The 72,089-nt window shown below is 46.6% G+C and overlaps 1 long non-coding RNA gene across 1 annotated transcript; it reads left to right on the forward strand.

Moving 5' to 3' along the window:
* Positions 1–19,458: 19,458 nt before the first annotated feature.
* On the forward strand, positions 19,459–33,976 carry LOC307049096. Its single transcript, XR_013810728.1, has 3 exons — positions 19,459–19,559; positions 32,952–33,019; positions 33,715–33,976. It is a non-coding gene; the product is annotated as an uncharacterized lncRNA (long non-coding RNA).
* Positions 33,977–72,089: the final 38,113 nt, after the last annotated feature.

The raw sequence follows: 72,089 nt of genomic DNA on the forward strand, positions 1-72,089 counted from the left end.
GAATCACAGGCATTGGGCTGTAACTTCTGCTTGGTAATTACCCCAGCGCCTTCAGCGTGATATCATCTCCATGAGATAATCAGCCTGACAGTAACCAATTGTTAGGCTTCTTGTGTGATAAAGGCTGAGAAATAGTTCTCAAAGTAACTGTTGCTCAGATCTGCTTGCTCAGCAGTCCCTTAAGACTCAGCTCAAGTGTCACCTCTTCTGAGATGCCTTCCCTGAGTTCTCTCTCCCAAACCCAGGTTAGGTGCCCCTCGGGGCTTCCAAAGTGTTCAGAGGTGACCTCTGTTGAGGCACTTACTGTGTACTATGATGATGGTCTATTGCTGTGTCTCCTTCCCACTAGACTCCAGGCTCCTTGAGGGCAAAGCATCTTACTCATTTTGTATTTCCAGCAGCTGGCATGGTGCCTGGCACAACAGGTGCCCAGTAGTTTATTATAGCAAAAATGAATCAACAGCTGAATGAATACCTGAATGAATATAAACTTTGGTTGGTGCTGGAGGGCTTGGAGTTAGTCACAAGAGCATCCTAACTAACAGATTCCAGAGGCAGGCAGGCCGAGAAGTCTGCCACCTGGAGGTCTTTAAGAAGGAACAACATGCCATCTGCCTGGTCTGGGCTAATTCTGGTTTTGCCAGGCCTAGGAACAGGGATATAGGTCTCTGACCTTGCAAGCCACAGATATTAAGTGAGGAGGTGAAGAATAGGGTCAATGGTTCTCCCTTTGGGAACTCACCCTCTTCTCCCTCATCTGTTTCTGAGGCTGCCTGTGGCAGAACAATGTTGAAATGCTCAAAAACCTTTGAAATGGGAAGTCTTGGGTGGGGTCTATACCCACCATTGATCAGACATGTCTGAATTTCCAAGGTGATAAAGGTTTTAGTTAGGCTACTGTATTTGAGTTTATAAAAACTCATTATCCTCATTGAATCATTAACCTCATTTTATTGAAGAGGAAAGTGAAGGTCAGAGAGGTTCAGTAACTTATCCAAGGTCACACAGTTGGTATGTAGCAGTACTAGTTTTCAAACCTAGTTTCCTTACTCTAAAGCCCATATTTTCTCTTCCAAAGCCTGGGGCCCATGGCTCCTGGACTTCTGACTTTCCTCCATCCCTATCCCTCTGCCTTTACTTGCCCTCTCTTAACATTTAGTCAGAAGTTTAGAGTTCACAAAATAGTTTATTACTGGGTCTGGCATCTTGGTGTATAAACTCAACCCCAATGAGGTAACTGATGCCGTCTCTGCCCTCTAGGATGGGTTGGCAGGGGCTCCCTTACACACCAGCTATCACAGCCACATTTCCAGTTCCCTTTCCTGGATTCCCATTCCTTCCATCCCAGTCCATAGCCAGGGATATTTCTCTTACCTTCTCCTGTCACACAGGAAGCAACACCTCCTCTGTCTGGGCTCTGAATTATCTTGGCTTTCATCACAGCTCTGTCAATCTGAAGTCATTGCATCCCCTGAATTACGAAAACCAGAATTTTACAAGTGGTTTCTGCCTCTACTGGACACCCAGGAGAGATGAAATTTTTGCTAAACATTCTTCATTTTTCTTGAACTCACAGTTTTTTAAAAATACCTTGGAGGTATTCAAGTCAAATGCACTGACCGCTGTTTTAAGACCGAAGAAACAAAGGTGGATAAGACTGACTCTGGCTCTTGAGGGGCCAGGAGTTTGTCAGAAGGTCCTCATGGCATCCATTTGTTTAAATGCTTCGCCTAACCCTGAAACATCCTTTTTGTTGTTGTTGTTGTTGTTGTTGTTGTTGTTGTTGTACGTGGGCCTCTCACTGTTGTGGCCTCTCCCATTGTGGAGCACAGGCTCCGGACCATGGCTCACGGGCCCAGCCGCTCCGCGGCATGTGGGATCTTCCCAAACCGGGGCACGAACCCGTGTCCCCTGCATCGGCAGGCGGACTCTCAACCACTGCGCCACCAGGGAAGCCCCCTGAAACATACTTTAGTAGTTAAATTGGATGTCTTCATATTAAGGAAACTTTACCCGTTGATTAAAGATAGCATCACTAGTGGTCATTTGTATGTTTGTCTGCTTCTGGTAACAGCACTTTGATTTTTCTTTGAAAAATCACTGCTTCCTCATGCTAAAATCTTGCAGTTTGGGAACCGTTGACCCCACTCCTGACTCCAAACCTGGCAATGAGACCCAATTCTGGGACTTTGGTCAAAATCACTTCCGGTAGAATCAAAGCTAGTAGGATTAACACCTGGAGTTGTGGGGCCAACTTGTCAGTGCTTCCAGGAGAGTGGAGACAATGTAGAAAGTCCAGCTGCAAGTGGGAAAGAAACCAGTCCTGACCATGTCATGAGATCTCTGTATGCAGCCAGGACTAATATACTCATGGATTTTGCTCAGGCCAGGTATAGTTGGGTTCTTTTCATTGCAATGGAAAAAAATCCTGACTAATATTGGACCTGAGGCCCATATTCATAAAAAAAAAAAAAAAAAGTTGCCTTTTCCCACTAGCCTCAGGGAACAGGAGTGAATTCTTCTTCCTCCTACATCTCCTGCTATACACTGACCTTTTCTTACTTCCTTTCCCCTTCCAGGCTGTCCCTGGAGTTTGGTTTAACCTGACTTCATCAGGATAAGCATGTTAGAGTGTATAGATGATGGAGGAAGGGGCAAGCCTCCAGACACTACTGTCCTGATGGGGCAGATGAGGCCATGGAGGGATTCAGAAGCAAAGTCCTCAGTTTGGGGTGGCCCCAGCTGCACTGATTCCCAGGAACAGCCCTAAGGATGGTAGGTTACTAAGACTGGGTGAGGGAGTAGCAGTCCGTCAATGGGCAATTGTACAGCCTCTTGAGATGTTGTCCACCCTGCATCTTCTGACTCCTGATACTGAAATAACTGTACTCTTTGCCTCCAAACTCCACAATACCTGGAGGTCTTGCTTCTATCCTTTTCTTTCCAAGACCCCACCATTCAGGGAATCAGCTGGGGGTGGTTTTACCCACAAGAGCAAAGGGACCTGAAATTTTGCAGGTATGCATTATCACATGTAAAGGTCCCATTTTGGACAGGTCACCCTATGAGGGGATTTCTCTACATACAAGGTATTGTTTTAATGCATTAGACTAACAGGACTCTTTGGTGTATTGCAGACAGATTTGTCAGTCACTCCTTTTGTTTGTTCCTTCCCTCTGTCTTCCCTGGTTCCTGTACCTATCTTGGCTTCTGGCCATATCCAGTTTTTGAATTACCGTTGAGAGAAGCAGGACTTGTATTAATTATCTCCATAATATTCTTCCCCTCTGGCCTGTGCTGAGATGAAAGAAAGAATATCCTAGCTAGAAATGCATGAGGGAGGGAAGCTGAAGAATGTTCCAGCCTAGGACTAATGAGTCAGCCGCACCGACCAGGCTCCTGTGTCCCCGCTGGGAGCCCTTTCCAGTCAGACCAGGAACCAGTGCCTTTCTGTCTTCAGTTTGATTGTGGCCCAGTCCACAGGTGCCTCCCCAAGCCTGGATTCTACCTTGGCTGGCGTCCTTCTGTATTTCAACTGCTCTCCCAATGGCCACCACCCTCGTGGACTCCAAATAATTGGCTGCCCCCTGCATTACCCGCTGCTGTGCCCTATCAGGCTGATTAGATACCCAGCACCATCTACTTTCACATTAGCACAGAGACACTTGTTCTTTTGGACTCTAGTCCTAGTCTGCCTGAGGTTTTCTCCAGCCCTAGTCTGTGCAGCAGCATCTGCATTGCTGTCTCAATCCGGTTCCATCTGGTCGTTTCCTCTCCTACAAGGTCCCAGTCACTTTGAACTAGATCAGTATCACAGAAAGCAGTAAGGTGAAGGAGGAAAAGGCTCTGCGCCCCCTCTGCAGGGCAGGTGCCTTTGTTCTGGCTGTGGTGGTGGGAAGTGGTGGAAGGTTCATTCATGCTCACTTGTCCCATCCTTGACTGACCAGCAGCACAGAACAGCCTGGGTGGCCTGGACTCTGAGAACCATCTATAGCCTGGACCCTAAGCCCTGATCTCATTAGCCTAATGCTCTAGCTAATCTCAGCTCCTTCACTCATTCAAAATAGCTTTAGCATCAAGTATGTGACTAGTTTTGTTGTAGCTGCAGGAAGAGTTATGAAAAGGCTATGGTGTAGCTGGCTGTAAAAACTTACACCCGTGAAAATTACCCAACAGCATAATAAAATGAGATGTGAATGACACAAGAATGTCCCAGAATGGTCTGTGATTTGTTGTTGCTTGAATCAGAAGGGAAGTGCTGTGGGTGTTCTGAGGATGGCAAGATGCCTGGCACTGGGATTGTCAGGGAAAGTCTGTCTGGGTTGATGCAGGTCTTGAAGTTTTGAAGGATCTGGACCAAGTGGGTCTGGCCTTCCAGGAAGTGGCTGGAACTCAGGGAGGCCCAAACTTCGGGGAGGCATCCGTCTGAAGAATATCAGAGTTGAGGTCTGTCTAATTGAAGCCAAGGATTCTTGTCAGGGGCAGTGGAAGATGAGGAGAGAATGTGACCCCTCTTTCTCTAACTTTGGGGAAAATTAGGAACTCAGCTGTCAAAATAAGTAACATTTATTGCTAAAGTCTTTTGCACAGATTAATTCATTTAATCCCTAAAACAGTGCTATGCAATCGGCATTTAGGTTATCCCGGGTTTTTAAAGATGAGGAGGCTGAGGTGCAGAGAGTTTAAGGCCCCAAAGCTCTGTCAGTATTTGAACCTGTGTGTCCTCAAAATACTTGCTTTTCTTACCGTGTCATGCTGCCTACCCCACCCCACCCCTGGCCCTCCTTCCTGTGGGTCCTGGTGACTCATACTCCTTCTTGGCAGACATTGTGGTTTTTGATAACTCAGTAAATGAAGTCATCTTGATGTTACTGTGCCCACTGGCCCCATGTCCACGGGCTCCTCAGGGCTCTTGGCTGCTGGAGCAGGAACTCTGTAGCTAATATTGCCTGTTTTTTTTTTTTTGTTTGTTTGTTCATTTGTTTTGGTTTTTTGGTTTTAGTTTCTTCTTTGAAAGAACATGGACCAGGTTCTCCAAGGGCTGAGCCAAGGCCATTTAAGTGATGTGCTCAGTTACCTAAAAAAGCCTTTCTTCTACATCAAGAACAGGAGTTCTCATCTCAGGTGAGTTTCTTGCCTTTCCGGAGCTCCCCATATGCTCACAGTACTTGGAACAGACTTTATCTTCCCTTTTCGTTTGAAGCCTTAAGCCTGATGTGCCAGAAGCCTGCTCATTATCCCAAAGCCCTTTACCTTCTTCTCAGTGCCCCTCTCCTGGCCCTTGTAAACATGGTGTATTGGTTGTCTCCCAGAATTCCCAGGGTGCAGTTGCAGTTAGGTGCACTCTTTGCATCTTGTGGAGGGATGTGGAGGGAAGTAATAGCGAGGAAAGCAGAAGGGGGCTAATGCATACTGAGTGACTTCCATGGGCTAGGCACAGTACCTTATCTATATTTTAAAGTTGAATCACAGTAGTAGAATATCAGTACTATTGGCCTCATTTGGCAGTTGAGGAAACTGACACTCAGAGAGGTTGCAGTAACCTTCCCATCAAGGGCAGAGCCAGGATTCTCTTGGTTCTGAAGTTGTTTTTCCCTCTATGTCACACCTCATCCAGCTTGAACTTTATCCTTTAGGCAATGGGGAATCATGGTGCCAAGCAGGAAACCAAGAGGCTACAGGAGTATTTTAGGAAGATTAATTCGACAGCAGTGAGTGGGATGGATGGGAGAAAAGCGAGGCCAAAGCTGTGAGGACCAGTTAGGAAGTTACTGCCACAATGTCACCTTGAGACACCTCCAGGAGGACAGCAGAAGCGGAAAGGACATTGAGAAGGAGAGGTCAGTAGATCTCCACAGAAGAGAGGACCCAGATGTGATAAGGAAACCCTTCCTTCTTTCTGATCATTTAGGGTCTCACTGGCTTTGGTGGCCTGTGCCAGGAGAGAGACCCAGTTGTCATTTCTGCTCAGGTCAGTTCATCCAGGAGCAGAGGCACATGTGTGGTGAGAAGGTACCTTGCTGTGTTCCTTGGCAGGGCTGGGCCAGTTTGGCTGCTGTTCCTGGGCCAGGCCTAGACCTTTGAAAGATCTGTTTATCCAGCCCAGGAGACTGCATCTGTGTGCTCAATAAACTATAATGGACAGTGGTGAGCTCAGAAGTGTCTCTGAAATAGACTGAGCAACACTGTTTATGAGCAACTCACCTCCTCAGCAGGGGACGCAAATGGGTCTAATGACTCCTCCTTTACGGATGGGGAAACCGAGGCTCAGAGGTTATGCCACTTTCCCAGGGTCGCCAGGAGAGCCAGAGGGCAGAGTTCCAATTCAGATGCATTGACCTGGAGTTCTGCTGCTTTCCCAGCTCCTCTCTCTGTGGTGTCCGACAGACAGGGGAAATTAATGATAAGCTTTCACACGAGTATGGCAGTTTACAGTTTACAAACCTGCTTCCCATTCATTATCTCATTTGATCCTCACAGCAACTGGGTATTATTATTATACTCATTTTTACAGAGGAAGAAACTGAGGCTCAAAGAATTGAAGGCTATGGTCATTCCACTGTGAGTGACAGAGCTGGAATTCAAAATGAGGTTTTCTGACTTGAAGTCCACAGCTGTGTCCTGGAGCCATGAGAATGAGGAAACAAATGAAAACCAGGGCAGCCAAGAGGAGAAATGGAAGAGTCAGGGAGGCAGTGAACACAGCTTAGATGGTGCTGGAGGCCTTCAGGTTCAACATAATAAAAGCTTCTGGGCAGCAACGATTATTCACGGTAAGTGTGAGCTACCTGGGGAAATCAGTCTATCTGCTGCAGAAATGACCTCTAAAAAGTCTCCCCCTTGCTACCCGCAGATCTCGTGAAGAGAAAGAAGCCAGAGAAAGAGGGAAAATGCACGTCAGCTTTTGTCTGTTAGGTGTCCAGTAAATTAGGTTGAGTGGATGGATGGATGGATGAGACTTAGGGAAACTGCACATCCACTCAGGCAACGCACCGCAGGGTCCTTCTTTTTTTTTTTTTTTTTTTTTGTGTGGTACGCAGGCCTCTCACTGTTGTGGCCTCTCCTGTTGCGAAGCACAGGCTCCAGACGCGCAGGCTCAGGGGCCATGGCTCACGGGCTAGCCGCTCCGCGGCATGTGGGATCTTCCCGGACCGGGGCACGAACCCGTGTCCCCTGCATCGGCAGGCGGACTCTCAACCACTGCGCCACCAGGGAAGCCCCTCATGGTCCTTTTTACAAGTCCTGAACAACTCTCCCGGCTCCCTGGTCCTTTAACCCATCCACAAGATCTCACGTTATAAACGACAACGACGTTCCCAGCCAAGGAGGAAGAAATAGGTGCGGCACTGAGAGAGAAGCTGAGAAGTAACTTGCTCTGTCGCAGAAAGGTGGAGGAATGGATGGAATGGAATCCGCCCCCCACCCCGCCCCGCCCCATACCTCTTCTCATTTGCTGAAGCCCTGCTCTGAACTGAGTCAGGATTTCTTCCCACCCGGCCTCCCGTGAGGTGGTCAATATGGCATTTGTGGTTGGGCTTAGAAAGGTAAAGTACCTACAAAGGCCCCAGGAGCCAAGAATTCTGCTGGCTCAGGCTCTCTTTCCTCTTGATTTTTGCCCACCTGTCAGAGAAACTCTGCTGTGGGGCCCCTCTCAAGCCAGGGAGGGGAAAGTCCAAAGAAAGTGTTGGAGATGGTCCATATAGGGCCGTGCCTTTGCTTACTGCTCAGGCTCAACCACCACTTACTAGTTGAACCAATAACTCTGGCCTGAAGGCTGTATTGTGGTTTCATTAGAGAGAACTCATGGGCCTGTGTATCCCGACCCTGGGTTCCGGTTCTAGCTGTCACCGAGTATGCCCAGTATATAACACTACATCTGTAGGTAGTAGGTGCTCACTAAATATCTGATGGAGTGAGTGAATGAATGAAATAATTAGCTGTGACCTTGGGCAGATTACTTCTCCCTCTGGATCTTGATTTCCACATCTGTAAAAGGGGCATTATAATGCTGGCCCTACCTCTCACTCCAAGCCATCCCCTAAACCTCAGGAGGAAATGAATGGATGGATGTTTATGCACAGTAAGGTCTGGGCGCACACCAGTAGTTGACATTTGAGCCACTTCCCCTAAGGTCACATTACTGCTTGCTCTGTGGTTAGGATGGGCCCTATCCTTAGGCTCCTGAAAGTCCTAACCCATGGCAGAGTCCTAATTTTTTTTAAATTACTTTATTTTTTTATTTTTGGCTGCACTGGGTCTTCGTTGCTGCACGCGGGCTTTCTCTAGTTGCGGAGGGCGGGGGCTACTCTTCGTTGCAGTGCGCGGGCTTCTCATTGCGGTGGCTTCTCTTGTTGCGGAGCACGGGCTCTAGGCGTGCGTGCTTAGTAGTTGTGGCTCGTGGGCTCTAGAGCGCAGGCTCAGTAGTTGTGGCGCATGGGCTTAGTTGCTCTGGGGCATGTGGGATCTTCTCAGACCAGGGCTCGAACCTGTGTCTCCTGCATTAGCAGGTGGACTGGCAGAGTCCTAATTTGCCTGGTCACCTGGGCACCTGGTCACTGCCCTCCAAATTAACCTGCAGTTTCTTTCTCTCCTGAAGAGCTTACCCATCTCTGGGGAGAACGCTTCAATGTACTTGGAGGCCTCCTCCCCGCCCTCACTCAGCCCAGGACTTGGTGCTGGTAAGGAAAGGAAACAGCTCACTTATAAACTCATTCCAGCTGAGCCTCTGATGGAAACAGTGACAGACCCTTCAAGCCTAGACGCCAGCTCCTGAGGCGCCTTTGTAAAACCCCGCCTCTGAGCTAAATATAGTCACGGGAGGCAAGGTGGTGCTGGTTTGGGAGGTGGGGAGGGACTAAGGCGAGGGGGCAATGAAGCCTGGAGGAGAGTGGGAGGAGGGAAGAAAGGAGGGAGAAAGAAGAGGCAGCAGGGGTCTGAGGGAGAGAGAGAGAAGGGGAGAGGCAGAAAAGAAATGGGGAGAAAATACGAAGAGATGCAGAAAAGAGTTGCAGGGAAAGAGATGAGAAAGAGAGCTGGAGAGATAGAGATCAATCAGTCCCTGGGAACGACAGTAAATCTCAGCAGTCCTGACTGGTGAAACGTGCTAGCTTGGTGGAGGGAGCACAGGGGGAACAACAGAGGTCGCCTGGGATAGGGATAGGTTGGGATGGCCCAGGTCTGGGGTCTGGCCACCTGCTGAAAGCCCTTGCTAATTGATTATCTGCTGCAGTGATGACTAGCACAGAGACAGTGTGCTTCTCCAGACCCCTCCCTGCCTCCCCACGTCTTCATTAGGAGCCAGACCTGACATTACCTTAACCCCAAGGCAGTAGTTAAGGGGCCTAGGGTCCCAGCCAGTCTGCCTTTGGCCTTGGGTGGAGGCAGGGTGCTAATGACGGTGGTGGTGTGCCCTTCCGGATGGCCTGTCCCGAGTGAGGGTAGGATTAAGACATAGTATAGTGAAAGAGTGCAACCTCAGAAATCTTCTTCCTTAGCTTCAAACCCCTCCCTGTGGAGGCCGTGGACGTGACAGGCAGGTGGAAGCAATGACCTGGCAGCACTGATGTGGAAATGAGTCGGGGCAGAGCAGCTGAGCTGAAGCCAACTGTGAGCTGGCTGAGCTGGTGGGTTGTGGAGAGCCCAATGTTGGGGGGTGGTTCTGTGGGGAGAGAAGGGTGTCCTGAGGCACATGGGAGGAGAAGAAGGAACTGGAAGGCTGTCAGACGGGTTTGGAGAGTCCACTGCAGTTTGGTCTAAAACCTAAAACTGCGTGAACATCATATGCAACTAGGTTTGCTTTCACAGCAAGTGCTCTGGCCGCTTGGGGTGTGGGGTAGGCTCTGACCATGGCCACTGGCTCTGTGGGGTGAAAGGTGAGTGGGGATCTGGAGGGAGGGTGGGTGTGTCTGCTGCTCTGAGGCTGCTCTGTAATCAGTTTGGGGCGGTGGTGAAGGGTGGGCATATCCAAAGCCTCAGGGAAGCAGGAGACTGGCGCTTTTCTCTTCCTCATCTCATTCCCTTTTTCTCACAGATTCTGGGAGGGAGAACCGGGCAAGGAAAGAGGGGAAAGTGGCTTGTTCTCTCACTGGTGTGAGAGCACAGGAGGAGATAGATAAATTAGCCTTATCACCTTTTTCCCAGGCTCCACAGAGCAGAACGTTCCTGTCCCCCGAGGGAAGATCAGCCATTATTTATGAGCTCCTCTGAAGGGGGCACTGCGGGAATATCCATCTTTGCTCCGCCCCCGCTAGCCGGGGAAGGGGGAGGGGAGGAGCTGGTGGTGCCTGCAGCCTCCTGCTTTCTTTTCCTTTCCTTTTTTAAAATTAATTAATTTATTTTTGGCTGCATTGGGTCTTCGTTTCTGTGCGTGGGCTTTCTCTAGTTGCGGAGAGCTTCGTTGCGGTGCGCAGGCTTCTCATTGCGGTGGCTTCTCGTTGAGGAGCACGGACTCTAGAGCACAGGCTCAGTAGTTGTGGCTCATGGGCTCAGTAGTTGTGGCACATGGGCTTAGTTGCTCCGTGGCGTGTAGGTAGGATCTTCCGGGAGCAGGGCTCGAACACGTGTCCCCTGCATTGGCAGGCGGATTCTTAACCACTGCGCCACCAGGGGAGCCCCAGGGTCCTGCTTTCTTAAAGGCACAGGAGACCCTTGCTGGAGAGACTGGGTCCGGCCCACACTGGAACCCGAGGCATCTTCCAGTTAAAACAGAGAGGTGCAACTGAGACCTACTGCAGGAGAAGCCACTGATGGCACAGGATAAGAGACACCCGTGTGAGTGATGCAGGGAGCGTGGGGGTTTTCTACACCTGGCATCCTCAGGAGCAGCTTCCCTGGGTACTGCTAGCTTTGGCCCCAAACACAGCCAGCAGGATAGACAGAAGTTCAGTGGACCGACTGGCACGAACCAAAGATTAAAGGCTGGGAATCTGGGGAATGGGTAAAGGCCTAGGTACAATCGGAGGATGGAAATAAAAATTTTCAAATCCTAAGTTTGGGGGTCAGGAAACACCTCAAACCACATGATAGCCTGGCCTTTCTCCTTGTTGGTGAGGGTCCAAGACCCCCCCCCCAAAAAGGAGCCCAGGCAGAAAAGGGAGAGAATGAGGGGCTAAGGGAAAGTAAGAATGCAGTGGTTAGAGGAGCTGGAATGGGAAAGGAAGGGAGGAGAGAGAATAAAACAATGGCTGAATGGCAGGAACTTAGGTGGGCCAGGGATCTACAGCAGGGTGAGGAGAAGCAAGACGTGAGCTTGGAGAACCTGGAGACAGGCTAAGGGAAGAGGCAGAGGGTGAGAGCGACAGAGCTACTGCAAGGCAGGCAGAGGGACAGACAGCACGTCAGGAACACGGGGGAAGAGGAAAGGAGGAGGCAGGTGCGGGGGAGAGAGATAGGGGGTGTGGAGGAAGAGGCCTGTGAGCTCTGAGGAGTGGGCCGTCTCAGGCCCCAGGGAAGAAAGTAGGTGGGAGGGCAGGGCGGGGAGGGCAGTGAGCCAGCAAAGGAGAAATTGCTGCTTTTTTCCGTCTCTTTCATTTCAATCGCTATCAATAATACATTCCCAAGGAGCTGCCTTTGACAGCAATTAAAAAAGCATTTATGCTTCCAGAGAGAAATCGAAATGATTTCCTCCCACCTCCCTACGCTCTCTGGGCAACGGTCCCTAGCGATGATCTTCCTGGTGGTGTGCTGTCCAAACCTGGGACTCACTAGGGAAGGGATGGACAGGGGCCAGGGAGGATCCTCCACCCCCTTCCCAGGGGTGGAATATCTGAATGCTTTACACCGGGCTCTGGGTGTGGGGGTTGCGTGGGAGATGGGGTGGGGTGCAGAAGCGGAGATTTTAAATATGGCACCTTTGGAAAACCTTTCCTGATTACCAAACCTCAGAGAGCGGCACAGGGAGGCTGGCTGCCTCTTCAGCCTGTTGGCTGGAGGTGACACCTGTCTTTGCTAAAGTACCAAGAATCTGGGAGGCTGCACCGTGAGGAGTAATTTCCAGAGCTGATTTCAGTTCAGTAGACTTTTACCAAGCTTCTACTGTGTGCCAGGACCTCTGACAGGTGGTGAGGTGTTTCGGAAAGAGTAAGAGGGTCTTGGTCCTCTAGGAACTTGTTGTCTGATGGGCAAGAGACATATTGAACTACACAAGGAACTGTGGTACCAGGCAGAGGGTGCAGGAGGCACTGGGAGCATGACAAATTGATACAGGAGGGGGATAGAGAAGGCGAGAAGGACAAGTCGATGGGAGAAGCTCTTTCCCAGGATGGGGAATGGGGCGGGAGGGGGGCAGGGATGATCATTGCTCCATCGCCTCCTTACCCCCGTGAGCCAGGCTTTGTGCCTGGCACTTTATATACATTACCTTTTACTTGACCCCTCATAGCTACCCTACAAGGAAGCAAATATTTTAACAGACTAGGGAACCACAGATTAGTGAAGTCATATAGCTTGCTGGAGGTCACCCAGCTGGTTAGTGACAGAGCCAGGATGAAAGATAGCAGTCTATTCCTCACCATTCTGTTCTGCTTCCCATTGGGAATGTTTAATTCCAGAGCCTGCCACTCAGCAGTTTCATGTCTAGGAATTTATCCTACAGATGTCCTTGCACATGAGCACAATGACCTTGTATACAGAGTTGCTCACCGTAACATCCTTTTTCATAGCAAAGGGTTGGAAACGACCTAGTGTCCGTCATAGGGGACTGGTTAAATGGATTTGTAGACAATGGAATACCCTGCAATCATCAAGAGAAGTGGAGAGGTACTTCCCTGGTGGTGCAGTGGTTAAGAATCCACCTGCCAATGTAGGGAACACGGGTCCAATCCCTGTTCTAGGAAGATCCCACGTGCCACAGAGCAACTAAGCCCGTGTGCCACTACTGAAGCCTGCGTGCCTAGAGCCCGTGCTCCGCAACAAGAGAAGCCACTGCAATGAGAAGCCCGCACACTGCAATGAAGACCCAATGCAACCAAAAATAAATAAATAAAATTGATTCTTAAAAAAATAATAATAAAAAAAGAAGTGGAGAACACTTTATGTATGGATATGGAATAATTACAGGAACACATTGTTTAGTAAGAAAAATATAGAAGCACAGAGCAATGTGTTTAATATACGATCATTTCTTTTTTTTTTTTTTTTTTTGCGGTACGCCGGCCTTTCACTGTTGTGGCCTCTCCCGCTGCGGAACACAGGCTCCGGACGCGCAGGCTCAGCAGCCATGGCTCATGGGCCCAGCCGCTCCACAGATCTCTGTGGGATCTTCCTGGACCGGGGCACAATCCCGTGTCCCCTGTATCGGCAGGTGGACTCTCAACCACTGCGCCACCAGGGAAGCCCACGATCATTTCTCTTAAAAGGGTGGGGGAAAGGATATTTATACATAATTACTTCTTTTGCACAGTGTATCCATGGAAGGAGATATAGAAAACAGGTAACAGTAGTTGCTTCTGGGAAGAGTAGCTACCTGTTTGGGGATCAAGAGTGGAGGAAGACTTTTCATGGTATGTTCTTTTGTAACATATGAGTTTTGGGCTTTTTGAATATATGACCTATTACACACAAAGAAATAGAATTAAAAACAAATGTCCTGGCCTAGGCGAGGTGCAGTCTTAATGAGCAGGGAAGTGGAGATGACAGTTTATGGAGGCAGTGGAGAGGTGGTTGATATTGGCTTTAGAAAAACCTGGATTTGGATCTGCACACTGACACAGCTCCAGGTCTTCAGACAAGTTACTTCACCTCATTGAATCCCAGTTGACACATGTAACTAGGGACTCTCCCTCCTCGTGGGGAAGACGGGTGACGGTGCAGGCAGGCACTTAGAGTGCCTCTCTGTGCTGAATGCTCAGAAAGTGGCAGCTGTGCCACCATGGGCCCTGGAAAAACAGAGAAGGAGAGCCTGGGTGCTGTTTATGTCTGGTCAAGAGTAAGAAAGCCTTGCTGCTTCTTGATGCCTCACTGGTTCAGAGCATCCCTGAGCATCCCTGTGCTGCTTGAAAACCTGGTGTCCTCTGGGTTGCCGGGGCAGGAGGAAGTATGGAGCTCATCATGCTGGCTGTGCTGCCTCAGTAGCAGCGCCCTCTTGCCTGGGCAGAGCTGGCCTCCACCGGGAACTGCTGGGCCCCACCCAGCAGTTCCATCTGGCCAGAAACCCTGAGGGCAACCCCAGCCTTGCTCCAACTTGAAGGCTATGTCTATCTTCTTTTTTGCAAGGAGCTTTCAGTTGTCTTCAAAGACTTTCTCTCCAGCCCAAAGGCGATGCCTTTCTGGAGGTTGCACTTTGTGTGACCCCACATCAGGTGGGGAGAGAGGCAGAGGGCTGTCAGGTGACCTGGCAGACTGGAGTCAGAAGGTCTCTGTCCAAACTGTGAGCTCCAGGTCCTTCACTCCATCTCCCTAAGCCTCAGTTTCCTCATCTGTAGAATGGAGATGCATCTGTGATGATCAAATATACAGTAAAAGCACTGTGTTAGCAGGAAATCTGCCTGAAGCACACTTTCTTTTTCTTAGGATGGTTGTGTTACAGACAGTTGTGGAGACTGAAATGGGCCTCAAGTCAAGTCAAACCAAAACAGGATCAGCCAGGGGTTTCAAAGGAACATGATGAGGCTGTGCTAGTTCTGCTCCTGCTGCTTGGGAGGGACCTATGGGTGGGCAGGTGAGCATTGGGTAGGGAAGAGAGGCTGAGTGGGCTAGCTGCAGAGACTTTTCTGGGGTTTTTCTCCACTCACCCAACAATCAGGAGTGGGTATCCCTTTATTGGTTCTATTGGGAGATTCTAAGAAAAGATAAGACATGTGTGGCCCCATCCTTGAGAAACCCTCAGGCAAATGTGGGGGCAGAGATCATTCAGTCATTCAACAAACACTTATGGAGCCACTTGTGAAAATGGTTGTGAAAGATGCACAGGATGGATCAGCCATGGTCCCTGCTTTCTAGAAGCTTATAGTGTGGCAGGGAAGATCATTCATGGCACATAAGGCTGTATTTTCATAAGAGAAATTACCACTGTGCCAACTAATTTTGTGAGAACTGAACGAACATGGGGCATGAGTGCTCAAGGCCAGGGAGGCTCAACTAAGAAAGGCTTCCTGAGGAGACTGGAGCTAGGCTAGTGGGACCAGAACCAAGAGGCCACACTGAGGGGAGGCGGGGTGTCCCTTTAGGAGAGTGATGTGTGACGAGCTAAGAGGGCTGCTGGTAGGTGGACTGGGGCCCTGGGGCAGTATGGGCCCCTCTCCAAAACTCCCATCAGCCGTGCAGCTGTATTGCTGCCTTGCTCTGTAGGGGGAAATAAACTGCTTATTATTTTCCCCTCAGCCTCACCCAGGCATCTCACCCTGCTAAACACCAGAGTGAAAAGGAGCTGTAAATGTCTGGCAGGGGCACACATCAGATCTGGCCACTGGAGTGGCAGGGCCTGGTTGGCTCCTGGCTCATGCTGACCTCAGTCTAGCTAGAGGCACCAGGCACCTGGGTCACCTGCTTTGTGTCTGAGTTGAAACCCGCCCATGTGGGGAATGGCGACTCTGCCTCTGTCTGCTGGGTCTCTCTGTCCACCTGGCCTGGTGGATTCACATAAATATTGATTGTCTGCTCAGCCATCTGGGAAGGGCGAGAGAGAGAGAGAGAGAGAGAGGGAGAGAGAGAGAGAGAGAGAGAGAGAGAGAGAGAGAGAGAGAGGAAGAGAGAGAGAGAAAGAGAGAGAGAGAAAGAGAGAGAGAAAGAGGAGAGAGAGAGAAAGAAAAAGAGAAAGAGAGAGGAGAGAGAGAGAAAGAAAGAAAAAGAGAAAGAGGAGAGAGAGAGAAAAAGAGAAAGAGAGAGAAAGAGAGAGAGAAAGAGAGAGAGAGAGAGAGAGAGAGAGAGAGAGAGAGAGAGAGAAAGAAAAGCCGGGCAGTGGGGAGAGCCCTATCAGGCAGCCCTGGATGGATAGAGTGCTCATGCTGAAGGCTAACCAAGGCCCTCTTTGGCCTTCTCCCCGTAGGAGAGGCAGGAATCCTAGGGTGGAGAACACCCTGGAGGTTGGTACACACCAAATTCAGAAGAGTGCTAACCTTGGAGCACTCATGATGAGAAGCATGCCAGCAGAGAGAACAAGGGGGTCTACCGGGGTATTCCTGGTGGTTTATTTATTAAGCGAAGAAGGGCTACACAGGTGTTCCTGATCTTGTTCTCTGTATCTTTCTCTATGTCTGAATAGTTCATAATACATTTTGTTTAGTGACCTTGAGAGTTCACTGACTCCTTCCTCAAGCCTCTAGGCAAGACTTCAGCAATCTACTGGAAATTGGTGATGTTCTAGCCTAAGTTTAAAGCTTTGAAGAAGGAATTCCCAAGAGCCCAACACAGCCCAGGCCGCGTCCCGCTCCCTGCTCTTCCTCCAGCTTGGTCGGGGCCATTGTTCCTTCTCTGGGCTCTGGGCAGCAGCCCTATAGCATTCCTTAAGTCCCCCAGTCAGACTGTAAACGCTGTGGGGGCAGAGACCCCTGCTGTGATGGTGCTGGGCACACAGCAGGCACTTAATTAGTGCTTGTTGAAACGCTGGGGAAAAATCAGCCCAGGTGAGAGTGCTTTCATAGCTGGGGAAGCGTGACACAAAGATCACAAGCTTTGGAGTCAGACCTGGATTTGAACCTGAGCCCTGACACATATCAGCTGTGTGACAGGGGGTGTCACTTCACCTCTCTACTCTGGGGTTCCCTGATCTGTAAACAGGCAATAATGATAATGCCTACCTCATGGGGCATTACACGGTTAAACGATCTAACATACAGAATGCAGCTGGTCCATAATAGGTGCTAAAATCCTAAAGTCCCCAGCCCCCACCTTGAGCAGTTGAATTCCCGAGAAGCTTCTTTTTTTTTTTTCTGTACGCGGGCCTCTCACTGTTGTGGCCTCTCCTGTTGCGGAGCACAGGCTCCAGACATGCAGGTTCAGTGGCCATGGCTCACGAGCCCAGCCACTCCACGGCATGTGGGATCTTCCCGGACTGGGGCATGAACCCATGTCCCCTGCATCGGCAGGCAGACTCTCAACCACTGCACCACCAGGGAAGCCCCCGAGAAGCTTCTTGAAGCTCCTGATGGAGATGTTCTTATAGCTTTGTCCTTGTCTTAGTCTGTTTCTGTGTCGTCTCGTTTCTGATTCTGTCATAGCTCTTTTTTTTTTTTTTTTTTGGTCAGTTTTTCTTTCTCCCCTTTCTGTTTCTCTCATTACCTTTCCCACAACCCACTTTCTTAATTATCTTCCTTTCCACCCCCTCCCTTCCTCCTTCTTTCCCTCCTCCTTTCCCCTGATTCCTACCCTCCAGGGCCTCTGTGTGACTGTACTTCTCACCTTGCTGGCTCTGTTTCACTTTCCTCTATTCAAGGCGTAGGATGACTCTCCTTAGAGTATTCAAGAAACTGAGCGAAAAGAAACCGGACAAGGAGCTGCTGTCTACAGAGGCCATGTTTGATAATCAGTCATTTCTGGGAAAAGCTCTTAACGCTTGGAACCCAAATGGCTCCTATCCCATGGTTATTGCTCCTACTTCCCAAGGGCCCCAGTCTCCATCAGGGTCCTCTGCAAACCAACAGCAAGGCCTTGAAAATCGTGTCGTCCAGGCAATGGACTCCTTCTCTGAGTCCACTCCCAGGTCAGGATTCTGCAGGACCCTGGAGGGAGGGGACGTTGTTTGGAGGATCAGGAAGCTCTCATCTAATGGGAGAGTCAGCACTCTCATGAGTCAGACCTGACACAAGCTCAGAAAACAAGCAATAAATAGAAAGCAATTTTCTTCCTGAGCGCTGAAGAGCCGTGCCATTTAGAACAAAACAGATTTAATCAGAGAAGACTTCTTGGAGGAGGTGAGTATGGGGCAGGGACTGAAAAGAGGTACTTGGGGGGCGGACACCAAGATAGAGAATAATGGCCCAGGTCCTCTCAGAGGGCAGGTGAGGGTACCCAGTTTGTGTTGCGTTCAGGAACTGTGCATTTAGTTTCACAGGTTGGAGCCAAGAACCATCATAATGCAATTAGATTGGTAGGGAAGGGACAGCAGGAAGACAGGTCTCCCCAGAGCAACTGGGTCAAATCCAAGGATGTCAGGCTGTCAGTCTCTGGGACATGCAGATGCTTGGGCTGCTGGTGCCACTCCCCTCCTGGAAAAAATGCAAATGGTGCAGTTACTCCCCTAGCCCTGAGCCCCCTAGACTGCTTTTTGGGAGAAGCCCACCCTGCAGGAGGGAGGGGCAAGGTGAGGTGGGGTGGAGGGTGAGTGATTTCATTTGACTTTCTCGTATGTGGGGGTGGGGGGAGGGTACATCAGGATCTTAAAGTATGCGTCTCTGCTTTTATGAGTCTATGTGTGAACTAAGATCCCACATGCCCCACGGCGTGGCCAAAAAGAAAAAAAAAGTTAAAAATTAAATCATACCTGAAAAAGACATGTTTTTGTAAATCTGTGTAAATGGGAGCGTATGTGTATGTATATACATGAGACCCAGGGCCATACCCCGACTGTTTCTTTTTTAATTAATTAATTACTTTTTTATTTGTTTATTTTTGGCTGCATTGGGACTTCGTTGCTGCACGTGGGCTTTTCTCTAGTTGCCGTGAGCTGGGTCTTTGTTGTGGTGCACAGGCTTCTCATTGCAGTATCTTCTCTTGCTGTGGAGCATGGGCTCTAGGCATGCGGGCTTCAGTAGTTGTGCCTCGTGGGCTCTCGAGCACAGGCTCAGTAGTTGTGGTGCACGGGCTTAGTTGCTCCGTGGCATGTGGGAACTTCACGGAACAGGGCTCGAACCCGTGCCCCCTGCATTGGCAGGCGGATTCTTAACCACTGTGCCACCAGGGAAGTCCCACCCCGACTGTTTTTATTAACAAACCCTTTTGGTCCTACTGAGGTGTTTCTCTTTTGTGGCCTGAGGGCCCATCTAGCTCTCCTGCTGATCAGGGGATGGGATCTGGGACCTTGGATTTGGCTGAGCCCAGTTGCATCGTTTTGCACTGTGATGCTGCAAATTGGCTGCCGAGAGGCCCAGGCCCAGATGGAATCAAACGGGGAGAAACTCTGCTTTCCTCTCTGATGAGGCTGGTAAGAGCCCAGCCGGCAGGGAGGAGGGGCAGAAGTCTGGGTCGTTGTTTAGGAACTGATTCACCAAGGCTCACCCAACATGTGTTTTAATGAGGTGCTTTTTTGCTGGGTTCTGTGGGGAGCGTTGTGACAGAGCAGGGGATTCCTTACATCCAAACGTTCCTGGCTTTCTCCTGAATTTCTCCTTTTCCAGGGAAGCTCAGCAGCTAGAACTGGAATCAGCAGCTTGGCACCTTCCCACCTTCTTGCCATTCTTCTCTCCTTGTCCCTCCTCCCTCCTGCTGCAGCAGCCCAGGCTGGGCCGGGCCGAGCAGAGTGGGCCCTCAGCCCCTTGAAGCACTTTGGAATGGGAGCGGATGGGCCGGCCTGCAGCAAGCTGGGCCAGCACACAGCAGCATCCAGGTCTTCCCCTCTGACTGTCAGAGAAGCCTTGGTTGCCTCGGATGAGAATAATCTGGACAAGCTTCTGGCCCTTTGCCCTCAGGTAGCCCTTGGTTCTCTGCAGGTAACCGTCTCAGAAAGCAGGGATCAGAGATCTGAGGCTGCTGTCATGAATTTTTCATCTGTTCCCTTGGGAGACGGGGACTGTGGCCCAGGGGAATGCTATTTGTGGGCTCTTATCAGTAAAACCAGACAGGGCTGGTGGCCGGTGCCCAGGAGCAGTGCGGGCCAGGTGAACGGGGCTGTGTACTCACATCTACCCCCATCCTCTGCATTTGTCTCTATCACTGTCCTATACATTCTCCCTGGAAGAAGAAGACGTGTTACCACCTTTTACTTGCTGTTTCTGGGCCTTTGTGTCGTTATTGTTTTGAGAATGTGCCCTTCTCTGTACTTGTCCACCCACTCAGACTGGAAATTTCCAGGGCAGAGGCCATATGTCCCCAGCATGGAGCCCCTTAAGGGCTCCTTACCTTTTCCCTATATCCTGCCTTCTGGGCATGTAGGGTGCCCGGTGGGGTGGGGGTGGGGACGGGTGTTGAGCATGGTTTTGACTGATTGGGAAACTTGCCTCCTGCTGGGAGTCCTGGGCTGGCAGGAAGGTGGTGAGAGCCTGGAGCAAATTCATCAGCTTCTTCTTCCAAAAACCTCCAAAGCACTTTATGAAGATCTATATGTCCTCCTACGACGTCTGGGAAACCAGAGGACAAAGTCACTACTTTTCTCTATCAGAGTGGGGAACCCCTGAGAAACCTAGCATTTTAGCCAGACAAACACATCTGGGAGTAACAAAGTCAGAGTTCAAATGCAGAGCCCTTCTGTTTCCAATCCTGCTTCCCCAAACAAACATTGGCTTCACTTTGTCTTACTTTCCTGGGACTGGGGGCAACAGTTGCGTGCACAGAGAAGAACTTGGTAAGTGCTCAGAATTCCTTTGGGAGGTTGGTGTGTTTTGTGATCTGGAGCTATTGTTATATCACATTAGAGTTTAAGCTTGCTCCTGTTGGTATCTTTAAAATCAATGGCAATACATAAAGGTTTTATCCAAATCAAGGCATATATCTGCAGGTGCTAAGAATTCATGCAGGAGAGATCCATTAGCAGTGCATGAACAGCAGAAAAGGGGCAGAGAGGAGGCCAGGGCCTGAGATCAGATGCTAGGACCCAGCATGGACACAGAGGTCCTTGACATTTTGTCTGACATCTGCCAAGTGGGGGCCTTGGAACTGCAGCCAGAGGAAAGCAAGCATTAGGGAGGCTGGGCATGGTCGCCTGTTCATCCATATCTCAGCCACATTCTGGGCAGATGAGACACTCGTGTTTCTTGAGGACATCCAAAGGAGTGAGATAATCTGAATGGAAAGCCTAAATGGGGGTGAGAGAATTCCAAGGGATAGTGCTCCCTCTTTCCCAACAGAAGGTGGAATGTGTAGCTCTCTGATCTGAAGCTGGAAGGGTGGGGTAAAGCTCCTACAATTTGAGTTTTTATGAATCTTATTACTATCAGTGATGTTGTAAATGATTAATAAGGCATTTGAAATGGAGGCTTGTCCAGTGGAGATGAGGAAGGAAGGAAGGAAGAAAGGGAGGGAGGGAGGGAAGGAGGAAGATTAGTATTTATTGAGCGCTGACGTATCAGGCGCTCTGCTTGGAGCTTTCACACACCTTATCTCTGTAGTTTAACCTAGGCAGCTGCAGTCTAAGGGTAACTCCTTGCCTCCCACAGCTTCTCCCTGTTTACCTTTCCTCCATCTGGGCCTTTGGAACTCAGGTCCACATTCCCTCTGAGTTTCTGTCCCCAGGGGCTGCCTTGGAGTTGTTGCATCAAGGAAACAGTTCACAAGGCTTCCTGGCTGTCACTGACTCAAGACTCCAAGCCAGGAATGGAGCAGACAGTCAGCTGGAGACTTGTGGAACAGGCTTGGAGGGGGAGGAGGGGGAGGAAGAGGGAGGGAGGAGGGGACCCAACACTACTCTTCATCCTCCCCAATCAACACAGTAACCCTTGCCCTTGACAGGCGCTCTGGGAAGGATACTGGACTGGAGTCACAGCCTATGTCCATTCTCTCCTCTCCTACTGCTGATTGGGAGGCTGGGGCTTACTCCTCACTCTCTTTTCCTCTCAAGGCTTCAATTCCTCCTTGGTGGGACCTCAGGGGCTATTTCTCAAGGCCTGGAACAATTCTGACCCTCCAGAATCGAACTTGCAGTAGAATGTAAGCTCCATGAGGCAGGAACTTTGCCTGTTTTGTGCACAGTTGTGCCGGAACAGTGCCTGGTGCATGGTAGACCCTTGAAAAATATTTGTTGAATGAGTCTCCTATCCTTTCTTCCCTCAGAGAGACATCCTTTCCCAGGAAGCCCACTTCTCTCTGCTCTTGCACTTGCTCCTGGCAGCAGTGTGGGTAGCACATGGAGAAATGCAGGTTCTGGCTGTTCTCACACAGCTTCCTTGGGGTCCTGGCTTCCCAGCAGGCTCAGTAACCTGCTGTGGAAATACCAGACCATCCCTTCCTCTGGTGGAGCAAAGCACAGTGGAGGACAGGGTTCTTCTCGGCAAACTCCAAACACGGCCACTCGAGGCTTGCCACTGCACAGTAAATTATTACAAACAGGTGTTTCCTCTCAACCCCACAAACTCTTTAGAGATGGCTGGGCTGGGGTGGAGGGAACCTCTCCCAGAGGCTCGGTTACCAGGTGCGGAGAGAACACTGTTTCCTCACCCTCCCAGACCAGGTCATGTTTGTGAAGCACCTTGAGCACCTTGGGCAGGAAGAGTCCTCCAGAGGTCATTCCTCTGCCGCAGGCACCCTGGGTGCCTCCTGACTGGCAAACTGGTCAGAAAGGGAGACCAGTGTCCTCTGGGTCATTCAATCTTCCTGCTTCCCTTGCAAAGAATTCCTGTCCCTACGTAACTCCTTTCCAGCCAGCTTAGGACCTGAGCAAGGTTACAAGTCCATCCCACTGTGGAGGGGCGAGCACATCCTTGGGCTCCAGGTGGCCACAGGCTCTTCATTCAGTGGGTGTGCCTGCAGTCTGCACCCTAGGCTTCAGTGCCAATAGCCTGTGGGGCCCGGTGCCAGCACCATGGCAGAGGTTGGAACCTGGGCAGCCTCTTGCCGACGGCAGGCTGGACTCTCCCCCACAGATCTAGAATGAGCCCTCCTGTAGGTGGGAAGAAAACATGGCTGCCGTTCTACATGGTCTCCTGGAATCGCTGCCTGAGAAGGAAAATGGGTGTAGATTTGCTTCTCCCTACCTGCTACCCATTTCATACCAGAATTCAGGGAACGAATTCCGGGTCTTGCAATTTCCCTGTTCATTGTTAGCCTCCTCCTCCCATGGTCTCCCGGGTCACCCAGCCCATCCAGCTCAGAGGAACTCCAGGTGGGGAGGCTCTCCTTAGAGGCTGGGACAGGTGGGGTACTTCCACCACGTTAGCCATCTGGTCTCTGGAGCAGCCCCCCAAGGGCGCCGCAAGTTGGAAGCTGCTCTCTGCCTGTTTGGAATCTTTGCTTGGGTTCCAGCAGGACAATGGTGTCGTTTTCATAAGCTTTGGCTCTTTGCTGCACACTACCTCCTCCTTCTAGGGGGCTCCCTCTCCTTCCTCCTCCTTGTACCTCTCTTCTTGGTTATTAGCAGGGCAGGGCATCCTGCCAACAGACGGCCAAAAGGCAGAGCAGGCAGCCGTGGCAGTGGCCGTGCCAGCAAAAGGACGGGCGATTAAAACAAAATGATTCATCTTGGGAATGAGTGCAATTCGCTTTCCGCTTACAGGAACTGCGGCTGGGCTCCAAACAGCCTCTGTGGACTCTGAAGGGAGATGGGAGTCTAGGCCATTGACTGTTAAGTAATGAACTCCACTGAGTGCTCCCTGATGACTCTATGGAGGGGGGATCTGGCTGGGAACGTGGGTGGGTGAGCCAGAGAATGGGCAAGGGAGGCCAGAGGCTGTAGAGCTCAGTCAGGACACAGGGGAAAGTGGGGGCAGGGCTTCTGCAGGTGCCCTGGAGGATCCAGAGCAGTCCTGGGCACCATCATTGTTGGAGACCTCCAAAAACAGTCAGGCTGGGGCCACCTAACCCTTTGCTTTGTCACCAGTGCTTCAGGAATCCACAGGCTATTTAAAGAGCATTTGCTGAGTGTGCCAGGCATTAAAGAGCTGGAGATTAATAAGGCGTGAATCTTGTCCTCAAGGGATTTATAGTCCAGGGGCGGGCAGTCAGCAGGTCAACAGAGGAGTGCAAAGGATAAAAGCACAGTGATGGAGACAAATAGAGGACATCATGGGGCCCAAAGTGTGGCGATGCCAATCCTATCTGGTGAGGGTGGGGGAAGTGAGGAAAGGCACCTAGGTGACTGTATCCTGAAGATGACTAAGTGTTTTCCAGGTGGATTGGGGCGGGGGTGGGGTGGGGCAGCAGGATGGAGTGAGGAATTAATCTAGCTAGAGAGATGAGCCTGAAGAAAGGACATGTGAAAAAGCCTGTTTAAAAAATGCGGACTTCCATGGTGGCGCAGTGGCTAAGAATCTGCCTGCCAATGCAGGGGACACGGGTTCGAGCCCTGGTCCGGGAAGATCCCACATGCCACGGAGCAACTAAGCCCACGTGCCACAGCTACTGAAGCCCACGTACCTAGAGCCCCCGTTCTGCAACAAGAGAAGCCACCGCAATGAGAAGCCTGCGCGCTGCAATGAAAAGTAGCCCCCGCTTGAGACAACTAGAGAGAGCCTGTGCGCAGCAATAAAAACCCAACACAACCAAAAATAAATTTAAAAAAAAAAGAATAGTTAAAAAAAATGCTGGAATTTGAACAGCCTGACCCGGCTGCCGTTGGGGAGGGGATGCAAGCAGAAATGGACCTAGGGTTCAAGAGGGCCTGGGAACACCATGCTGTGGAGCCTGCCCTGATCCCAGCCACTGAAAGGGTTAAATCAGGTATGTGATGAGGTCAAGTTTGCATTTTTAGGCAACTTTCAGCCACCTTGGGTTTTTTCAATCATGTCTCATCCAAGCCCACTATATTCTAAAAAAGAATCTGAAACATGTATGTCAAACTGTTAGCATTTATTTAAAAAGGGCAGTGGGTACGTGAGTATATGTTATTTTATTCTCTGTACTTTTCTTTGAGTTTTCAAATTTCAAAATTAATAATGAATTTTTGTTCAGCCATATGATAGAATACTGTGCAGTATTGAAGAATGAAAGTGAAATACGTATTCTGTCACGACAAAATGCTTGTGATATGTTTTTTTAAAGAATTTTTTTAAATTAATTAATTTATTTTTGGCTGTGTTGGGTCTTCATTGCTGCACATGGGCTTTTCTCTAGTTGCGGCGATCAGGGGTTACTCTTCGTTGTGGTGCGCAGGCTTCTCATTGTGGTGGCTCCTCTTGTTGAGGAGCACGAGCTCAAGGTGTGTGGGCTTCAGTAGTTGTGGCACATGGGCTCAGTAGTTGTGGCTCGTGGGCTCTATAGTACAGGCTTAGTAGTTGTGGCGCATGGGCTTAGTTGCTCCGCGGCATGTGGGATCTTCCCAGACCAGGGCTCGAACCTGTGTCCCCTGCATTGGCAGGTGGATTCTTAACCGCTGGGCCACCAGGGAAGTCCCTACTTGTGATATGTTTATAAGTTGCTAAACAGGATATATATAGTGTGATTCTATTTTGTAACAATAATAGCAACAAGTAAATAAATAAAACGGATCTGGAAGGAAATTATTGAAATATTAACAGTGGTGAAGTTACCTTTGAGGGGTGGAATTTGGATACAGATAGAGAGAAGGCAGAATTTTCTTTTTCTATTTTATGCCTTTTAGAGTTGTTTGATCTTCAAAACGAACCTGTATTATTTCAAACAAAAGCCTCCTTTTTAAATTGCTAACTCTTTATTTTGATGCAATTTCAAACCCAGAGACAAGTTGCAAGAATAGTAAAGGCATTCAACTCTACTTCAATTAAAAAAAAAAAAAGAATAGTAGAGGAACTCATTATACTTCTTACCCAGGCTCATCACTGGCTTCCATCTTGCCCCACACAACACACATTTGTGAAAAGATTACCTCCATTTTGCAAACTCCAGTGGCCACTTTACAGTCTTTACCTTCTAGACCTCTCTCCTGCTTCTGACCCTGTTGTCCTCACAGCTTCCTGAAAGGCCTGCTGTCCCTCGGCCTAAATCTCCTCTGCTTCTCCAACTCTCCTTTTGTGTTCTCCTTCTCAGGGCCCTCCTTTCCAGCACCCCTTAAACACTGGGGTTTCTCAGAGTTCCAGCCTGGGCCCATGACTTGGCTGTGTGTATTTTCTCTTTGGGAGAGCTCATCCACTTTCATTTACTAAAACTACTGTCTCTATGCTGATGAAGCCCACATCATATCTGCAGCCACCATCTCTCCCTTTAGTTTCAGATGCCCACATTCAAATGCCTGTTAGACACATATGCCCTTAGATGGTCTACAAACATTCTGAACTCAACAGTCTCAAATGCATCATCATCTCCCCTCCCTCCTGCTAACTGTTCTCTTCTGTGTGTCCTTCATCTCAGGTAATAGCACCATCATCTTTCACTTTGACAACTGTAATCAACTCCTAATTGGTCTCCCAGACTACAGTCTTCTGCCAGATAATCCCCCTCTGTCAAAGTGATAATCCTTAAATGCAAATCTCATTGTGTCTTGCCCTGTCAATGGCTCTCATCCCCTGCAGGTCCAAGATCCTTAGGCTGGCACATGTGGCTCCTCCCAGCCTCTCCAGCATATCTCGCGCCCCTGCCCACCCCATCCCCATCAGCCCATGCCTCCATGTGTCTGATGAAGTTGTTTTCCTGGCAGGGACCTCCTCTCACCTTTCTTCCCTTAGCTAACCCATCCTTCAACACTGAGCTCAATGGGCATCTCCTATAGTTTAGGAGGAGTGTCCCTTTCATGTGTAATTGCATTCTTTTTCTTTCTTGTATCTATCCATCTACCAAACAGTTTTTAAAATCTTGGTTTTTGTGTTTGTCTCCCTCACTACTCTGTAAACCCTGGAAGGTAAGGGGTTTGCGTATCTTTATATACAATTATATACCTTTATATTCTTAGTGCCTTAGCACAGTGCCTGGCGCATGGTAGACACTACTAAATGTTTGCTCATCGGAGGTGGACATTCGCTCTGGCCTTCTCCACGTCTCTCCCCGCTCCTCCTGGCTGCAGTACGCTTGACCACACGTCGCCTCTTTCTCTGTCCCAGCTCTGGGCTCCAGATTCTGCTCCACCTTCCCCCTCTGTCCCTATCCTCGGGCTTTGCTCCTACGTGCTTCTTCTGCTGCTTTCCTCCCTCACGTTCTCTTCTGCTTCCCTTCTATTTTCAGCAGCTCTTGCTACCCTCTCGTATCTTTCCAGATGCTTCTCTCCCACTATCCTCCCCTGTGGGGGCCGCTCAGGGCAGTTCCAGCCCACTCCTGGCCCAGGGGTCTGGTGTAGGACTTTATATAATTACTTCACAATGGAACTTAATGATTGTAAAGCATTCTCATCTCAACCCACACAATTCCAGATTTACAGCAACCAAGACTTTATGCTTACAATTGAACTCACACCCCACTAGGCCCCTAACTGGAGTGTCTTACGGAAAATGTATCTTCACAGCCCTTTAGGGAAGAGGGTAACTTGCGAACAGGCTTTCCTCTCTAATACCTGTAAGCGTAAGAAACTAACTTTGCTCCTTAGTTCTCCTTGGCACCCCGTCTCTGTAAGGATCCCATTCATCACATGCATCCAGGCATTTACCGTGTTATAAGCTGATCTGCTACCATGTGAGGGGTCTCGGGGGTACACATTCATTCCGTCTTTCACTTGTAAACTTACTGAGCTCCCACTAATGCTACCCACTGGATACAGACAAAGGGTCATGGATGAGTATGCCCTGCTCAAAGATCCAAAGGAACTCATGGTCTGGAGTGGAAGACAAATATGCAAAAATTTTTAATAAAATAAGAAGGGTGTGGTGGAGGTACCAGGTGCTATGGGAACATGGAAGGAGCACCTGAGCATGCCTGGGTTGGAGGAAGGTTTTAGAGAAATGACATTTGAGGAATGAACAGGAATTGATGACACAGACAAGGAGACAGTGAAGTGGACATTTGTCTTGTGTTTGATTGCCCAGTGTCTGAGCGCCCTTCTTATTTCAGAGGGAATTCCCTATCGCATGATCTCAGTGCAGGCAGGATTCCACCTTCTACTCCACATGGTGGGTAGGGGCGGGGGGAGCATGGTGGTGCAGATTTTTTCTCTCCCTGCTTCCCCCACAGCATGGGTGTGAGCAGAGTATGGGTGGAGGGAGGGTGAGCCCTGGAACCTGAGCTCAGCCAATCTGATGCCCCCACAGGGTCTTTGAGACTTTGACAGGAAGGGCAGGAACAATTGAGAATCATCACAGCAAAGATATCTAGCCTGGGGGGGTGTCAGTTGAGGGTGGGTGGGAAGGGGGCAGAACTAGCAGCAGTGTCTAACCAGATGCCCTTATCATTGACCTTGGAGTGTTCTCTGCCATCTAGCCTCCCTTTGTTCCTGCTTGTGGTGGGAGCTGCCGCTCCAGCCTACCCATCAACTCTTGAGCCACCAGAATTTCTCTTTCCAGAATACTCCTTATCTGCTTAATTAGTGATAGTTGGTTTCTGTCATTTGCAGACAAGTTTCCTGTCTGGTCTAGGCTGGGAAGAGCCTTGAGGAAGCTAAGAAGAGCAGGGCACAGCGTTTGGGGTAGGGTGGGTAGGGTGATATAGCTGGAGTACAGGAGAATGTAAAGAAAAAGGGTTCACAAGACTGGGAGGAGGGGCAGAGGCTCATGATGAAGGGTCTTGTCAACCAGGCGAAGACATTTGCCTTTTTCCTCATAGGAGATGAGCAGCCATTGAAGAGTTTAAGTGAGGAGGGTCATGGTGAGACTTGGACTTTAGGAAGATCACAGGAGATCCATACAGGGATCGATTGGAGCAGGGCCACTGCTGCCCCTGGGGGAGATTTAGCAAAAAGGTGCCTCTTCCAGGCAGCCTCTATCCTGTGGGTTGTATTGCTTGGCTAGCAGAACGTGACTGGATTTCAACCCCAATTCGCTTGCTCTGTTGTGCAGAGCACAGGTGGTACAACAGTTCTCAATAGCCTGGAATTTAGGACACAACACTATCCCTGACCCTAAGGAGCTTACAGTATCACCTCTATTTTGCTTTCTTCTGACTCAAACCTCCTTCCATTCTCACCAGAGAGACTGCCTCTCTGTCCCTGATTGCTGAGGAAACGAAGCCAATTTTTTAAAAAAAATTTCTATTGGAGTATAGTTGATTTACAATGTTGTGTTACTTTCTGTTGTACAGCAAAATGAATCAGTTATACATATACATATATCCACTCTTTTTTACATTCTTTTCCCATATAGATCATGACAGAGTATTGAGTAGAGTTCCTTGTGCTATATAGTAGGTCCTTATTAGTTATCTATTTTATGTATAGTAGTGTGTATATGTCAATCCCAATTTCCCAATTTATCACCCCCCCACCCCCACTAACCACAAGATTTTTTTCTACATCTGTGACTCTATTTCTGTTTTGTAAATAAGTTCATTTGTACCATTTTTTAGATTGCACATATAAGCAATAACATGGTATTTGTCTTTCTCTTTCTCTGTCTGACTTACTTCACTCAGTATGACAACCTCTAAGTCCATCCATGTTGCTGCAAATGCCATTATTTTGTTCTTTTTTATGGCTGAGTAATATTCCATTGTACATATGTTCCCTGGTTGTCTAGTGCTTAGGATTCAGTGCTTTCACTGCTGTGGCCCAGGTTCAGTTTCTGGTTGGGGAACAGAGATCCCACAAGACATGTGGCATGGCCAAAATAAAAAAATTAAAAAACAAACAACCAAAAAACCCCCCCAAGGGCTTCCCTGGTGGTGCAGTTGTTGAGAGTCCGCCTGCCGCTGCAGGGGATACGGGTTCGTGCCCCGGTCCAGGAAGATCCCACATGCCATGGAGCGGCTGGGCCCGTGAGCCATGGCCGCTTAGCCTGCGGGTCCGGAGCCTGTGCTCCCCAATGGGAGAGGCCACAACAGTGAGAGGCATGCGTACCGCAAAAACAAACAAACAAACAAACAAACAAAAAACAAAACCCAAAACTAAGCCACTTTCTTTGCTTGTTCTCAAGACACAACCCTTCATTTCAAGTAGAAATTGGCTTTATAGTCAGGGCCTCTACCCCACGTGGTTGTGGTTCTCTAATTCCTACACCCAGAAATCTTCCATTGAGTTTTTCCTTAGGCATCTTCTCTTCAGTCTATTCAAGTCCTCCAGGGAAAACAGTGGCTAGGTCACTTGGCTGATCAGTGGGAAGGTCAGCTGCACTGGTGAATGCCAGTGTATGCAAGGAAGGGTTGGCCCCCTGCCCTCAGCCATCATGCACTGAGAGGGCCTGTTTCATGCAAAGACTCTGAACCATGGACTCTGGACTCTTCCTGCCACCAGAATCTCAGAGGTCATTTGACCTAAGCTGCCACTCATAGTAGCCTTGTCAGTGGGCACCCAGCCTCTGCTTCCATACCTCCTGTGATGAAAAACTCAGTACTCATGGTAGCAGCTTGTGTCTTGGCTGGACAGCTCAAATCACTGGAAAGGTCCTTGTTTGATGGTGACCTTGGTCTGTGTTCTGGGATTTAGGAGCTGTAGAAAGATGCTAAACATGGTCCACTTTACAACCAGTTGCCTTTCACCGTGCTTTTTAAGCCCATCTCCCTACCTCATAGTATCTCAGTTCACTTTTGGAACATCTGGAGAGGCTGAGGTCCGTGTCCCCTGTCACAGAGGGTGATGTATTTGGGTGACCTTCTCAAGGTCAGACTCCACTCTGACTCCCACTGTGAAGCTTCTGGGTCATTCCTGCACATTCCTTTCTCTGCTTGCTGCCTCTTCCTGTTCCTAAGGACTTATCCCCTCAGGTAGTCTGACTTGTTAGCTCTCTCTGGACTGACCAGCCTGAGGTGGCAGGGTGCTACCCGAGTGGGTGGGCTGCCTGGGGCACCCAGACCTTGCCAGCTCCGCAGGGCTCAGAGGAGAGAAGGATGGAGGCAACTGGGGCATGCAGCTCCACCAGGAGGCTGGCAGGGCAGATTTTTTTTCCTGTTTGGTTTTCATTCTCTCTCCTCCTATTAGGTTCGGCTGGGCGATTGAAACTGCTGGTGTGTGTGTGGGCAGCACAAGCCTGTGTGTTTGTGTGCTTGCACGTGTGTGTGTGTGTGTGCGTGCGTGTGCGTGTGCACAGCTGTGTGGGAGGACATCCGTGCGGGAGGCTTCAAGAGGGAGCGGCCTCTCCTTGCCGACCAACTCAGGCTCTGACAGCGCTCCCACTGAATTGGCCTTAGAAAGTTTCCTGGGTTTGACAGGAACAGAACAGAAGCTGCAGATAGGCTACGCAGTTTCCTTGACAACCCCAAAACATGGAGGGGAGAGGGAATGGTGGGAACCAGAGAGAAGGGAGTGATTTGGCTCCACCACCAGCTTCAGCCCCTGTCTTTCCTCCTCACAATAGCTTAGGATAAAATGTTGACCTGGTCCCAGCGTTCTCCTGGGAAACGGGGAGGGAGGACATACAGCAGTGAGGGAACAGCGGTGCCCCTCAGATAAGGGAAGCAAGAGCCGGGCTCCAGAATCAATTTCTGGAGGAATCTGGCACCCTCGGTTCTCCTTTCTTACAGAGGTGACTTCTCTCCCTCTACCATTCACGTCCCTCACTTTCTTCTCCTGGAAGCTTGGAGGACCCCTCCCCTCCCAAACTAACCCAAGAAAGACCAGAACCCTGGACTCTCTCTACCTGAGAGGAGCCAGAGGGGCAGCGAGGGGCGGGGTGCCTCTCCCGATCCCACCCGCTGAACTTTGGGACCGCTCCACTCCTAGAAAGCAGGAGGCGGAAAACCGAGACTGTTCACTAGGAACAAAAGTCATTTCTCAGTAGTTAGTAAAGCTGCCTCCTCTACTGCAAGGTCCCCTCCCAAGCGAATGTGCTCATAGCGTCTCCCCAGACCCAACTCCCGGGAAGACCTGTGCCTGGCAATTCTTGACAGCCCTCTGGTCTTTCCCAACATGGAGGCCTCTGGATCATATTAGCCCTGTCCTTGATCCCTGGTCCCTTGTCTTGGGCACTAGAGTTCCTTTACTTGAGAATTATGGAGGCTCTGAAGGCATTTTTGCATAAAATTTTAAAACCAAGCAACCCTGATGCTGCACTAGTCCTGCAATTAAACCTTGGTGCTGGTTGCCCAGCCCGGCCTCAGTGCAGACCAGACACCAGGCTTTGGGCTCCCTTGGGCACTCAGAGAAGCCCTGCCTTGTTGAGGTGTCAAATGTATTTAGCGAGCAGGTAGAAGGCAGGAGGAGACACTCACAGTCTCCCCTGATGGGTTGGTCTGGGGCTTGAATGGAGGACAGGGTGCTGGGCAGGGAGTGACAAGACCAGGGTTCCAGTCTGGCCCAGGCTCCAACCAGCTGACTGGTTGGAGGAAGACAGCCACACTTCTGGTGGCCAGAGTCCCGAGCCAAACATTGGAACACAGTCTGACACACATGTGGGGGGTGGGCAGGTCAATGAAGCAGAAGATTTGCAATGAAACAGATGGTTGCTATGACCATGATCCCTTTCTGAGTCTGGCCTTTCTGTCTCTCTCCATGTCTGCTGGGCCCATAACTCCCAGGATGTGTTTGTCAAGATCTGCCTGGCTTCCGGCCTCCAGGGGGTCCAGGGTTCCAGGGCATGTTCCCTCTGCCTCCTCCCTATCTGCTGCCCCGTCCTCTCAGCTCCCTCACCCTCAGCAAGGCGTCGTGGCCCAGGCCCCCATCTCCCGCCCCAGCCCAAGCCCAGGCGAAGAGAAGACAGTGCCCACCTCCTCCTCCTGGCTCCCAGGAGAGCAGCAGAGCTGGAAGCCCACCCAGGAGAACAGAGAAGACTGAGTCTTGAGAGTTACCAACCCCCACGGCTCTAGGAGGGCAAGACAGCTTTGAGACTGTGATAATTTTAGGACACTCCAGTAGGTGGCTGAGAACTGCTTATGAGGAGGGCAGTGTCTAACAAGAATGAGCACAGTATGGGGATGGAGGGAGAATGACTCAGGAGATCAGGCTCCTTCCTAAGTAGTAGTGTAACCACGTGGGTTGCCAGTAGAGAGGCCTCAGCGTTGGGCCCTTTGTTCACTCTGGAATGTTCTTCCCAAACATCATATACGCACACACACCCCATTTAAAGGGAAGAATCTTTCTCAGGTACCTTTATGGGAGGAAGTGGGGACAATGGATAAAAGAGTGTCTTCTTTGGGGGGTTTTCTGAGGTCCCTACTTTGAGTGCTGGGATCCTGGTTTCCACTGCCTTTGACCTCCCTTAACCTTATACCTATGTGTCCTCTGCTTCCCCCAGGCCAAAGAGACCCCTGTGACTGGCAGCCCTGGCTGAGACTGAGGAGAGAGCTGCTGGAGGTCAGGCAGGTGAGAGATCCACGGTGGACAGTCACCATTGGGCCTCATCTCCCATCCTGAGCCTCTGAGAAATCTGTATGGGGGAAGGACTGAGCAAACAGAGGCCAGAAGCTGTGAGCAGAGGTGGCGGTACAGAGAGGAGGTGGCAATCCTCAGGCCTGGCCTGAAGCCCACGCTGAGTGGTGCAGAGGGCAGTTCAAGGTGGGGTTCATATGTACCTGAAGTGGCTCTGAGGGAGCAGGAATTGGGGGGACGATGTAATAGAATCTCTAACTTCTGAAGATGCTCTACTGAGAGATGCTGCAGACACTAAAGTGTAGGCCAGGGCTTCCCTGGTGGCGCAGTGGTTGAGAGTCCGCCTGCTGACGCAGGGGACACGGGTTCGTGCTCTGGTCCGGGAAGATCCCACATGCCACGGAGCGGCTGGGCCTGTGAGCCATGGACACTGAGCCTGCGCCTCCGGAGCCTGTGCTCCGCAACGGGAGAGGCCACAACAGTGAGACGCCCACGTACAGCAAAAAAAATAAAAAATAAAAAAATAAAGTGTAGGCCATTAAACTAGGTGATACTCCAGGGTACTTTGGGGCCCTTGGGGCACCTCTGGAACCCTTCTGCCCAGTTCCCTTGTATTAGTTTCCTGGGGCTAATGAAACAATTTACCACAAACGTGGAGTTTAAAATAACAGAAATTTATTCTTTTACAGTTCTGGAGGACGAAAGTCAGAAATCAAGGTGTCCGCAGGGTTGGTTCCTTCTGGAGGCTCTGAGGGAGCCTCCATTCCATGCCTCTCTCCTGGCTTCTGGTTGTTGCTGGCAATCTTTGGCTTGTAGATGCATCACTCTGATCTCTGCCTCCATCTTCACATGGTGTTCTCTGTATGTCTTCTCCTCATTTTATAAGGATATCTGATGTAGAGCCTACCCTGAACCCAGGATGACTTCATCTTGAGATTCTTAACTAATTATACCTGCAAAGATCTTATTTCCAAATAAAGTCAGTCTGAGGTTTCCGAGTGGTCATGAATGTTGGGGAGACACTTCTCAACCCAAAACATCCCCTAATTGCACCCTTACACCAGAGGTCAGGAGGAGCTGAGAAAACCTCCACAGGTTTGTTCACCACCTGCTTGTTGGGGTGTCGCAGGTCAGGGTGGTCAGAGGACACTGGGATCTGAAACTGAGACCCACCTTCCCCACCTCCTTGTTACCCTGAGCCTCCCAGAAAGTTGCAGGGAAAAAGCTATTGAACCCCACCCCCATCTTGGGCAGGAATGTTCCTCCTCCATCCAAAAGAAAGACAAATGTCCAGAATGTTTCCTTGGAGAATAAAATTGTACCTTAACTTCTTCTTGTTAACTAGACAAGTGCCTTTCTCAAGCCTCCCTTAATCCATCTTGCAGCAGCTCAGCCATATTTCCTCTTGGTCTGTCCGTGAGGTTGGAGTAGAACAACCTCCTCCTGATCTACCGCTCTGCTAACGCTGAGGAAACATTTATCATCATGTCTTTCCCTGTTTCGGTGGCGGATATTTTCACCTGGAGAGGATACAGCAGAGGCATTCAGATGAAACAACCCACCTAAGCGCACAGATTTTGAATTTTCTCTATGAGCCATCTCGGCTGACTGTTATTTTTGCACCCCTCCCTTTGTCCTCCCACCCCAGGGTTGGTAACAAGCTGAGCCATGACTGTCTACTTGCCTCAGAGCAATTAGCCACCCCCACCCAGCACCACTCCACACAATTTCTCTCTAGTGAAAGAGAAAGCCAGGAAGGCAAGTGTGGGGTAGCATGGCTGTCAGTCACCCTGATGCTCTAGAATCAGCAATCATTACTATGATAAATTTCTTTGGAGCTCCCATCACGAATAGTGCCTCAGAAGGGATAAATCATATTTAGACACGAGGCCCCGCTGAGTTCATCTCCTTTCAGCATTTTAAGGAGAAAAAGGGCCAGCGCTGCCGTTTTAGGCTTTCTTCTACAGCACATGAGGGCGGCAAAGGGTCAGGGGAAGGGGATACTGTAGTCTGAGGATTGAGCAGCTCTCACTGCAGTCTTTTTAATCTTATAAACTCTAGAGCGTTTGGGAGTCTGGTGATAAGAGCAGATCCTGCTCAGGCAGAGCCCAGGGATGGGTGAAAACAGAAGAGACTGGAGCAGGGCCTGGGGAAAAGGAAGAGAGTGGGGCCAAGTGTTGCACCATAGATCAGTGTGTAGGCTGGGTTGAGGACCCAGACCCCAGCTGCTGTGTGTCCCTTCCAGGACCATGAATTTCACCTACAGATAAACAAAGGAACCACCATTGTTTTGTGCTTTATACATTATCTGATTTAATCCTTACAACCCCACTGTGAGGTAAGTGTAGTTATGTATATTTTACTGATTGGAGAGATGAAGCTCAGAGAGGTTAAGTAATTTGCTCAAGGTCACACAGTAAATGGCGGGAGTCTGGATTTGAACTCAGGTTTGTCTCACCTCAAGAGTCAGTAAGTACTCGCAAGCACCTTACAGTCCAGCCTCTTTTTCTCCTTAAGGGCCAAGTTGAGGAACTCTGGAGCTGTGAGGTGGAAAGAGGGAAAACTGTACAGGTGGCTCTCAGGAGCCACTGCAATAGGGCAGTGAGTAGGTTTGCTGATGCAGAAGAGGAGGCGTCCAGTGACTGGTCCTGGGTACCCACGGGAGAGAAGTCTGGCTACGTCACTGGAATCAGAAAGTGGCAGATACTAGAAATGTAGGTTTTGTCAAGGAAATATGAGGTGGTGACTGACTGGGTCAGGGTCTATCTCATTCATGGAACTCTCTGCCCAAGCTTCTCCTCAAGCAGGACTTCTTACTTCTCTTAAATGACTTTATTTTTACCCCTCAGAAGCACAGAGTTAATCACATCCCTTAAGTCACTGGCCTGTTCTAAACCTGTGTTTTATGCTATTTTATTATTTTCTACCCTCACTCCTGTTAACTCCTTTACCATAGACACTCACTTCAGTGCATTAAATACATATCTCTCCAGTCTGCCTTTCATATGCTGATAGAGATATATGTGTATTCTTGAAAAAAGATTCCTGATGTTATTGTGTGTGTGTGTGTGTGTGTGTGTGTGTGTTCTTAATTTGCATCACTGGTTTTGTGCTCTAAATCTCACTGTTTCTTCGTTCACTCAATGGTAATGACTTAAGATCTATGCATGTTGTCATGTGTACTTTTTACAGCACAGTAGTCCATCACATGCAAATACCATGGTTACTATCCAGCTCCTAGGCACTAGCAACAGTGCTGCAATGAGAATCTCTACACATCTCTTCATCAGCCCGGGGCAGTGTTTTTCCCACAGTGGGAATGGGAACGCTAGGCCATAGGGCAAATAGATGCACCCCAGTCACCTCAACCTCTCCTTGCACGAACTCCCTGCAACCCGCATTCATCATTATGTTCTGCTTTTTAATTGCTGCTTGTATCTTCACATGTCTTGTCTCTCCTGCTAGATCATCTCTTGAGGTCAGAGACCATGTTTCACTCATTTTCGTGTTCTTAACAGTTCCTAATATACATCTTATACATAGCTGGTGCTTAATAAAACTTTTTTTTTTTTTTTTTTTTTTTTGCGGTATGTGGGCCTCTCACTGTTGTGGCCTCTCCCGTTGCGGAGCACAGGCTCCAGACACGCAGGCTCAGCGGCCATGGCTCACGGGCCCAGCCGCTCTGCGGCATGTGGGATCCTCCCGGACCGGGGCATGAACCCACATCCCCTGCATCGGCAGGCAGACCCTCCACTACTGTGCCACCAGGGAAGCCCAATAAAACATTTTTTAATAGACTGAATGAATATCCCCTTTCTCACTGGGATGTTACTTTCTTTATTATTATTTTATTTAATTAATTTATTTATTTTGACTGTGTTGGGTCTTCGTTGCTGCACTCGGGCTTTTCTCTAGTTGCGGTGAGCGGGGGCTACTCTTCATTGCAGTGTGTGGGCTTCTCATTGTGGTGGCTTCTCTTGTTGCAGAGCACGGGCTTTAGGCATGTGGGCTTCAGTAGTTGTGGCATGCGGGCTCAGTAGTTGTGGCTTGCAGGCTCTAGAGTGAAGGCTCAGTAGTTGTGGTGCACGGGCTTAGTTGCTCCATGGCATGTGGGATCTTCCCAGCCCAGGGCTTGCACCCATGTCCCCTGCATTGGCAGGCGGATTCTTAACCACTGCGCCACTAGGGAAGCCTGGGACGTTACTTTCTTGAGAGTAAAATTGACTGTGTTTCATTCATCTCAACCAAGTTCAGAATCTGACCTTTTGTAAACTGTTTGTTTTAGGTCTGATGCATGACATTTCAGATGTGGAAAAATAGCACTGTTAAGAAAGAATTGGGTTGGGAATTAGGAGACTTGAGTGACATGTGACTAGTTTTATGACCTTGGACAGGGTACATTTCTCCTCTGAGCCTCGGTTTCCCTACACATTGGGAGGGGTTTAGTGGCTTCTTTCTCCCAGCCTTGGATGAGGAAAATGATGAGCTGTGTTGATGATGAGTGTTACCTGTCCATCTCCCACACGAAAATGCTGCTGGAGGAGAAGGGGAGTGAGGGGAAGCAGGGGCCAGCACACACCTGTCCCCTTTGGCCCCTCTCTGTCCCCTATCACCCCATGCAGTTTCGATTTTCCCATTTCTAGAATATTTGTCACTGAAGACATAGGGTCTCTGAGAGGGATTAGGGCTCCCTTGGGAAGATCTAGACTATGAATGAACAGAGAAAGAGAAGAGAACAGCTGAAGGAAGACTAAAGGCCTGCAGTAGCAATCGGGGCAACAACCGGAATTCAAGGGAGGCATCACTCATGGCAACCAGACTGGAACACAGAAGAAATAGGGCAAAAGTGTAGCCCATAGCCACCTCTGAAATGTGGGCACCAGGGCTGATCCAGGGGATCCTACCACGGTCCTATCGGAGATACCTGTTTAAGGTCTAAGGGAGGAAAACCAAGTGGATTCAGGCTACATTGAGAAAATTCAATGGGACACCAGGGCCAAGTGTAGGACTGAATGGGTTCCCAATCAGGATGCAGGAAAATCACTGCTGAGAGGTGTTTTGAAAGTAAAACCTACTCTCATAGAAAAGGTCAGCAGCTCTGGGAAACTGGGGGTGGGGGGAGGGATGGGAGGAGAGTATACCTACCAGTGCTGGGGTCTATGGTAACCTTTTTGGGCTCAGCACTGAGAGATGGTGGGATCTCCATGGTGACAGGCTAGTTAGTACTATGGGTGATCAGGGTTAAAGATAGACCTGCTCAGGGCCCCAGGAGACCAAGGAGGAAGACCCCAGCCCCCTTAGAGTTTAGGCCTGGCACTGGCATAGCATCACTTCTGCAACACAGAAGTACAACACAGGCAACACAGTCACAGGCCAGCCCGAATGCCATTGGAGTAGCAATAGGTCCACTTCTTCCCGGGTGGAATGTCCATAAACTCTTGGTCATTTGTATTCTCCCACACATGCCTCCCACTCAGCCCTTTCCCCTCCTACCCACCCTATTACCCGCTCCTAACCTGTTGCCTCCTGCATTCCTCTCACCTGCCTTAAGCACAGACCCTCTCCTCTGGCCTCTGTCTCTAAGCCCTCCGTTCCTGCACAGTCATTACCACCCTCCAGGGCCACCCCCTGTTCCCTGCCCCCTCTATCTCAGCCTCTCTATTAGCTCCTTTCACAGGCCCATCTGGACCCTCTTCTGTTGTGAACTTCATTTTGGGTAATCCTTCCCCTTCCTCTTCCCACGTGAAATAGAACTTTTCCTCAGACAGAACCAGATCTTTCCTGGCAATTTTCTTTTCTTCTTCTTTTTTGGATTTCTATTTATTTATTTATCTTATTTATTTATTAACATCTTTATTGGAGTATAATTGTTTTACAGTGGTGTGTTAGTTTCTGCTTTGTAACAAAGTGAATCAGCTATACATATATATATATATCCCCATATCTCCTCCCTCTTGCGTCTCCCTCCCACCCTCCCTATCTTACCCCTCTAGGTGGTCACAAAGCCCCGAGCTGATCTCCCTGTGCTATGCAGCTGCTTCCTACTGGCAATTTTCAATGACAGCTGCTGCTTCTCTCATGAAGAGGGCTCAGCTCTCTTGCTTCCTATCGTGACTTCAGACTCTGCACAAAACAGTACATAATGGAAATGAAATTATTTCATTAAAGTCTCTCAATCCAAGTGGAGGATGAAAATAGAGATACAATTAATCAGTCAAAAACCTTTATTGACTGGAATGCCCAGTCCAGTGGGGAACCAACCACTTAATAGATAATCAGTTTACAGTGTATGACCAGTGGGTATGAACAAAGTGGTAGTGAGCTCCTCGAGGTCAGGGACCAAGTCTCATTTATTTGTGCCTTGGATCCCAGCTCAATGCCCACCAAATGTAAATGCATGAGTGAATACATGAGTTACTGAATGAATCGTTGCATGCTTCTGGATATAAAATTACCTCTAGAAAGCCAATTTCTCTTGGATTAACTGGCATTCACATGAGTCATGTAGAAGTCTCTGGAGGGCATTCAGGATCAAGAATTAAGACTCTTAAAAATCTTTGCCATCTAGCCATCTGCTTATCCTGGCTTCTCCCCATCTTGACTGATGATGCTCATAACTCCAGGACTTTCCAAATGACCTCAGTATCTGACTCACAGTTCTCTTGCACACCATGCACACTCTGTTCTCAATCTCAGCAATTCAATATCTGTGTATAGTTGTTTCTTCTCTAGCCCCCTGATCTAATGATTCTTGACCTTGGCCCATTTTTTTTGTGTTGGTTGCTAGCTCAGCTTTCCAGCCTTACTTTCAAGAATACTTTTTACACCTTGTATTATCAACCTAAGTGGCATGTCCCCCAACACAATTGTCCATGTTGAATGGGCACCATCCCCATGAACCAACATGCCACCCATACTTCACAGGCAAGCTTAAACACTGCCTTCTTCACAGGACTTGTGCTGATTCACCCAACCAGCTGTGATCTCCTCTTTCCTGAAAATTGCAGAGAATCTTAGTTGTCCTTCTCTTATGGAATTTGTCATAGTCTGCTGTCTTAGTCCATTCAGGTTGCCACAACAAAAATTCCATAGGGTGGATGGCTTAAACAACTAAATTTACTTCTCACAGGTCTGGAGGATGGGAAGTCCAAAATCATGGCATTGGCAGATTTTGTGTCTGGTGAGAGCCTGCTTCGTGGTTCACAGGTGGAGCTTTCTAGCTGTAAGCCTCACACAGCAGAAGGGGGGCAAGGGAGCTTTCTAGGGTCTCTTCTAAGAGGGTACTAATCCCATTCATGAGGGTCCCACCCTCATGACCTAATCACCTCTCAAAGATCCCACCTCCTAACACCATCATATTGGGGGTTAGGATTTCAACATATAAATTTTGGGGGACACAAGAATTCAGTCCATAACATCTGCCTTCTAGTATTGTTATGTGTGTCTTTGCCTCACCTTCTCTAGTTTGATGTAAGTTTTCATGGAGAGGAGGCTGTGCCTCACCCATCTTCTTGTCACACCCCTTCATAACAGCACCTAGCACAGAACAGTGGACAGATGTTATTTTGTCTTCATAGCATCCCGTCTTTTAAGGGATCCTCCTTCTATGTCTATATGATCAAAGTGGGACTGTAAATTATGGTGTCCCACAAAGTTGGGCAGAAAATACAGGCTGGCCAATGAAAATACTCCATTCCCAGCCTTAGAGATGACACATAACCTAAGCAGAACCAAAGAGTCTGCCTTGAGATTTGCTACATGCATACACTGAGAAAGGTCTTTCTTCTTCTAAGACCAGAAGCTATGGGGAAGAGGTAGATTGGCCTTTCTGTGGCCGTCTCTCTAGCCAACATGGAGGAGGCTACAGGAGAGAATGAGGTCTACCTCAAAGGGAGCAGACACAGAAACAATAATAACTGGCATGTTCAGAGCTGACTTTACACTAGACACTATTCCAAGCACATTGCGTGGATGATCTCATTTACTCCTCACAAGAACTATGAGGCAGATACTATTATTATAGCCATTTTACAGATGAAGAAACAAGGGTACTAAGAAGTTAAGCAACTTGTTTTCAGTCACCAGCTAGATAGGTGGTGGAGCCAGGATTTGAATCCAGCCTGTGGGACCCCAAAACTATCATGCTATGCTGTTACATATGAGCCAAGACAAACATAAATGGGAGATAGATGGATTTATTCATTTATGAACAAGTGTAAGGGAGAACTGACAACATTGTTTGTGCCTGGAGCCAGCTGCCTCATGTGCTTTTTAGTTAAATAAGCCAGTGCATTCTCTTTTTGCTTAAAATAGTTTGTGTATCAGTCACTTGCAACCTCCTGGGCTCACGGAAGAACACGTCTTAGAGATAGAGCACTACTTCCAGGCTTGCATCCTGGCACTACCCCTCAACACTTGGACAAATTACTTGACCTCTCAGGGCCCTGGAGGTAAATGCCCCAGACTCTCAGGGTTGAGAAGACTGTGACTGGAGATGAGATTACATGTGAATACACTTAGCATAACATTCTGCTAACACAATTTAAGTACTCAATAATTGTTAGATCTCTTCTCTTCTCCTTTCCCTTATGAGGAGTACCTGTTCAATAAGCATTTGTTGAATTGAATTAAATCCTCAAGAGGCTGCAGGATGTAGCCTGAGCTTGAATGCAGCTGGAGTTACAGAGGAAGCTCCTCAGCTTGAGAGGCCACCTAACAACCCTATTTGGCCATTAGAAAGAAGAAGAAGGATGTTGAGCATCTTTTCATGTGTTTGCTGGTCATTTGTATGTCTAACAAACACATGAAAAGATGTTCAGCATCACTAATTATTAGAGAAATGCAAATCAAAACTACAATGAGGTATCACCTCACACTGGTCAGAATGGCCATCGTGAAAAAATCTACAAACAACAAATGCTGCAGAGGGTGTGGGATGGATTGGGAGACTGGGATTGACATACATACACTACTATGTATAAAATAGATAACCAATGAGAACTGACTGTATAGCACAGGGAATTCTACTCAATGCTCTGTTGTGACCTAAATGGGAAGGAAATCCAAAAAAGAGGGGATGTATGTATACGTAAAGCTGATTCACTTCTCTGTACAGCAGAAACTAACACAACATTGTAAAGTAACTATAATAAAAAAAAAAAAAAAGGAAGAAAGAGGAGGAGGGGGACAGCGGGAGGAGGAGGAGGGATTCTGCCCTTCTCTGGTCTCCATCTCACTGACAGTCTTAGCCTCTCTGCTTCCAGATCGCTCCAGCCTAGAGAAAAACGGCTGTCTGCAGTAACTTCAGACGTGCTCTGGTCCCTCCGTGTCCTCTTTTGTAAGATAAGATGGGGGTCCTTTGAGAAAAAGGACCAGGCGTGGCTTTCTTACCATAAGACATTTTTTTTGCCTAAGCCATTTTGTGATCTAAGCCTGGCCGCAATGCTTGCCTTTGAACAGGTCTCAGTAGTTAATGATCTTAAGGGAAGTGAGGAAATGTAGGAACAAAGGAAAAGCAGTTAAGAAACAATAGTTCAGATAAACAGCAAGGTCCTACCGTATATCACAGGGAACTATATTTAATATCTTGTAATAACTTATAATGAAAAGGAATATGAAAAAGAATATATACATATAGATAACTGAATCACTTTGCTGTATACCAGAAACTAACACAACACTGTGAATCAACTCTACTTCAATTTAAAAAAAAGAAAACAAAAATCAGAATATATAAGCAGATCATCTGATTTAAAAACAGTAAAGAAAAAAAAAAAGGAAAGAAACAATAGTTCAGCAATAAAACAGTCTTATTTCCTCCTCAAGAAAAGCACCTAACAATCAGATATGTATCTTTGAGTTCTGCAGGAACTCAAAGGCCCCCACCCAGGTGGAGGAAGGAGCCATGATGTTGACCCTCCTGACTTCAGTCAACTGAAGCTTGGACTCTGTCAAACTTTGCCTCACTTCTATGCTGAATTCTCCTCTGCTGAAGCCCTTCCATGAATATGCAAGTACTCTTAGATTCAAACTTCCCCACTTTTGAGCTTCCCTGGTGGCGCAGTGGTTGAGAGTCCGCCTGCCGATGCGGGGGACATAGGTTCGTGTCCCGGTCCGGGAAGATCCCACATGCCGCGGAGCGGCTGGGCCCGTGAGCCATGGCTGCTGAGCCTGCGCGTCCGGAGCCTGTGCTCCGCAACGGGAGAGGCCACAGCAGTGAGAGGCCCGCGTATCGCAAAAAAACCCCAAACTTCCCCACTTTTGCTGTTTGGGGAGACACTACTTTGGGAAAGATCCCCAGCGTTCCCCTTACTTGCTGCAAGTAATAAATCCTTCCTTCTCCAAATCTTTGGCTTGGTTGTATCTTTTGGCTCAACGCCCACCAAGAGGCAAACCCAGTTTTTAGGTAACACTTTCCCTCCTCCTCACAGTTTCCCTCCTATCCAGATACTACTGATTAATTAACCTTCTAGGTCTTTCTCAGACCTGCTCTCTCTTCTTTACCCCAACAGACAGTGCCCTTCATCTCCTTTCTGGATGTTTGCCTCAACCTCCTCACAGCCTCCCTCCCTCCAGCCTGCCAGCCCCATGGTGCAACCAGGAACACCCATGTTCAAGGTGACCAAACCACTCTTCACCTTAAAACCGCCATTGCCTACAGGATAACGGGCAAACCCTTAGCGGTCACGCAAGGCCCTCCTCAGCCTGGTCCGTACCCACATCTCTAGGGGCCCAGCTCCTACCTTGCTATTTTATGCCTCCGTGCCATCCTCACACTGTTCCCGCTTCTGGAGGACCCTGCGCCACCCACCTCCTGCAGCCCCTTCCCCCAGTTCTTACTCAGCCTTTAAGACTCTGCTCACTTGTTTGGTTTTTTTTTTCTCCTGGAAACCTTCCATAAACTCCCAGCCCACTCACTGGGCCAAGTGCCTCTCCTCCGTGTTCCCACAGCACTTGTACATAATTCTGTCTTCTCACATATCTTTTTATACTGATAAGATCACTTTCTCCATCTCTCCTGAGAACTTTGAGGCCAACAGCGAGGTCTTACTCAAGTTTGTAGCCCTTGCACCCAGCACAGTGCCTGGCTCCCAGTCGGTCCCCACATGCAGACACCGTGAAAGCTGATTCAAAGGGACTGAAAAGGAGAAGCAGGAGCCATTACATGTCTTGCAGATGAAAATCCTGGTTTCCAGGCTTCCCTGGTGGCACAGTTGTTAAGAATCCACCTGCCAGTACAGGGGACATGGGTTTGAGTTCTAGTCTGGGAAGATCCCACATGCCGCGGAGCAACTAAGTCCGTGCGCCACAACTACTGAGCCTGCGCTCTAGAGCCTGCAAGCCACAACTACTGAGCCCGTGTGCTCCATAAAAAGAGAAGCCACCACAATGCGAAGCCCATGCACTGCAACGAAGAGTAGCCCTGGCTCGCTGCAACTAGAGAGATAGTCCGCGCGCAACAACGAAGACCCAATGCGGCCAAAAATAAAATAAAAATAAAATAAATTAAAGAAAATCCTGGTTTCCTTTTTTCCCTCTGGTTGATTCCTTAATCGCAGGACTGGGTCCGGTGGTTAATACAACACTTAGGGTTTAATTGTTGGGGGGAAGAGGGAGTAGTTTACTCACCTTCTAAACTGAGGAAGGGGTACCCTCTCCACTAGTGGTGGAAAAGGAAAAAAGAATTTTCTCTGGGATCCTGTGTGGTTGTAGCATTGTTTGTGTTATTGTGTGATTCTCCATATAGTTTTGCATGCATGATACATGAATAGGTAACCTTTGGCTACCTTAAAACAGCCCCCATCTCAGTTTTAAAAAGGATAGTTATTTCATTACATCTAAATATAGGCAAAGAGTTTGTACTGATGCATAACTTAAGCAAATGCATGCAAATCCCTTGCAGGCTGGTGGGACCTGATAATGCCATCACCGTAGTTACATCTCAGGCCCCCCAGTGTTCCTCCTCCCTTCTGCTGCTGACCTGGAACAACCATGTAACCTCTCAGAGTCTTAGGATTCTCCTTGACTTAGTGGGCTAGTGATTCCTGTCAGCCTGCCTCACGAGGCCCTTGGGAGAAGTGGATGGAAAAATGGGCAGTGAGAGGGCTGTGTGCCAGGAGATGCAACCCTGAGGAGGAGGAACTGGGTGGAGTGGTGGGCAGGCCATCGTGGGAAGTCCTGCTGGGCCAGCTGCCCGCTGCTCTGCTGGGATTTCTGGGGTTTCATTCCTCTATAATTCTCATTTTCCCCCCTCTCAAATCTGTTTTCCATCAAATAGAAATGTGTTCTCTCTGCCTTTCTCCCCGAGCCGTGCCTGGCCTCTCAGAACTAGGCTGCATCTTTTGGCACCCACTAATTAAAACCAAGAAGGCAGGAGGTGGACTAGCCGTGAGGCCACCCCTCGCAATACCCCTTTCCCCCAGCTCGCCCTGATTCCTGCCTTTCTCCCTGGATGGAAAATTTGGCCTCAGACTGTCCTTGTGACTGGAAAAAGCAGGGTCAGCTCAACAAAGCAGAACAGGCTTTGTTAGTTAGCTTTCTTCTTTCGGAAGGTTATTAAGAAGGCATCGCTTGGGAAGGGGGCTCACACGGGCCCGGCTGGCTCCAGCCAGAAAGGTGGCGACGTGCTTCATCAGGGAGAAGGCCTGCCAGCGGCAGGGAGGACGTTATCAGCTGGTGGTGAGGTATTAAGAGGTGGGGAGCTATGGAAGGGAAATGTGTGTGGTGAAGTGGTCGCTGTCCCAGGCCAGGAGGGAAGGCCAAAGGGGAGTGACTTATTCTATGTCAGGCCAGTTTTCTCTCGAAAGATGCTGGGGCCAAGCCCAATGCTCCCTCTTTCTGTCTTTCCTGCTTCCCTGGGAAGAGGAAGGAAGTGTGTGTGACGATGAAGAGGAGGGCTCTGTACCTCTGAGGGGACATTTGGGGCCAGCTGCTGGGTTTTCCAGTTTTCATGTCTCAGTAACTGCAGGAGACTGTCTCTTTCTAAGGGGCAGTTGCGATATTACCTTAGAACATCTGGGTTGCCATCTTGTATTCCTGGATTCTCCAGCAGTACAGTGGGGCTGGGGTATGGCCTGGCAGGGAACACCTAGGGTGGGAATAGAAAGAAGGAGACTTACATGGTGATCATTTTGAAAGGTATAGAAATATTGACTTACTATGTTGTGTACCAGCAACTAACATAGTGTTGTAGGTCAATTATACTTCAAAAACAAAGAGGCAAACAAACAAATTTATCAAAAGAGATCAGATTTGTGGTTACCAGAGGCAGGGGTTGGGGGTGGGAGTGAGGAGAGGGGAATTGGTTGAAGGCAGTCAAAAGGTACAAACTCCAGTTATAAGATAAATTCAGGGAATTCCCTACTGGTCCAGTGGTTAGGACTCCACGCTTCTACTGCCGGGGCCCAGGTTCCATCCCTGGTTGGGGAACTAAGATCCCACAAGCTGTGTGGCCTGGCCAAAAAAAAAAAAAAGATAAATACATACTAGGGATGTACAACATGATAGATATGATGAACACTGCTGTATGTTACATATGAAAGGTGTTAAGGAGTAAATCCTAAGGGTTCTCATCACAAGGAAAATATCTTTTCTACTTCTTTAATCTTGTGTCTATTTGAGATGATGGATGTTCACTAAACTTATTGTGATAATCATTTGATGATGTATGTAAGCCAAGTCACTATGCTGCACACCTTAAACTTATACAGTGGTGTATGCCAATTATATCTCAATTAAACTGGAAGAAAAAGAAAAAAAATGAAACAAAAAAAAAGAAAGAGGTCTGGACAGGAGTCAGCTGATTTGGGGGACAACGGAGGGTGGGGTGTGCGGGAAAGGAGGCATATGTCTGTCGAAGATCTGTGGTCAAAGGCTGAGGTAAGAAGGACATGGTCGGAGGGGGAGGGGATATTACAACCTCCACCAACCCCCAGCACAGTCTTCTGTCCCTGTTGAACTGCCATAAGCTCTCCCACATTTCTATTTTACCTGTAGAGATCTGAGAGTTTTCAGGAACTAATTCTGGGAAGTTCTAACTCTGTGTGAAAGGCAGCAGCAGAAACAACAGCACACCAAGGCGTGATTACGGTCCCTAAAAATGTATCCATCCCTTCTTCTCTGAGAAATTAAACTCAGAATTTCAGTGAGGCACCTGGCTCCTCAGCTCAAGACCCCATCTGCCAGCTTCCCTTGCTCCTAGCTGTGGCTTTAGGATGAAGTTTTAGCCAATGGAATGAGAGTGGAAGGGATGGGTGCCACTTCTGGGTAGTACCCTAAAGGGAAAGACATACACTCCACTTCCCTTTTCCCCCTTCTCTCTGACCAGATGTGGATGTGATGGCAGGAGCTGGAGCAATTATCTTAGATCTTGAGATGGAAGCCACATGTTGAGGAGGGCAGCGTGACAAAGTAGGATAAGTCTGTCCTGCACTGTGAAACTGCCAAACTTAGTCCTGGACTGCTTATACTGGGACTCTCTCTTGGTGAAGCCCCTCTTATCATGACCTTTATCCCAGCAGCTGAACTTGTATCATACCTATCTAAATAACACAGCCAAGAGTTACGGAGAGCTTTCTATGGGTCCATCACTGTACTGGGGGTTTTACATGTAGCATTTAATTTAATCTCCTCCTAAGCCAATGAGTTGGTGAGCAGCATGCTGTCCTGACTCTCAACACCCCAGACATATCTCTTCTCCCCTCCCTATCCTATCCAGGCAAGGTCAGGTTGTTGGGGTATCTGCCTCACAGCCCTCATTGTCTCTGCCACATACCATGCAATGGATCATGCACATATGAAGGACCCACATCTATGAATAAACTCAGACTAAGACATAGCCCCCCCCCCCCCAATTTAACAATCATTCACGTGGAGTAGGAGTGGCGGTCCCTTCTTGATGGCTGTGGTTATGTGCAGTCGTCTGTATACCGGTCCTACCCCCACCCTTCCTTCCCACTCAGGAACGCCTATTGCAATGCAGGGGAGTCGGAGTGACATTACTGAGAATGAGTCTTGAATTTGTTCTAATTTATTTTTTAAAAGGTGGATTCCTCCAAAAGTATTTTCTTTTTTTTTTTTGCGGTACGTGGGCCTCTCACTGTTGTGGCCTCTCCCGTTGCAGAGCACAGGCTCCGGACGTGCAGGCTCAGCGGCCATGGCTCACGGGCCCAGCCGCTCCGCGGCATGTGGGATCCTCCCGGACCGGGGCACGAACCCGTGTCCCCTGCATCGGCAGGCGGACTCTCAACCACTGCGCCACCAGGGAAGCCCACCTCCAAAAGTATTTTGAGCACTATTAGTAAAAAATCTTTCTTCACCCTCGCATTTGACTGTGGTGGGTCAGTTCTCATGACACTGCTGTGGGGAAGCACCAGCCTGAGGGACTGCTTCAGTGATTGGTCATGTCTGCCGCTGGTCCAGCTTTACCTCACACGGTCTGCAGCACCACAGGGCAAGGACAATGGAGTGCTAGCTCTTCAGTGTGGACAGAACACACAGATGTCATCAAAAAGAACATCTGCTGGGCTTCCCTGGTGGCGCAGTGGTTGAGAGTCCGCCTGCCGATGCAGGGGACGCGGGTTCGTGCCCCGGTCTGGGAGGATCCCACATGCCGCGGAGCGGCTGGGCCCGTGAGCCGTGGCCGCTGAGCCTGTGCTCCGGAGCCTGTGCTCCGCAAGGGGAGAGGCCACAACAGTGAGAGGCCCGCCTACCGCAAAAAAAAAAAAAAAAAAAAAAAAAAAAAAAAAAAAAAAAAAAAAAAAAAAAAAGAACATCTGCTGGTTTTGTGCTCCCTGAGTATTCCTTCTGCCTTCTGCTTACAGTGTCTTGCTTTCCCTTCAGGGAGCACCTACTGCCTATTCCATGTGATCAACGTCTGCTCTTTTCAAAGTTTAGGCACATGACCCAAACCTGACCAGAGTCTCTCTCTCTCTCCCTCTCTCTCACCCAGTGTTGTGTCCCAGGTAACAAGATGTATAACAGTTGGGACTGAATTGTCTTGACTCATGAATTCTCACTACTCTGGATACTGAGTATTAATTTACATTATTAATTAATTAGAACAAATTCAAGATTATCCTTAAATGCAGTCACTCTCTCTTGCATTTCAATATATCTTCTTGAAGAGGAGAGAGAAGACTCACACTAGAGTTAACAAGTAGGAACGCTGCATGATGGGCAGGACCCCAGGTCCTGTCCTTCCCAGGCATTGTTGCCCAAATCCCCCTCTCATTCTGGGAGCTTCCCTGTAATCCGAGCAACCACACTGCACAATTTTAGGAGGAACCATTCACATGTCATCTCTGGTGTTGTGCAAAGAGGTGGCATTGCCCCATAGCCTTCCAGTACATTCCTCGTTGTTGTTTAAGTTAGCCCAAGTCAGTTCTTGAGGGTTACAACCAAAGAAGCTAACCTGGAATCTTTAGCCATTCTCCCACAACCCACTGCTATTCAACCAGCCAGGAACTAGACTTGCTTCCCTTTTCCTTGAAGTGCTCCAGGAATAGGATTATCAGATTTGAAATATAAATAAGTTAACAAAAATACAGGATACCCAGTTAAGTCTGATTTCAGATAGACATAAGTTTTTAGTATAAGTATGTCTCATGCAATTTTTGGGCACCCTGTGTTGTATCTGGCAACCCTACCCAGGGAAGAAAATGATGTCTCATCTTTTGGGGTTGATCTAAAGGCACTCACCCACATTTACCCTTTTCTCCTACCCCTTACCACAATATGTAAAGTGCATCTTTAGGAGTGGCCATATAATTTACCAGATGGTTGGTTTAAGGGTAGGCACCTGATACAAAATGGACCAAGGTGACTTCCCAGAATTTTTCATACAGGAAGTAAGAAACAATAAAGTACTCTCAGGTGTAAGAGTTTGGAAAACACTAAGCTCAGGGACTAATGGCAGCCTCGATTTCTTACACATGAACAGGACTGGTCTTTATTGAGAGAAGAAGTTGGATGTGCAGGCAGAAGCAGAGCGGAGAGAGGGAGACAATTCTGACAGTGTTCGAATTGCAGGTTCCAGCTGTTCTTGAGACCTCCCTGCCTTGGCCAGGTTTTGATTTTTAATCTTTCTTAGATTCTATGAACTATTCAGTTCTTTTTTGCCCAAGAGTTGAAGCCAAATTAATACAAGTTGCAACCCTTATTTCATTGTATTGGAGTAAAGTTCTTAAGTTTCCATCTTCCCAAGATGTGAGTGGGAGCTGTATCTTACTCATCCTGGCCACCGTAGCATCTAACCCAGCACCTGGCATGCCATATATATATATATATATATATATATATATATATTATATATATATATATTTTTTGCAGTACACGGGTCTCTCACTGCTGTGGCCTCTCCCGTTGCAGAGCACAGGCTCTGGACGCGCAGGCTCAGCAGCCATGGCTCACGGGCCCAGCCGCTCCCCGGCATGTGGGATCTTCCCAGAACGGGGCACGAACCCGTGTCCCCTGCATCGGCAGGCGGACTCTCAACCACTGCGCCACCAGGGAAGCCCTAGATTATATTTTAAATAAATTAATAAATGACTCCGTGGGCTTGGAGGTCAGCAGCATAATATACATTTGACGAACTTCATTTCTTGAAAGATACTCACACCAGGAATTTTCTCAGCAGCTCACTGAAAAGCCCTGCAACTTAGAGCATCTGCCACCCACAGCTGGCCTGTTTGGAAGCAAGACTATGTTGGGTCATGTGTTTTTATAGAGGGTGGAGAGTAATGAGCCTTTATGATAAGGATCGTGATACTGAAACAACCTTGTTTCAAAAGCTAACCTCCTTGCATTTTGCAGTGGTTTCAATTCCTTTCTAGACAGATGAGAATGGAATAGGAGCAAGTCCTGTTAGGCCCTCCTAAGGACGCCCTGGGAAGATGGCTCTGGCACTCCTGGTCCAGACCGAGCACAATTCCTGACAGCAGGAAGTGTAGGGAAAGGTCCAGGTGTAAGTGAATAGGGTAGGGGTCCCCGGAGAAAGAGAACCAAGCCTGGCTTTCTTGACATAAGAGAAGCCATTTTAGGCCTAAGCCATTTTGGGATCTAAGCCTGGCCACAATGCTTGCCCTTGAACAGGTCTAAGTAATAATGATCTTAAGGGCACAAAAGCACAAACTGTTATCAGGAAAGCGAAGTAACAATAGCAAAGATAATAAATCAGTTGTAAAGACTCCCAGTTCTGTTTCAATGTTAAAAATTAGCCTAGGGCTTCCCTGGTGGCGCAGTGGTTGAGAGTCGGCCTGCCGATGCAGGGGACACGGGTGCCCCGGTCTGGGAAGATCCCACATGCCCCGGAGCGGCTGGGCCCGTGAGCCATGGCCGCTGAGTCTGCGCGTCCGGAGCCTGTGCTCCGCGATGAGAGAGGCCACAACAGTGAGAGACCCGCGTACCGCAAAAAAAAAACAAACAAAAAAATTAGCCTGAAGCATTTTCTTGAGCTGTTTTGCAGAATTTAAGCCCGCCTCGAGTGCTCAACTACCAGATCTACTGGAACCTAAAAGACGATGTCATTGACTTTTCTGACCCTGGTGACTTCAATCAGCTAAAGCTTGGACACTTGTAGACTTTTGCCCCAATTCTATACTGAATTCTTCTGTTCAAGCCCCTTCATGAATATGTATATACCACTCAAGCCCCATCATTAATATGCATGTACTCTTAGTTGAAAATTTCCCCAGTTTTGCCGTTGGGAAGACACTGCTTTGGGAAAGATCCTGGTGTTCTCCTTACTTGTTGAAAATAATAAGTCCTTCCTTCTCCTGATCTTTGGCTTGGTTGTATCTTTCAGCTTGACACTAACCAAGAGTTGAACCCAGTTTTCAGGTAGCATCTGCAAGGTATGCCCAGGTGGTGCCATCAGGAGCAGTCGTATGTAACCCCCAGCCCTCCGACACCCTAATTGTTACAGAATGTCCTGCCTGGGCTCAGGCCCTTCAAGCCCCATCACCCTGTCTCAGGCCCCTCAAAAGCCTGAAATTTTGTTGCCAGCGGTTCAAAGGTCTCAGGTTACAACAGAGGTGGGGCACCTGGAAGCACAGCCCCCACATCCCCTAACAAGACTTTCAGGAAAGAGGAGTCGGCTTTCAGCTCCAGTGCCAAGCTGTCTAGACAGGGGGACCAGTGAGTGTCTTGCCCTCCCTAGAGAGCGGTAGCCCCTGTCTCCCAAGCTGTGCAGGGAGACAATTCTTTCTCTCGCAGTGGAAGAATGAACTCTGTTGCCCTCTGCACTTGAGGAATTCCATCATCCTTAAATTATTTGTGTCAACCGTTTGAATGGAAAGAGAATTTTAGAGCTGGGAGAATTTGTTTATATTGTTGCAATTTATAATGCTCGTTTTGTCACAGCAGTTTGCCTATACAAAAGGATGACCTAACATTCACTTATGGAGAAAGAAAACACAAAAAGCAAACTAAGGCTTTGCAACATCAAAGTGAATTTTTTTTTTTTTTTTGCCGTAGGCGGGCCTCTCACTGTTGTGGCTTCTCCCGTTGCGGAGCACAGACTCCAGATGCGCAGGCTCAGCGTCCATGGCTCACGGGCCTAGCCGCTCTGCGGCATGTGGGATCTTCCCGGACTGGGGCACGAACCCGTGTCCCCTGCATCGGCAGGCGGACTCTCAACCACTGCGCCACCAGAGAAGCCTCTGAATATTATTTTTGACAAAATGTACAGAGATGTGGAAAAAAGGCTGATCAGAAGGTTTTGTTAATAATGGGCTTGTTGGCTGATCCCTGAGGCCCCCTTCAGCTCTAAAGTTATTATTTTTTTTATTAGTTTCTGCTTTATAACAAAGTGAATCAGTTATACATATACATATGTTCCCATATCCCCTCCCTCTTGCGTCTCCCTCCCACCCTCCCTATCCCACCCCTCCAGGCAGTCACAAAGCACCGAGCTGATCTCCCTGTGCTATGCGGCTGCTTCCCACTAGCTATCTACCTTACGTTTGGTCCTGTATATATGTCCATGCCTCTCTCTCGCTTTGTCACAGCTTACCCTTCCCCCTCCCCATATCCTCAAGTCCATTCTCAAGTAGGTCTGTGTCTTTATTCCTGTTTTACCCCTAGGTTCTTCATGACGTTTTTTTTTCTTAAATTCCATATATATGTGTTAGCACACGGTATTTGTCTTTCTCTTTCTGACTTACTTCACTCTGTATGACAGACTCTAGGTCTATCCACCTCATTACAAATAGCTCAATTTTGTTTCTTTTTATGGCTGAGTAATATTCCATTGTATATATGTGCCACATCTTCTTTATCCATTCATTGGATGATGGACACTTAGCTCTAAAGTTATAATTCCTTATCCACAGTCTTTGTTTCTTCTGTGCTCATCACATTTGCATGCTGATTTTTGTATCAATGGTGAGGAAAGACTCCAGTGAAAATGTTGTCAGCACAATGGGCTGACAGAACAGTTGTGATTTGTGGAGGTGTCCTCCCAACTATCATCTCTGTTAAGTATATTCTTGCTGGGAATTTCCAGGAGAGAACCTGATCATTTACTGACCTATTGACCTACCTACCTACCTATTGATGTCTCTTCTTTATCATCAACTACTATTGTTATTATGCTAAGTGCTTCAGATATATCATCTCATTAAAAATTCTCACTTAAAATTCTTTTCAATCTTATTAAGAGATACTATCTTCTCATTTGACATATGAAGAAATTGAGTCCTAGTGAGATTAACTTGACTGATGTCACACAGCCGGTAAATGACCAAGCCAGGGTTGGGACCGAAACCTTCCTGACTTCAGAATCTTAATGAGTTTGTGTAATTGGCTCCCTTCCCTGATCCACTTCCTTAAATTGTATGTTACCTTCTTCCTTGTCCCTTAAGACATTTCAGGGTCTTTATATTCTCCAGTGCAGAGGGTCTTAATCTGGGCTTGCAGAAGAGTTTCAGGGAATCTGGGTTTGCAGAAGAGCTTCAGGGAATCAGTGAAGCCTTTGAAAGACATGCATATTTTCTGTGTAGATACTCAAGTATGTGTTTCTGGGAAGAGATACCATTGCTTTTATTGTATTCTTGAATGTTTATGAGACCCTGAGTGTTGGTGTGAGTTGGCTCATTCCAATGAACTCTAGTGTCAAGTTCTAGGACAGAGGTTCCCAAACATTAGTGAGCATCAGTCTCACCCAGGGAGCTTGTTAAAATGCAGATGCGCTGCCCCACTCCAGGTGATGGTGAAACTTGGTCTCTGTGCACTGGTGCCAAATCAAATCTTGGAGACAGAGTTTTGGGTGCCCAGGAGCCCCATAGGGTCCTGCTCAATTTCATATGGAGTCTGATTTGGTAGATCTGGGGCCAGACCAGGAATCTCCTTTTTTTTTAAATTTAATTTTTATTTTATATTGGAGTATAGTTGATTTATAATGTTGTTGTTAGAGGAATCTACATTTTAGCAAGCAGCTCAGTTGATTGTGATGCCGGATATCTGGGATACACACCTCACTGGGAAAATAATAGATTATTTTATTTGATGAGGTACTCTGCAGTTCCCACTCATTTCCCGGTGACCTTAGTTCCTATAGTTACCCTTGTGACATTATTGTAGCAACCCCTTTGAAAAGAATCCAGGCATTTTCCACTCCTCCCACAAAAAATGCTTGAACCTGTTGGTGAATGTCAGGGTTGTGCTCCATAGAAAGGGGAGATCCAGAGAATAAAGGCAAATCAAAAGGAATTTCAACAAATTCTCCCAAATGGAAATACACAAATTGTTGGATATTCCAGTACTGATGCCATCAGCCAGTGATTCCTGATTCTTCATACAGGATCCTTTGCCCTGGTGAGTTCACTGGGACCCAGGAGTGGGCCTTACCTTGTATGTTCCTAAATCTTGATGGCAGACTGGTGGGTCAGTTTGCCCTGCCCAGGCCTTTTGTCTAACCCCTTTTGTCTCCTTTCATTGCCAACAGGAGGCTAGTGGGGTATGAAACTTCATAACCCTTTTCAGTGCGTTTTACACCAGGCATGGCTAGAGTGGCCACCCAAATCACACTGGGTCAATTAAATTGTCTCAGGATTTTGAAGTGGGGGGAGGGGGCTCAGAAACCCTAAACTTTCTGGAAGTGGGAAGTTATGTGAATTTTGGGTGAGGCAGCTATGTTCGTTTTAATAAGCAAATGAAACAGAAAAGGTCTATTGGGGAGAGGGAGGAAAGTTTCCAGTTCCCATTCTTTCTGAGTTCCAGTTGTGTTTCCTGTTTTTGGTTTTATGAGGCATCTCCATGGTCTTTCAACATGAGACATCTCCATGGTCTTTTTTTTGCTAAAGCAAGTTTGAGTGAATTTTACTTCTTCCAATCAAATGATTCTTTACTAGCATGCTTTCCAAAACATTTCCATTGCAGACAGAAAATACTAGTACTTGCATAGCACAGTCTTGGACCACTTGTGTCACCACATCTGGCGAGCTCTGCTTTACTAAGACGTAAAATAGTATAAAGAAGAGGATTTGTAATCAGTAGACTGACAGAAAATATCGAATGGGCTGTGGAGTTGAGATGGGATATGGGTTGTGCTGAAGTGGAGTGGTGTGTGAAGATCTCTTCCTTTCAGGACAAGTGACCAGTGGCCTTTAGTACCCTCAGCCTCTCAGAACCTAGACATGGTCTAGCTCACCGAGATCAAGGTTTTGGGGAACTGTAGAGCTGTAAAACATGAGACTAACTGTGCTGGTTCTTTCCTGAAACTTGCATGGAGTATGGCAAGAAAGGGAGAAACTCCAGCCTAGGTTACCCAGTTGAAAGCACATAGGGCAGTTATGTAGTTAATCTCTTTGTGGGATGCCCTTTCTGAGCTGATGGGGACCTTATCAAGAAATTATTAACTCATCTTGCCAAATTATAACAGTTGAATTCTCTGCCATCCCCTTTTTGTGACTCAAGTTAATGCCTTGATTAAAAAAGAAAGGGGTCCTGCCTAAGTGGAAATATGCATAACTGAGAAGTGAGTAAACTGGGCCCCTCCAGAGAGCTTCCCACTGCATACCCTGTAAATCAATGTCATGTTGCATTCTACTGTAAAATGCATTCTTTGACCAGGCCGAGTGTAGAGTGAGTTCTGGGTGTCAAGCTTGAGAGCAAACATGGGAAAGGAGATCCAGTCCATTTTTCCCCTCTGAGGAAGAGTAGGTGAGAAACAAAGACAGAGCTGGGTGTAGCCTAGGTTGTTGCTAAGCAACAGAGCCCCTGCAGAAATGGTCACCCCAGAACACTTGCAGTGCTGTTTCTAAACAACCCCTCAGGCTTTGACCCAACAAATTTCTGTCACTGGCTTGGAACCAATAGAATTCCTTAGAAGAGACAGACAGCCCACTGGGTTTCTATGGAAAGAACACACTTCTGTGCTTGATTCAAACAAATAGGGAGTCTTACTCTGTCCACAGTTGCCAGGCACCAGGCAGAAGTGAACTCCCACACTCTTGAAGCAGAGCATCAATATATTTACAATGGGAAATACAGTGCCACACTTTAATGCTTATCTGGGGGGAAATGTGCAATAGCCAAGATATAGTTAATGAGAATAATGACAGAGAATCTCAAAACGTACCACAAAGCTTCAGTAATTAAAACAATATGTATTAACATAGGAATAAATAACAGTGCAATAGAATAAATAATCCAAACACGCTATATAATTGGTAAGTTAGTAAATGATCATAGTGGCATTTCAGATCATTGGGGATAAAATGTTGTGATTATTAGTTATAAATTTGGAAATAAAATAAAATTAGAATTACAATTAGCACTGTATCCAAAGATAAGATTCCAGGTGAATTAAAGATCTAAATATAAGGAAAAATAACCACCAAATTATAAAAAACAGTACAAGAAAATTACATTGAACAGGGAAAGTTTTTATTTTAAAAGTAAGCCATAAATACCAGAAGCCATAAAAGAAAATATTGTCAGATTTGACAGTATGAAAATTTCTTTTTGAAAAAAGCCATCATAAATAAGATCAAAAGACAAACAGCAGAGGGGATTTCCCTGGTGGTCCAGTGGTTAAGAATCTGCCTGCCAGTGCAGGGAATATTGGTTCGATCCCTGGTGGGGGAAGATCCCACGTGCCGCGGGGCAAATAAGCACACAACTACTGAGCCCGGGCTCTAGAGCCTGCAAGCTGCAACTACTGAGCCCACGTGCCACAACTACTGAAGTCTGCATGCCTAGAGCCCTTGCTCTGCAACAAGAGAAGCCACCACAATGAGAAGCCTGCACACCACAATGAAGAGTAGCCCCTGCTGGCCACAACTAGAGAAAGCCCGCGTGCAGCAACGAAGACCCAGTGCAGCACCCCCCCCCAAAAAAAAAACCCCAAAAAAGACAAGCAGCAGAGAGGAAGAAAATATTTGCAACATACAGAGCAGAGAATAGGTTACTATCCATTATATATAAAAAGTTTCTACAAGTTAATAAAAGCAATCCAATTATTTGAAAAGGTAATTTATAAAAGAATACGAACAACTTAGAAACTCATCTCACCAGCAAACTAAAATAAGACTGATTTGCTATTTTCTACCCATCACATTGGCTAAAGTTAAAAAGCAAAATAATATATAATTCATGCTTTTGGGAAATGAGCAATCACATACATCCTTGGTAGGAGTAGAAATCTAAATTCATACCAAGTTTTGGAAGGCGATGTGTAATATCTATTCAATTTTAATTCAATTTCCAGGAATTCATCCTATAGAAATACTTATCCATGTACAATCATAAGTAATATATGGGTAAAAGATGTTTTATTTAGCAGTTGACAAGAATAAAAAACCAAGACAAAACTAGTTCATTCCCTATTTCTGTTACATAGTCTTTCTTTGAACAGGGTACAATTGATTAAGCTTACCCTCAACAAATTACAATTTTATCTTTCTGAAATTACACCCAATTTACTTTGATTGGAGGGCATTTCTAAAATCTTCAGTCACACTTTCCACACAACACCTCATTCACTGTGTATGAGTTTTGCTATTTTAACTCTCAGACGGCAATCTTATTTTCTAGCACCCAAGTATGAGCAATTAGAAAACTGGTAAAATGCCACATGAATTCAATATATTATTAATTTTCCTTTCCCACTTTTGAGTCAAGAGGGCTATTTCTCTCATGGACTCATCATCACGTTGCTGAGGCAGAGGAATCTTTGGTGGAAGGTATGGTGGTAGGGGATGCAGAGGAGAAGGGAAACATAATAAATTGTTAGTAAGTGCCTGGCACCACAAAAAGCAGTGGATCACACCTTGAATGATTTTACTCTGCGGGAGACATTTGGCCATATCTGGGGATATTTTTGGTTGTCACAGCTAGGAAGTTCTTACTGGCATCTAGTGGGCAGAGGCCGAGGATGCTGCTAAACAACATAAAATGCACAGGACAAGCCCCCACAACAAACGATTATCCAGTCCAAAATGTCAATCGATACTATTGATATAAGGCAATATAAAGCATCTTACATGGATATCTCATTAATATTCCCAACAACGCTATGAAGTTGGAACAGTAGAAAGTCTCTTAGTAGACTCGCACTAAATCAACTCACTAACCCAATTAACTGGCATTCTCCCTTTCCTCCATAAAACACAATGAGTGATGACCAGGGCACACAAAGTACTCAAGGCTGACCACTGACAAGAATGCTTGTGCACTTCTGCTTCATCAATACAGCTGTGCTTACCAACTTGCTTTTGTTACTGGACCTTCTAATTTTCTTATTATCATAATTATATAATTTAATAACATATCACATGAATCAGAATTTTTCAATCTTGACACTGACATAAATCAATGATATCATTACAGGAGTGCAAATATAAAAGGAGGGACTTCTCTGGTGGCACAGTCATTAAGAATCTGCCTGCCAATGCAGGGGACATGGGTTCGAGCCCTGGTCTGGGAAGATCCCACATGCCGCAGAGCAACTAAGCCCATGTGCCATAACTCCTGAGCCTGTGTGCCACAACTACTGAAGCCCATGTGCCTAGATCCTGTGCTCCACAACAAGAGAAGCCACCGCAATGAGAAGCCCGCACACTGCAATGAAGAGTAGCCCCGCTCACTGCAACTAGAGAAAGCCCGCACGCAGCAATGAAGACCCAATGCAGCCATAAATTAATTAATTAATTAATTAAAAAATATAGAAGGAATTGTTTCTATGATAACTGACATGGCAGAGACTGGCTAGACCTCGCTAACCTAACTCCTGGACATAAAATTGGACCATATTTCCCAGGCCCCTTTGCTTTGGATGGGACCATACTTCTACTTCTCACCAGTGGAGTGTGAACAGAGGTGGTATGCATCTCTTCTAGACTGAGGTAGTTAAAGGGTGGGTATGCCTTCACTATCTTCTTTCCTTCTCTTTCCCCTGCTTGTCACCTGATGCACCCAAAACAGTAACTTCAGAAGCCACATATTGAATACTCCATGGCCAAAACTGAAGGACCTTGCACCCGTGAATCATGCTTGGCGGAGAGTCACTCACCAACTAGGAGCAACTGTTTTGGCCTTTAGGTAAATAAGAAAAAAAATTCTATTGTTCTTGAACCATTATACCTTTTGGGGCTTGTTGTTAGTGCAAGTTGTGTTTCCTTAATTAATTAAGTGGGTTAAAGACTCTGGAAATACAGGCATGCCTTGGAGATAGTGAGGATTCAGCTCCAGACCACCACAATAAAGTGAGTCACACGAATGTCTTCGGTTTCCCAGTGCATATAAAAGTTATGTTTACACTATACTGTAGTCAATAAATTGTGCAATAGCATTATGTCTAAAAGCACTGTATATGCCTTAATTTTAAAATACTTTATTGTGGGAGGGAAGGAGATGCAAGAGGGAAGAGATATGGGGATATATGTATATGTATAGCTGATTCACTTTGTTATAAAGCAGAAACTAACACACCACTGAAAAGCAATTATACTCCAATAAAGGTGTTAAAAAATTCCCAGAAATTTAAAGCTGAGGCAAAAATAATGAAAAAAGAAAAAAACTTTATTGACTCCCTCTTGCGAGAGCACCAGAATCACAACTAAATAGCTACTGAACAGTCATCGACAGGAAGGCACTGGAACTCACCAAAAAAGATACCCCACCTCCAAAGACAAAGGAGAAGACACAATAAGATGCTAGAAGGGACGCAATCACAATAAAACCAAATCCCATAACTGCTGGGTGGGTGACTCACAAACTGGAGAGCACTTATACCACAAAAGTCCACCCACTGGAGTGAAGGTTCTGAGCCCCATGTCAGGTTTCCCAACCTGGGGGTCCGGAAATGGGAGGAGGAATTTCTAGAGAACCAGAATTTGAAGCCTAGCAGGATTTGATTGCAGGACTTCGACAGGACTGGGGGAAACAGAGACACCACTCTTGGAGGGCACACACAAAGTAGTGTGCGCACTGGAACCCAGGGGAAGGAGCAGTGACCCCATAGGACACTCAGCCAGACCTACCTGCTAGTATTGGAGGGTCTCCTGCCAAGGCAGGGGGTGGCTGTGGCTCATGGTGGGGACAAGGACACTGGCAGCAGAAGTTCTGGGAAATACTCCTTGGTGTGAGTCCTCCCAGAGTCCACCATAAGCCCCGCCAAACAGCTGGGTGGGCTCTAGTGCTGGGTCACCTCAAGCCAAACAACCAACAGGGGGGGAACCCAGCATCACCCATCAGCATACAAGCAGATTCAAGTTTTACTGAGCTCTGCCCACCTGAGTAACACCCAGCTCTACTCACCACCAGTCCCTTCCATCAGGAAGCTTGCACAAGCCTCTTAGATAGCCTCATCCACGAGAGGGCAGACAGCAGAAGCAAGAAGAACTACGATTCTGCAGCCTGTGGAACAAAAACCACATTCACAGAAAGATAGACAAAATGAAAAGGCAGAGGAATTTGTACAAGATGAAGGAAGAAGATAAAACCCCAGAAAAACAGCTAAATGAAGTAGAGAGAGGAAACCTTCCAGAAAAATAATTCAGAATAATGATAGTGAAGATGCTCTGGGACCTCCGAAAAAGAATGGAGGCAAATATCGAGAAGATGCAAGAAATGTTTAACAAAGACCTAGAAGAATTAAAGAACAAACAGCTAGAAGAATTAAAGAACAAACAAAAAGAGATGAACAATACTATAACTGAAATGAAAAATACACTAGAAGGAATCAATAGAAGAGTAACTGAGGCAGAAGAACGGATAAGTGATCTGGAAGACAGAATGGTGGAATTCACTGCTGTGGAACAGAATAAAAAAAAAAAAAGAAGACAGCCTAAGAGACCTCTGGGACAACATTAAATGCACCAGCATTCACATTATAGTGGTCCCAGAAGGAGAAGGAGAGAGAAAGGACCTGAGAAAATACTTGAAGATATTATAGTCGAAAACTTCCCTAACGTGGGAAAGGAAATAGTCATCCAAGTCCAGGAAGCTCAGAGAGTCCCATACAGGATAAACCCAAGGGGAAACATGCCAAGACACATAGTGATCAAATTGACAAAAATTAAAGACAAAGAAAAATTGTTGAAAGCAACAAGGGAAAAACCACAAATAACATACAAGGGAACTCCCATAAGGTTAACAGCTGATTTCTCAGCAGGAACTCTACAAGCCAGAAGTGAGTGGCATGATATACTTAAAGTGATGAAAGGGAAGAACCTACAACCAAGATTACTCTACCTGGCAAGGATCTCATTCAGATTCGACAGAGAAATCAAAAGCTTTACAGACAAGCAAAAGCTAAGAGAATTCACCACCACCAAACCAGCTCTACAACAAATGCTAAAGGAACTTCTCTAAGTGGGAAACACAAGAGAAGAAAAGGACCTAGAAAAACAAACCCATATCAATTAAGAAAATGGTAATAGAAACATACATATCGATAATTACCTTAAACGTGAATGGATTAAATGTTCCAACCAAAAGACACAGGCTCACCGAATGGATACAAAAACAAAACCCATCTATATGCTGTCTACAAGAGACCCACTTCAGACCTAGGGACACATATAAACTGAAAGTGAGGGGATGGAAAAAGATATTCCATGTAAATTGAAATCAAAAGAAAGCTGGAGTAACAATACTCATATCAGATAGAATAGGCTTTAAAATAAAGATTGTTACAAGAGACAAAGGAGGACACTACACAGTGATCAAGAGATCAATCCAAGAAGAAGATATAACAATTATAAATATATATGCACCCAACATAGGAGCACCTCAATACAGAAGGCAACTGCTAACAGCTATAAAAGAAGAAATCAACAGTAACACAATAATAGAGGGGGACTTTAACACCTCAGTTACACCAATGGACAGATCATCCAGACAGAAAATTAATAAGGAAACACAAGCTTTAAGTGATGCAGTAGACCAGAGAGATTTAATTGATATTTATAGGACATTCCATCCAAAAACAGCAGATTACACTTTCTTCTCAAGTGCACATGGAACATACTCCAGGATAGATCACATTTTGGGTCACAAATCAAGTCTCAGTAAATTTAAGAAAATTGAAATCATATCAAGCATCTTGTCTGACCACAACGCTATGAGATTAGAAATCAATCACAGGGAAAAAATCATAAAAAACACAAACACATGGAGGCTAAACAATACATTACTAAATAACCAAGAGATCACTGAAAAAATCAAAGAGGAAATCAAAAAATACCTAGAGGGCTTCCCTGGTGGTGCAGTTGTTGAGAGTCCACCTGCCTATGCAGGGGACACGGGTTCGTGCCCCAGTCCAGGAAGGTCCCACATGCCGCGGAGCGGCTGGGCCCGTGAGCCATGGCCGCTGAGCCTGCACGTCCGGAGTCTGTGCTCCACAATGGGAGAGGCCACAGCGGTGAGAGGCCTGCGAACCGCAAAAAAACAAAACAAAACAAAACAAAAAAACAAAACCCTAGAGATTAATTACAATGAAAACACGATGACCCAAAACCTGTAGGATGCAGCAAAAGCAGTTCTAAGAGGGAAGTTTATAGCAATACGATCCTACCTCAAGAAACAAGCAAAATCTCAAATAAACAATCTAACCTTACACCTAAAGGAAATAGAGAAAGAAGAACAAACTAAACCTAAAGTTAGTAGAAGAAAAGAAATCATACAGATCAGAGCAGAAATAAATGAAATAGAAACAAAGAAAACAATAGCAAAGATCAATAAAACTAAAAGCTGGTTCTTTGAGAAGATAAACAAAATTGTTAAACCTTTAGCCAGACTCATCAAGAAAAAGAGGGAGAGGACTCAAATCAATAAAATTAGAAATGGAAAAGGAGACATTACAATGGACACCATAAAAATGCAAAGCATCCTAAGAGACTACTACAAGCAACTCTATGCCAATAAAATGGACAACCTGGAAGAAATGGACAAATGCTTAGAAAGGTATAAACTTCCAAGACTGAACCAGGAAGAAATAGAAAATATGAACAGACCAATCACAAGTAATGAAACTGAAACTATGATTAAAAATCTCCCAACAAACAAAAGTCCAGGACCAGATGGCTTCACAGGTGAATTCTATCAAACATTTAGAGAAGAGCTAACACCCATCCTTCTCAAACTCTTCCAAAAAATTTCAGAGGAAGGAATACTCCCAAACTCATTCTATGAAGCTACCACCATCACCCTGATACCAAAACCAGACAAAGATACTACAAAAAAAGAAAATTACAAATCACTGATGAATATAGATGCAAAAATCCTCAACAAAATACTAGCAAACAGAATCCAACAGCACACTAAAAGGATCATACACCATGATCAAATGGGATTTATCCCAGGGATGCAAAGATTCTTCAATATATGCAAATCAATCAATGTGATACACCATATTAACAAACTGAAGAATAAAAACCATATGATCATCTCAATAGATACAGAAAAAGCTTTTGACAAAATTCAACACCCATTTATGATAAAAACTCTCCAGAAGGTGGGCATAGAGGGAAACTATCTCAATATAATAAAGGCCATATATGACAAACCCACAGCAAACATCATTTTCAGTGGTGAAAAACTGAAAGCATTTCCTCTAAGATCAGGAAAAATACAAGGATGTCCACTCTTGCCAGTATTATTCAACAGAGTTTTGGAAGTCCTAGCCACGGCAATCAGAGAAGAAAAAGAAATAAAAGGAATGAAAATTGGAAAGGAAGCAGTAAAACTGTCACTATTTACAGATGACATGATACTATACATAGAGAATCCTAAAGATGCCACCAGAAAACTACTAGAGCTAATCAATGAATTTGGTAAATTTGCAGGGTACAAAATCAATGCACAGAAATCTGTTGCATTCCTATACACTAACAACGAAAGATCAGAAAGAGAAATTAAGGAAACAATCCCATTCACCATTGCAGCAAAAAGAATAAACTACCTAGGAATAAATCTACCTAAGGAGGTAAAAGACCTGTACTCAGAAAACTATAAGACACTGATGAAAGAAATTAAAGATGACACAAACAGATGGAGAGATATACCATGTTCTTGGATTTGAAGAATCAATATTGTGAAAATGACTATACTACCCAAAGCAATCTACAGATTCAATGCAATCCCTATCGAATTACCAGTGGCATTTTTTACAGAACTAGAACCAAAAATCTTAAAATTTGTATGGAGACACAAAAGACTCCGAATAGCCAAAGCAGTCTTGAGGGAAAAAAATGGAGCTGGAGGAATCAGACTCCCTGACATCAGACTATACTACAATGCTACAGCAATCAAGACAATATGGTACTGGCACAAAAATAGAAATATAGATCAGTGGAACAGGATAGAAAGCCCAGAGATAAACCCCCACACCTATGGTCAACTAATCTATGACAAAGGAGGCAAGGATATACAATGGAGGAAAGATCTTCTCTTCAATAAGTGGTGCTGGGAAAACTGGACAGCTACATGTAAAAGAATGAAATTAGAACACTCCCTAACACCATACACAAAAATAAACTCAAAATGGATTAGAGACCTAAATGTAAGACCAGAGAGTATAAAACTCTTAGAGGAAAACATAAGAAGAACACTCTTTAACATAAATCACAGCAAGATTTTTTCTGATCCACCTCCTAGAGTAATGGAAATAAAAACAAAAATAAACAAATGGGACCTAATGAAACTTAAAAGCTTTTGCAAAGCAAAGGAAATTACAAACAAGAAGAAAAGGCAACCCAACCCTCAGAATGGGAGAATATATTTACAAATGAATCAACTGACAAACGATTACCCTCCAAAATATATAAACAGCTCAAGCAGCTCAATATTAAAAAAAACAAACAACCCAATCCAAAAATGGGCAGAAGACCTAAAGAGACATCTGTCCAAAGAAGACATACAGATGGCCAAGTAGAACATGAAAAGCTGCTCAACATCAGTAATTATTAGAGAAATGCAAATCAAAACTACAATGAGGTATCACCGCACACAAGTTAGAATGGTCATCATCAGAAAATCTACAAACAACAAATGCTGGAGAGGGTGTGGAGAAAAGGGAACCCTCTTGCACTGTTGGTGGGAATGTAAATAGATACAGCCACTATGGAGAACAGTATGGAGTTTCCTTAAAAAACTAAAAATAGTATTACCATATGACCCAGCAATCCCACTACTGAGCATATACCCAGAGAAAACCATAATTCAAAAAGACACACACATCCCATTGTTTATTGCAGCACTACTTACAATAGCCAGGTCATGGAAGCAACCTAAATGCACATTGACACATGAGCAGATAAAGAAGATGTGGTACATATATACAATGGAATATTACTCAGGCAAAAAAAGGAACGAAATTGGGTCATTTGTAGAGATGTGGATGGATTTGGAGACTGTCATACAGAATGAAGTAAGTCAGAAAGAGAAAAACAAATATCGTATATTAACGCATATATCTGGAACCTAGAAAAATGGTACAGATGAACCAGTTTGCTGGGCAGAAATAGAGACACAGATGTAGAGAACAAACGTATGGACGCCAAGGGGGGAGAGCGGCGGGGGTGGTGGTGGTGGTGTGATGAATTGGGAGATTGGGATTGACATATTTACACTAATATGTATAAAATAGATAACTAATAAGAACCTGCTGTATAAAAAATAAATAAAATAAAATTCAAAAATTCAAAGAAAATACTTTATTGCTAAAAAATGTTGTCATTTGAGCCTTCAGCAGGTTGTAGTAGTAACATCAAAGATCACTGATCACAGATCACTATAACAAATATAATAATAATAGAAAAATATGATATATTGTGAGAATTAGTAAAATGTGACACAGAGACACAAAGTGAGTAAATGCTGTTGGAAAAAATGGTGCTGGCAGACTTGCTTGACGTGGGTTTGCCACAAATTTTCAATTTGTAAAAAACTGCAATAAAGCGAAGCACAATAAAACAAGGTATGCCTGTACTTCTAAAAGTGAGTCCCTCAAAATTTGCCATTATATTAGGTATAGGACAGAAAATGGTATAATATTGGGAATGAAATCATTAACATCTAAAATAAATTTTATAGTCATATTTCTTTTTAAGTCTTTTAAGCTCTTACACCATTTTGAAGAAATCATTAACTATGCATTGCTAGCATGGTTCATGCAAGAAAGTCATCTTGGAATCCAACCAGCAAACCTAGAGGCCTGGCCTTACATCAAAAGATTGACCTAAACACGTACTTCTAGCTATTTTAAGTTGAAATGTTTAAAGTAAATATGTACTGTTTTTTAATGATTTCTTGCTTTAACTGAACTTTTGAGATAACCTGCTTTCCACTAGTCCCAATCAATCCCATTGAATGAGAGGGCTTCCAGTGTTCAACCATTTTTCAAATGAGAAAACTGAGGTTCAGGAGGTAAGGTGACTTCACAAATCTCCAAAGCAAGTGGCAGAGCTAGAATCCACCTCCAGACTCCCAAACTCTCCACTGTTACTCCATGTGGTGGCTCTCCTTCCTCTTGGGAGCTCTGACACTGCTGAGCCAGACACAGGCCACCATCTCTGTATCTGATGGAGAAGCCAGTGTGGCTTTCAGAGGCTTATTACAAACAAACAATGAGTTGCAAATGTTCCCATGGAAGTTGATCATTTGGCAAATGCTTTAGTTTACGGAGGTATTTAACTATGAAAAATGGAGCCAAGCCGCATAGCCCTGGCTGCATGTCAGTCCTGCCCAGAGCCCTTAGCAGAGGCTCCCCCTCAGTGCAGCTGGTGTCCTGTGCCTACAGGGCTGCGGCTGCCAGACCTTGGGAGATGCTCTTGAGTCCCAGGCTCCCTCTCACTGACACAGAACTTTCTTTACAGTTTACAAACAGATTTCTGACATGTTACTTTTCTTTTTTGGCGTGGCTTGCAGGATATCAGTTCAGTTCCCAGACCAGGGATTGAATCCAGGGCCACGGCAGTGAAAGCTCAGAATCCTAATGACTAGGCCACCACGGAACTCCGCCTGACGTGTTATCTTGGTTGAGCCTCTCAACCATCTTTAAGGTCAGTGGGACAGATTTTACTTCTTTTTACAGAAAATTGAGCTGAGAGAGGTTAAGTAAGTTCCCTAAGTCCCATGGCTACTATGTGTCAGGGATAGAGCTGAGATATAAACCCAGGTGTGTGCTTTCAGCTCCGTGTTCCTTCTGCCACACCACATGACCTTCTCCTGCTGCCCTGCCAAATCCCATCACCCCAAAGCCTGGTGCCTCTTTAGTGGAACAGCTTGGTGTCCCAGTGAGAGAACACCTTTGAAGGCGAGCAGCCTCAGTTTGAGTCAGGGCTCTGACTCTTATCAGCCTGAGCTGCAGTTTTCTCATCTTTTGCATGGGAAAAGATAACCATACCAACTCACACAGGAGTGGGGAGGATAATGCGTGCATTTGGTGAAAGCCACGATCACAGTGTCTGGCTCACAGTAGGGCTTCAGTCCCCACCCATTGTCTGTACCTGAGTGTTGATGTCTGTGCTCTGCACCGGTGCCTTTCATTCCACCCTCACAATGAGCTATGTGTAGGGCCTTCCAGCCTGGCTGGGAATTTCCCAAGAGCAGGGACCATGTCCCTTTTATGAAAAATACTTGGAAGTGGGCTTTGCTGTCCGATCCCAGCCTGCCCCGAGGGCTCCAGTCATCATCACTACTCATTGGCATACAGACGCTGATCATTTGGAACTTCCTGCTCTCATTCCCATCCCTAGCCCCAGTCTTCCAGCATGCTTGAAAGCCTCTGCAACCCCCATGATTTGCTTGACCTGTTTAGGTACAATCCAGTCACATTTCATTTTCTTATTTCATCTCAACATTTCAGGCTAAAGTGCCCTTATCACCAGGAATTCCAGAATCTTCCTTTCCTCTCTCATTCCCTGCTATTCCACTGTACACAATTGCCTAGCAACCTGGGCGCTACTTAGTCCAAAGAGATTAGAGTGTGAGAAAAGTCAACGTATAAGAAAGATCAGAGTCATGCACGATAAACCAGGACGGGTTGCCTGGAAACAGAGAACTTTCATCAGGATTTAGAATGTACGAGAACTTTGGCAGGTGGATGTGTTGGCAATGGGGAAGGGAGGACCCCTGAAGTATGGGATCAGTAGCCAAGGGGTGGAAAAAAGCAGCGCCTCTGGCTCAGAATGCAGTGACTTCACTTGATAAATTCCAGTCTGGTAAGGCTTTCAGAAAATGGGTGAGCTCATTCAATGCTGATATTGTTCCAAATTGGTATAGTCCTTGAGAGCCATAAAATATGTTTATGTCTTTGACAAGTAATCCTGACCATGAAAATTTATGCTTTAAGGAAATAATTCAATGGAACACCAAATGCTCTTTGAACAATAGTGTTCATAGAGACATTCTATATAGTAGAGAACATTTGGAAGAAATCAACAGTGCAACAGTAGGAGCTGGTTAAATAAAATATGAAATGTCTAGATAATGAAGTGTTAGGAAGATATTAAAACTGATCATTAAAGTTTGTACTATTCAATTCTGAATTAACAATTCAGCAAATATGGATGGAGGGTGCTGTATTAGTTTGTTAGGGCTGCTGTAACTAAGTACCACAGACTGGGTTGCTTAAACACCAGAAATTTATTTTCCCACAGTTCTGGAGGCTGGAAGTCTGAGATCAAGGTGTCAGTAGGGTTGGTTTCTTCTGAGGCCTCTCTCCTTGGCTTGTAGATGTGTCTTCTCCCTTTGTCTGCACATGATCTTCCCTCTGTGTGTGTCTGTGTCCTAATTTCCTCTTATAAGGACACCAGTCCTATTGGATTAGGCCCGCCCTAATGACTTCTTTTTAACTTAATTAATCACCTCTTTAAATATCCTATTCTCCATATACAGTCACATTCTGAGGTATAGTGAATTAAGACTTCAACATATGAATACTGGGGGGACATGATGGCTTTTTCTGTATCTGAGACTGCACCTTGGGTTTGGGGGACTGATATGAAAAAGACACAGTCTCTGGTTGCCAAACATCTATAGACAAGAAAAAGTCTGGCTTTGATGGAAGGATAGAACTCTGACAAGGCAAGAGGGTGGGGTGGGCAGGGAACAATTAGGGCAAAGGCCGGGAAACAGAGCACAGATTGCACTTGACCTCTGTGAAGTTATTCTTGGGCGCTGTACACACAGGACTCAAAGGCTATAATCACAAAGTGATTTTATTTTGTCTCCTACCTCCCTTTCAAATTTATTCAGCTGGGAAATTTCCCCCTCTGCTCCTGCACAAAAACTCACACAGTCTTAGGACTTTCTGGTCCCTCTTAGGTAATAAGCCTTTTGGGTCATGTTAAGTTGTTTTACTCTGTCCCAGTTTAGAAATTAATAATTTAAATAATCAAATTGATTAAATCAAAGCTTCCAACTTAAGTTACAGCCCCTTGTCTGGCTGGGCCACTTGCTGCAGATGGGCTATCTGGGGCAGGGAGCTGGGTGATGTTAACCTTTTCCCTCTATTCATCTTCCTTCTCTCTGCCTCTGTTTCTGGCCCCTTCTGGATTGGTGTTGAGGGAGGGAGAAGAAGACAGACTATTCCTATATGCATATTATCTCCATGGCTAGAACAGGATCCTCTTGGCTGGGGAAGATTTTTGCCAGGTGTGGACTGGTCAGCCAAGAGCAGGGAGAATAGGACCCAAGACCTCTCGGCTGCCAAAGGGGTGATGCAGCCCGGTTTGTGGTTTCTCAAATCTTAACTTCAATCAGCTCTGATCATTAATGATCTTATGACTGCAGCTGGCTCTTTTGAGAACCTCTCAGGCCAAGAAACAAAGTCAACTCCAACGGAAACTGCAATGCAAATTGAGCTTCTGGGACCATATTTAACTTTACATTCTCCATGGAAGTGGTAGGAGAGATCAGAGGCAGTGAACCTCATGGAAGAGAAACAAGGTCAGAGCTTGTCTGGGGTCTCACAGTGGAGAGGCGCTGTGTCCTGGATCTGCAGACCTTTGGCCCTAGAGGTGTTGCATTACTTGCTTGAATGAGGCAGTGTGATGTTAAAAACATAGGCTTTGGGGCCACATAGATGATTCTATCTCTATATTAATTAGCTCTGTGGCCTTGAATAAGTCACTTAGCTTCTCAGTTTTATCTAGTTTTCAGAGTTGTCATGAGGAGTACAACATATAAAATATACAAAAACATCTACCCGGTACCTGGTATATGAAAGGTCATAAATTAATTTTATTTGTTTCCCCTCCCCTCATTAATGCTGAAATGCAGCCTTTTCCTGAGTCACTGAAAGACTACAGTCATGAGATGTGGTTGGGCTGATTCCCCAGGATGTGGGACCTTGTTGAGAGTTTCCAGGACCTGAGGGTAACCCAGGTAACAACATGGGGAAGGATATAGTTAGAGCTGTCCAGGCAGCAAGCATACTCGGACAATCTGTTTCCCTTCCTGAATCTCGAGCTACTCCTAGTGCCCTGATCTCACCCAGCCCCAGGCCCAGAAGGCTCACTCTCTAGGCAAATGGATTCCTAATAGCCATTGGCCGAGACTTCAGGGTTGTGGTCCTCATGGTCTCACTGGGAGAGGTCCACTTCCTGCCTTCCTCCATTGGCCACCAGCCAAGTGGCCAGTTTCCCATCAGGCTGTGGCTGTTCCTCCTGTGGGCCCAGTTTGGTAGGGACACAGTCTCCACTCTTCCTGTTTCCATGAGCAAGGGCTTCTCTGGGGTATCTCTCCTGGTTTCTCTCATTCCACCCGAGGAACAAGGGATCAACTTACTCGATTAATGATTTTGAGGAAGGAACTGAATATAAGTAGGGAGTCCTCCTGGATTCTGTCTTGAGATCTGCACTCTGAACTGTTCTGTCTACTCTGTGTGAGCTTAGAGAGCATGACCTGGATCTTCAGAACAGGCTTATTGCTGGGTAGGGAGTGGGGTGTGGTGGGGGGATGGAGAGTGGGACAAAGTATAATTTCCAAAAACGTTAAAAAACATTACTTCTATACAAATGTGGAAGAATATATGTCAAAGCTCTGTTTAACTCATTAGTAAGAAAATGTTGAAGCTGGGTCTTAAAAGCATTTGATGAAGAAATTTATATAGTTAGAAAAGGAATGCTGAAATAAGTTTATTAAATTAGATGCAAAATATCCTCCCATGCGATAAAATGATAGTCTTTGCAGTCATCTTCTCTATCAAACAGATATCGCTTGGGCTTCTATCAGACAAAAATCTACATATTAACATGTAATATTAATGAATGTTAACAAATCTGGACCCTAATACATAGTCAATAAAAGTCAAGCAAAGACTAATTTCTCCTGGAGAATTAAATAAATCTTGGTGGGGCTGTTAGACAGTGATCCAGTATAATATTGAGACAACAAGTAGTCATGTTTTTGCATTATTTCCAAGATTTTGATAACTCTGGGTAATTCTTTTTTTTGTTTGTTTGTTTATTTTTGGCTGCATTGGGTCTTCGTTGCTGCACGCGGGCTTTCTCTAGTTGCAGCCAGCTGGGGCTACTCTTCGTTGCGGTGCATGGGCTTCTCATTGCAGTGGTTTCTCTTGTTGCAGAGCACAGGCTCTAGGTGCATGGACTTCAGT

The sequence above is a fragment of the Hyperoodon ampullatus genome (genome assembly GCF_949752795.1).
Source record: "Hyperoodon ampullatus genome assembly, chromosome: 2".
NCBI classification, from domain to species: Eukaryota; Metazoa; Chordata; class Mammalia; order Artiodactyla; family Ziphiidae; genus Hyperoodon; species Hyperoodon ampullatus.